This window comes from Psammomys obesus, unplaced genomic scaffold (genome assembly GCF_907164565.1).
Source record: "Psammomys obesus unplaced genomic scaffold, mPsaObe1.curated_primary_1811, whole genome shotgun sequence".
Classification (NCBI taxonomy): Eukaryota; Metazoa; Chordata; class Mammalia; order Rodentia; family Muridae; genus Psammomys; species Psammomys obesus.
In genome coordinates this window covers 551,057-620,757 of record NW_026596326.1, presented here as the reverse complement: position 1 = coordinate 620,757, position 69,701 = coordinate 551,057, and the positions used below count along the sequence as shown (strand labels likewise).

The following is a 69,701-nucleotide window of genomic DNA, read 5'->3' as shown; positions in this document are numbered from 1 at the left end:
CCCACCCACGCTTCACCCTGGAGACCTTTGAGTGCCTGGCCACGAGCTACGCGGGCCGCCTGTGTGAGCAGTTGCGGCAGTTCTGGGCCGACCACTTCTCGCGCCGCTTCTCGCCGCGGAGGCCGCCCCTGCGCCGCATCTCATCCCTGTCCACTTTCTATCTGCTGGACCATCGCACGCGCCAGGCCGAGCTGGGGCTGAGCTACGGCGCGCCGCGCACCCGGCTGAGCGACGAGTCCTTCGTGTTCCGTGGCGGCCGCTGGAGCGCGGAGGGGCAGCGCGCACGCGCGCGCACGCCCCTGTCCTCGAACGCCCGCCCGGCCTGGAAGCCGCAGCCGATGAAGAGCCAGGCGCTGCTGGAGGAGAACAACTACCTGAAGCTGCAGCAAGAACTGCTCATGGATATGCTGACCGAGACCACGGCGCGCATGTACCTGCTGGAGAAGAAGGTGGATGCGGTTGCCGACCCCGCGACCGCAGCGCGCGCCTGGCAGAGGAAGATGCGCAAGGCCGAGGGGTCGGGCGTGCTTAAGAAACAGACGCGCGCTTCGGAGTCGCGGTGACGAAATAAAGCCGTGCATAAAGCCGAGCTGCGCGTGCGCGCCTCACCTCTCCTCGCTCGGTTGGGCGGGTGGTTCGTTTCCCTGCCCCCAGGCCCCGTGCTCTTTGGGTGGCGCTGTTTGCCACCCGAATAGGATGATATTCCGCTGCGCGGAGTCAGAGAGCATGAGGCGCTTGGGCTGGGGAAGAGGTGGGCAGGCTGGAGGTTGTGCTTGGCTTTTTCTCCAAACCTTCGGTTCTGCCTTCCAGCACTCGCAGGAATGGTTCGCTTTGTTTTGTTTGTTTTCCATTAGTGAATCGCTTCCGTTAGGGTCATATTGTCTCCTACGGGGAATAAAGGGATCTGTTTGAATCATCTCCCTTAGGGCCCGATTTTCTCCTACGGGGAATAAAGGCATCAGTTTAACTCAGCTTCTAACAAAACAAAACAAAATAAAACAACAACAACAAAAAAACCTTTGGGAGACAAAAGGCAGCCTGGTTTCTGAGTTCAAGGCCAGCCAGGGCTACACAGAGAACCCCTGTCTCGAAAACAAAACAACAACAAAAACAGACAAAAGTCAGCCTGGTCTACACAGCTTGTTCCACGACAGAGACAGCTACACGGAGAAAACCTGTCTCAAAAAACTAAAAACAAAAAACATATCCACAAGTGCGTTGGGGCCACACAATCTCACATCCACATTAATAACATGTGTTGGCATAGATATATATGTGTATATATACATATATATATGTGTGTGTGTGTGTGGCAGCAAAAGGGCTCAGTGTTGGAGCACTTGTCAATATACAAGGCTCTGTGTTCAAACTCCAGTACTACAACATATTTCTGAGGTACAGTCAGGTATAGCAGACTGGAACTCATAAGATCCACCTGTCTCTGCTGCCAGCGTGCTGGGGTTAAAGATACGCACCACCACACCCGGCAGCAAAAAACAACTTGCACATATTTCTAATACACTGGAGGTTGTGGGAAAGTTCATACGGCACATAGGAGAGACTGAGTCACAGCAAGGGGAAAGTATATTCGATTCTTTGGGAGGCTCTTGTCTAAGGACCAAAAATCCCACCATGGGTGGTGAGCTCAGAAAGCAGAGGCTGTGAGACCAGAGCCTTTACCTACATCTGAGGTTAGAGCAAGTGGCAGGAAAATGGTCAGTGGTAAAGGGTGCTATGCAAAATGGAATACAGCATACAACCACGTTTTCCTGGTTTGCATCTGCTAGCACTTGGGAGTCTGAGGCAGGAGGATTGTTTCAAGTTCAAGACCGGACAGGGCCACATAGTTGCAGGTCAGCCTGGGCTACAGAATAAGTCCTTGCCTCAAATACATACATATAGGAGTTCCAAACCAACCAACTAAAAAACTCAGAATGGATTGAGGACCCCTTATCTGAAATACCTGGGACCAGAAGCATATCAGATTTTTATTGTTTTGTGTTTTGTGAAATTTTTGTTTTGTGTTTTGCCTACATATATGTATGTGCACTGTATAATTTTCTCATGATGTCTGAGGTCAGAGGAGGGCATTCAGAGGCCCTGGAACTGGAGTTGGGGATGGATGTGAGGCATCTACGAACCGAACCCAAGTCCTGCAAAAGTAACCATGTGATCTCAACCACAGAGTTATTCCTCCAGCCCTGGATCAGAGTCTTTTTTTAATTCATAAACATTTACATGTGCATGGTCTATAAGGCAAGTCCAGGACAGCCAAGGCTACACAAACCCTGTCTTTAAAATTAAAAAAATAAAATAAAAATAAAAAAAACCAAAACAAAGAAACAAAAAATAAAAATTAGTTTAGGGGTTAGAGAGATGGCTCAGCAGTTAAGAACACTTGCTCTTGCAGAGTGTTCTGGGTTCAGGAAAAGCCACATACCAACCTCTTGAAAACCAAACTCAGACTGATGGAAGTTTATTGAGTGCTGAACAAAGACTGACTGGTCAGGGACATAATCTGGACTCCGGACTGTTTCTAAGGTAGATTTTTTTTTTTTTAATATGAAAAACCATAACCAGGTAACCAGGTATAGGAAGTGGGAGCAGGGAGCAGCATTATATCATTTTGACTAGCTAAACATATTGTATCTAGGTAGCTAGACAAAGCATTTTAAACTAATTGGCTGTGATTTAGGGTAGGGGAGCTCTTGAGGGCTATACAGCTTTCTGGAAGTAAGGAACATAGCAGGATGCTGCTAGCAGAACATACATTTATCTTTAACTCACAGAACATGCATTTATCATCTATTGTTTTAGTCTAGCAACAAGAATTGAACTACTGAATTGTATCCTGATCTCAGTCACGTGGGACCTGAGAATTTGAACTTAATTTCGCCTTATCATCAAAATGGAGAGTTTGAGGCAAAATGATTTCTGATAAGCTAAAGGTGACAGTAGGTGTTAACAGAGGAGCTATTATTATGCTTAGAACTAAAGTGGTCTCACCTGTGGAGTTTAAGCTGGTTAATCGGGTTACAACACAGAGGACCTGGGTTCAATTCTCAGCACCCACATGTTGGCTCACAACTGTAACTCCAGTTCCAGGGGATCCCAGGCCCTCTTCTGGCCCACACCGTACATACGCGCATGTATGTACCAGACAGCCTTACACTCAGAAAACAGTGTCTCTCTCTGTGGCTTGAGACTTGCCAAGTTGGTTAGGCTGAGTAGCCACAGGGATCTGCCTGTCTCTGCCTCACCAGGATTCCATGCCACCGTACCTGCCTTTTTTCATGTGAGTTCTGAGGACTGAACTTCGGTTGTGTTAGTTAGTGCTTTTCCAGCTGAGCCATCTCCACAGCCTGATCAGCACAGCTCCTAAGTGGGGGAAAATAGACGAAGTGACTTCCTGAAAGACAGAGCCTGACAATCTGGGAATGGAAGTGCTTGTAAGGACCTGTGCAAGATAAAGGGGAGAAAGGCATGTGATACTGAATGGACTTGCACAACGGCCATGCTCTGTGACGGACCGCCAAAACATGTAGGACAAGGGAAAGACTGTATGTGTGGGTGCCTGGTCCAAGTAGGCGATGAGTGTGATATTTAAAAAACAGTTAGTGTGTATGTCTGTCTGTGCACCGGGTGAGTACAGTGCCTACGGATGTCAGAAGAGGGCATCAGATCTCCTGGAACTGACGCTACAGACGGTTGTGAACTATGTGGGGGCTGAACTTGAATCCCCTGCAAGAACAGCAAGTGCTCTTAGCCCGGAGCCATCTCTCCAGCCCGGGACTGATTGATTGATTTTTTTTCTTTTGTTTTTCAAGATGGGGTTTCCTTGTGTAGCCTTGGCTGTCCTGGACTCTCTTTGTAGTCCAGGTTTGCCTGGAACTCATAGAGATCTGCCTGCCTCCACTTCCTGGGTGCTGAGATTATAGTTGTTCAACGCTATGCCTAGCTCAGCCCATTCTTCTTAACATACCTCTTTCATGCCCGATTCCTTCAGTCGTGCTGATCCTTCCTCTGCTCTCCTGATATTCTTGGAGATATAAACTAGCAAAAAAACAAAACAAAACACGTGCTAGCAGCTGCTTCAAGGTCCTGCTTTCTTCCTAGCCGTGAGGAACTGAATGTGCTTTTGTACTATGAGCCAACATAAATAACCGAGTAAATACATAAATAACTGAGTGCAGGCTTTCAGCAAGAAAAAAGGAACAGCTTTGGAGACGGAGTGTGGCTGTGGTCGCACGCCGTTGTGAATAGACTTAACACCCCGAATTATAGAGTCCCAGTTGTTTCTTCTCTAGGACTGCATAGCTGAAAAGGGTGTAGTGTGCACACCTGTGACCTCAGGGCTCAGAGGTGCAGACAAGATGATCAGAAGGGAGAGACATTCTTGGCTTTGTGAACTCCAGGGGAGCCTGGGCTACACGAGACTTTTCGTGAAAAACAAATGCAATCAAGCAAATAAGTAAATAAAGTAAAATCAGGAAAAAAAAAAGAGGGGGGGCTATCTCACTTGGTAGGATATTTGCCTGGAATGTTGTGGGCTTGATCCACAACACTGCATAGACTGGGCACAGTGTTACACTTCTATAACCCCAGCACCAGAGAGGTGAAAACTGGCTGAAGGAACAAAAGTTTAATGTTATCCTCAGCTGAATAGCAAGTTGGAGGCTAGTTTGAGGTACATGAGATCTTGTGTGTGGGAGGGGTGGAATAGGAGAAGCCGTCTAGGAACAGAACTCTAAGTAAGAAACTTGAGAAAATCTAGCCAAGATACACAATTTAGCCATTATACATATTACTGCATTAGTGATTACTGTATTAATTACATGACTGTATATTTTACTGTGTTGGCTGTATCAGTGACTGTGTAGCTATGACCAAACAACCTGATTACAGAACAATCTAGCTCACCAGCTAGAGGGCAGGCAGGCCCCACCGGCTGGTAAATGCCTAGGCTGACCAGTTCAGCTATCATCCAGGCCCAGACCTGGCCCTTTGAGTTGGTTCACTACAACTTCTGCTCCATCTGTGAGCTGCTGGAGTGTGTGAATGAGCTGGTCCTGAAGAACCAGAGCCACAGGATCGCCGTGACTCTGGCAACAGCAGGCTATCTGAGAAGAGTCTTGTGATAGTCCAGCATTGACGGTGTGCCAAGAACCAGAAACCAGAAACTTTGAACCAGACAGATGACTCATTACAATGAACATTTGCGTGTAAAGCTGCTTGGGGAAAAAAAAAACACACTGTGTGACACACTGCAGTTTCCAACGCTACCACAACGAACGAATATGCGATGGAGAGATGGGAAAGATGGAGGAACGGAGCAGTGTGTGCTTGGTGGAGAGAGGCAGAACTAGAGGCTCGACAGCTGTCACAGGTGTGAGAGAAGGCTGTGGTCGATGGAGGAACATGTTTCCCAGTAGGGTTGGCAGGAAGTTGCCTGGACCGAGCTCGCACACGCTGCTCAGTTGCCCAATCGCCCTGGCCCTGAGCAGCGACAGGATGCTTGAAGATGGAGAATGGTTCATTTTCTGGATTGGACCTCCCCTTGAAAGACCTCCATGGTCCATGTTGCCACCCGCCCCCCACGAGAGGCCATGCTCGTATCAGTGGTCTGTTGTCCCAGGCTGTGATGAAACCAGAGGTCCATGTGGATGTCCTGGTTTGTGTGGCTGCCTGAAACCATGCTGATATCTGTAGTCCATGCTGCTATCGAAAGTCAAGTTTGTGCCTGTGGTCCTGCTGCAGCCAGGGGCTGTGCTGATACCCGAGGTCCTTGCTACCACTGAGGGTCATGTGGTTGTCCATGGTCTATGTCTCTGCCTGGAGCCTCATTGAGGTCCAGCCACTAGAGACCAAGTGGAGTCCTTGGCACGGGGCTGACTCGGGACTGTGGATGCCTGAGGTCCGCGCTTTTCCCAGAAGCCATGGAGAAGCCCAGGATCCATGCTGCACCTGACTGTGAAGGCAAGGAAGCTGATTTTGCAGTGGTATTGGTGACTGCAGGTACACAGTTAAGAGAGACACAGAAGGCTTCTGTGACAACCGTAACCCCACAAAATGTGACAGCCTAACAGGTGTGGATGAGGACTCTTAGAAATCGTGATAAGGATACTGAAGTGTAGCTCTCCCCAGTTGATGGCTTCAGTCTGACAGTGGTACAGGTGGAGAAAAACCCAGTTTTCTTTAGGGGTCTGGCCATTGGCGTTTGACCAGGCTCCAATGAGCATATGGACAACACAAGTTAGCCTTTTTTTTTTTCCTCCCTTTTTTGGAGGGGTGTTGGTGCTATTTTTTAACTCTATTTTATTTTGGTTTCTTATATCTCTTCCTCCCTTCTCCACCCCAATCCATTCCAACACAAGATAGGAGAGAAAAATGGTTAGTGCGAGAAGGAACATAGTTTTCCTTAGCTAATGCTGGCTAGGGTCGTCGGGTTCCTTAGGGCAAGTCCAATCCTCATTTCAGGATATCTCCGACTTCTTCTCATCCAACTGCATCAACAACAATCAGGAGCAGCAGGGGGGGAAGCACCAGCAGCCTTCTTCTTTCTCCGAGCCCCCTTCTCTCTCTGGGTCCTGGCAATTATTCCCTCTCCAGAGTCCTCAGATTTAAACTATCTGCAACTGGCAAAGGCCCACATGAGGCAAAGAGTCTGCTGCTGTCGACAGTCCGAATCAGTCCCCAAACCCCCAACTGGGATTAAAACAAAAACATATTTACATATCATCAATCAAACCCTCCACACCAGAAGGGGAGGCCAGGGGGAGGGGGAGACATGAGAAGACTGGGAAGTGACTGTGACGGAGTACAAGATGTGACATTCCCAAATAATAAAAACACTATGTTGGGAAGAAAAAAAAAAGAAGAAGAAAGGATCTTGTTTGTCTTTCAGTTTCAAAGGGTTTAGTCTGTGATTTTTTTGACCCATGGCTTTGGTAGAATAACATTGTAGAGGACTTTTAATTTAAAACATTGGCTGTTCTGGCAAGAGATCTAACTCATCCAAAGACCTTCTAGGTCTGTGTGATCTGCTTGGAATACAGACACACTTTTAATCCCAGAAGACAAAGGCCAGCAGATCTCTGAGTTCAAGACCAGACTGGGATGGATCAAGTTTCAGGTAAAGAAAAACTTAGGTCCAGGCAAGGTGGTAACGCCTTTAATCCCAGCACTCAGGAAACGGAGGCATGCAGATCTCTCATTTCTAGTCAGTTCTGTTCAAGCAGTTTGGTTGAGTCAGTGAGTTGAGAGGCAGTGCAGAGAGTTGAGTTAATGGCAGTTCAGTTCATGGAATTCAGAGGCAGTTTTACTCAAGAGTTTTACAGAGAGACGTTGAAGAGAAAACAAGCTAGACACCTGTCAAGACAGAATGAGCCAGAGAATGAGAAAGTGCCAAAAGATTTAGAACAGATTTGTTACTGTTTTTTTTTTTAATCTGTTTTATTGGGGTTTTTATATCTCTACCTTCCTTTCAACCCTTACCCACCCTAATTTCTTCCAACAGGGTTTCTCTGTGTAGCCTTGGCTGTCCTAGACCAGCTTTGTAGACCAGGCTGGCCAAACACTCATAGCCCATCTGCCTGCTTCTGTCTCCCTGAGTACTGGGATTACATGACCAGCTTAAAATGACCAGCTTAAAAATACGTTCTTGTTGTTTTGCTTTTCAAGACAGAGTTTCTCTGTATAGCCTTGGCTGTTCTGGAACTCACTCTGTAGCCTGGGTTGGCTTCAAACTCAGAGAACTGCCTGCCTCTCTCTGCCTTCTGAGTGCTGGAGTCAAAGGCATGTGGGTCCAGCTTAGGGCTCTGGCATTCATACCCTCTCAGAGTCCTCAGAATGAGACCATCCTCTGCTGGCAAAGATCATGCCCCTCTCAGAGCCTTGAGGCTAATAATCTGCTGCTGTGGACAATCTGAAGCAGCCCCATATCTTACCCTCTGATTAAAACAAAAACGAAATACATAACATACATGAGTTTCAAAAGAAACCAAAACTACCACAACACATATTGCCAAAGTTAGTATGAGGCCAAGCAGAAGAATTCAGTCATAGGCCAAGAGAGAAGACAGATTAAACAAGTGAGCTTGGAGAGACGTTTGAGCCAGAACAGCTGAGTTGAACTAAGTTGAACCCTGAGTTCAGAAAGAGCTAAAAAGTATGAGCTTACTCAGAAGTCTCAGAGGCTGAAAACATTCTAGGTCTAGATTAGATTGTATGAAAGCTAGAAGCTTCCAGGACTAGGCCTAGGTTAGCAGATGGAGGCAGCTTCCAAGATAACAGTTACATCTGGGAAATCAAAGATATGTTTACACAACGTGGTAATTGGAGTGTGTATGCTATAGATTTTATTATCTGGTGGCAGAGAAGTAGTAGTTATTAGGCACTTTTCTCTTGCTGTGATAAACTATCTCCACCAAAGAAGAGAATTTTGGGCCAAAGAGAAGGCTCAGCAGTTAAGGGCATTTGCTGTTCTTGAGGCTCCCATCACCCACATGGTAGGTCACAACCATCTGTCATTGCAGTTCCAGGGCATCTGACCTCTGACTCCTGAAGGCTCCTGCACACACTTAGGCACGTATACATAAAGTGAAATAAATACTGTAAAAAAAAAAAAAAAGAGGGTTTATTTTGTCTTCTGGTTCCAGAGGGCAAGAGTCCATCATGATGGCTCTGGCATAGCAGCCAGTGGCAGTCAAGGCAGCAAGAAAGAGCCTGACATAAACTGGAAGTGATTTTGGTTTTGATTTGTGTCAAAACCTATCCCCAGTGACATACTTCCTCCAGCAAGGGCGTACCTCCTAGCCTTTCCCAAACACCACCACCAACTAAGGACTAAGTGTTCAAATACCCTAGTCTGTGGGCGACATTCTCATTCAGACCTTCACAGGGAAAACAGAAGAGGCCAGGACCAGGCATAGCCCCCAAGAACACACATGTCTACTTCCACCAACTAGGCCCCACTTCTTACCACCTCTCAATAATGCCATCTGTGGTGTTTTGAATTAGAATGGCTCCCATAGGTTCATACCACTATTTGGGAAGGATTAGGAGTTGTGGCCTTGTTAAAGAAGGTGTGTCACTGGGTGGGTTTTGGGATTTCAAAAGCCAGGCCCTGGTCTGCAATTTATGGAAGAGACGTAAGCTCTCAGCTGCTGCTCTAGCACCATGTCTGCCTGCCTCCACACTCCCAGCCACCATGACCATGGACTCACCCTCTGAAGCAGGTCCCCAGTTAAATCCTCCCTTTTATAAGTTGCTTTGGTCATGGTGTTTTGTCACAGCAACAGAACAATGACTGAGGCACCATCACATTAGCAATCCATCAAGAGTTAATCTGTCATTTGGTCAGTGTCCCCATGATCTAATCATCTCTGGAAATAACCTCACGGACACACCCAGAGTCCTGTGCTACCAATCTCATAGGACTTCCTCAAACCAACAAGGCTAACAGTTCCAATTAACCATCAGAACGGCATCTCTGGTTTTCGATACAGAACTCAAAATGGTGAGTTATGTATAGGAAAATGAACCCAAACATAGATGTGCAGGGCATGTGCCGTATAAGAAAACAAGCCCTGCTGGGGCATGGTGGCACACACCTGTAATCCCAGTACTCAGGGAGGCAGAAGCAGGAGGACAGTGTGAGTTCGAGGCCAGCCTGGTCTACAAAGCGAGTCCAGGACAACAAGGGCTATACAATGAAACCCTGTCTTGAAAAGCCAAAATAATAAGAAATAAATAAAAATAAAGAAAACAAGCCCTCAGGAAAAGAGCAAAAAAAAAAAAAAAAAAAATGTGGGAAGAGAAAGAAAAAAGAGTCAACGGTGCTGCGGGCCTGCAGTGTGGGTGCTGGGAGAAGCAGGCGTGAGAGCTCCGAAATGACTGGTCAAGTGAGGATTCCTCAAGAGGATCAGTGAACCGAGGATCAGTGAACAGTTAAATGGCCTGGGGAGGTGGCTGGGCTGCTGAAGTGCATGCACACACATACATCATACATACATGCACATGTGATTCACAGAAAACAAGGGGTCAGGAGAGATGGCTCCATGATTAAGAGCACTGACTGCTCTTTCAGGGGGACCCACATGGCTGCTCACAACTGTGTATAGCTCCAGTCCTAGGGTATCCAATTCCCTCCTCTGGCTTTCGCGGGCACTAGGCATGCAGGGGTGCACAGATATATATGCATACAAAACACTCGTACACATAATTGAATTTTGGAATTGAATGTGCAGGTAGGTCACCAGATCTACAGAAAATTAACTGAGAGAACTTCACTGACAAAGAAGAAATTCTGGAGTGGAAGAATATTCAAAGCCTGGACGGTGATATATCATTCTGATTACTATTTGTTTTTGTGGAAATCTTCTGTAGTTCTTCCTTTGTGACTATGTCCCAAAAATAATTCAGCCAGCTGTGGTGACACACACTTGTAGCCTCAGCACTTTAGAAGGGGGTGGGGGAGGGTCATTTAAGCGCTGGGTTTTAGATCATGCACAGCAACACCCACTTCAGAACAGTACTTAAGGGTTGTTCCTCATCCCAAGTATCTAGTGGCTATCTGTTGGTGGGAGGCTTGCACGAAACCACGTTTAATAAATGGTTTCATGAGCTGGGCACGGTGGCACACGCCTGTAGTCCCAGCACTTGTGGAGGCAGAGGCAGAGGCAGGTAGATCTCTGTGAATTCAAGGCCAGCCTGGTCTACAAAGTGAGTTCAGGACAGCCAAAGCTACACAGAGAAACCCTGTCTTGAAAAACCAAAATAAATAAATAAATAAATAAATAAATAAATAAATGAATGAATAAATAAAAAGAGCGAAGAAAGGAAGAAAAGAAAAAAGAAAACAAAACAAATAAATGGTTTCATGTACTTGTTTATACATTTCTGACTATAGTAAATATTCTTTACTTCTAATTTGTTTTTTTAAACTGATTTACAAGTTAACTTTGAGTTCTGTACTTATGTTCTGATGACAAAATAAATCTTTGTAATAATAAAAAAAAATATATATATATATATTTAAAACACAGAAAGGAAAGAAAAGGGTTAGAAACAGGCCTGGGGATGTAGCTCAGCTGGCAGAGAAGTTAATTGCATACATGAAGCAAGCGGGGAGGCTGGAGGGCTGGATCTGCGGCATCGCACAAGATCGGCTTGGGTGGGGTGGTGTTTGCATCTAGCCCCAGGCTTGGGAAGCGGAGGCTGGATGGATTCTGAAGCTCCCTGTCCTCTGACCAGCCCCTGTACCCCGTGATCCCACAGAATAAGTTTTTATAAAAGGCTTTATGAAGCGGGGCGCGGTGGTGCACGCTGTAATCCCAGCACTCAGGGAGGTTAGAGGCAGGCGGGTCTCTGTGAGTTCGAGGCCCCCGGTCTGCAAAGCGAGCACAAGCCGACACAGGAGAAACCCTGTCTCGAGAAGCAAGACCGAAAAGCAAAAATGGCTTTATGTTATGTATATTTTAATCTCTATTTTATTTCTAAATGTAAGGAATGTTAGCTCTCAATACGTTTTAAACGCAGCTTGAGATTTAACTACAGGGAGTGAGACGTCGGCTGAGGTTTTTAGGGAGCCAGGACCAGTCTCCACACGATTCGAAATCTGTTAGTTGGGCTGAGGGTGCAGCTCAGAGAGAGCACTTGCCCACGCTGGCGTGGGCCTGGGTGCCTTCCCGAGTACCACCACAAAAACGAAAAAAAAAAAAAAAAAAAAAAAAAAAATTACCACAAAAAAACAAGTAATTTGGAACAAAGACGTTTTTCTGAAGGTTGCGCCGAGCGACCTGGAGAGGGCGCAGCAGCGCGGACGCGCAGGGCCGGGGCTCGGGGCGGGGCTGTGCGCTGTCTTCCTTCGGTTCTCCTTGACTAGTTTAAAATGGTTGCCAAGCCGTCGCCTGGCATCGGGGGAGCTCTTGAAGGCAAGGGGGCGGGCGGCAGGGCGAGCCCCGCAGGAACCCGTCTGGCTTTCTCGCTGCCCCCAGGTCACTTGCAGGCTTGCGGGACTGTCATCTGAGCAGACCAGCTGCGGGGAAGGGGGGAGCTCCCTGCCCTGGCGTTCTGCGGCTCTTTTTAGTATTATTTTTATAGTGTTGCTGGGATGGGATCTATGACAAGCCAGGCGAACGCTCCCCCACTGACCTGAACCCCTTTTGCCTCAGCATTCTGATAATGCTTGTAACTCTGAATTTTAAAGGCCTATCGTGCATCTCTCCATCCGTCCTTTTTTTTTTAATTTTTATTTTCTGTGCACTGGTGCTTTGCTTGCGTGGATGCATGTATGTTGAATCATCTGGAGCTGGGGTTGACAGTTGTGAGCTGCCATGTAAACCCGGAAATAAACCCAGATCTTCTGGAAGAGCACCCATGCTCTTAACCTCTACACTGTCTCTCCAGGCTCCCAGTCTGTTTTTTGAGACTGGGTCTCCCTATAGTCTCCATGAAACCTGGAATGGTCTAGAACACCTTCTTCAGACCAGGCTGGCTCAAACTTGTGATCCTCTTGCGTCCGACTCCAGAGTGCTAGGATCATTTGCTAAAACTTTAGATCCATAGTAAAAGAGTGTTCAGCATTATGGCGGTTACAAATACTGAGAAGAAAAAAAAGAAACACACTGGGCAGTGATGGTGTGTGCCTTTAATCCCAGCACTCAGGAGGCAGAAGCAGGCAGATCTGTGAGTTTGAGGCCAGCCTGCTCTACCAAGGGAGATCCAGGAAAACCAAAGCTACACAGAGAAAACCTATCTCAAACTGCCCCCCCCCCCAAAAAAAAAGTATGAGAACGTTTTAGAATACCTATTCAGATTGTGTGTGTATGTGTAATTGTACATATTTCAGAAATCTGAATGGTATGCCCACTTGGCTTTAAGGTTTCAAAAGCCCATGTTGCCAGGCCTGATGGCACATACCTTTAATGGCAGCACTCTGTCTCAAACAAATAGAATTAAAAAATGTATTTTCAAGTAATAGGATCAAAATGTATTAAACATGCATTTTGAGTACCTTCAGCTTTTTATATATCCCCCCCCCTCCCCCCCGTCTGAGACAGGGTTTCTCTATATAGCTCTGGCGTCCTGGAACTCACTCTGTAGACAAGGCTGACCTCGAATTTAGAGATCTGCCTGCCTCTGCTTTCAGAGTACTGGGATTAAAGGCAGGGGCCACCATTGCCTGGCACATCAATGTTATTTTGTTCCAAATTGCCAGACACGAATTTAAACATTTATTGAAGATCCTTTTTATCCTGGTAGGAAATGACACCTTTGTGAGTGATGAATTCTAAACTACATCTTGGACCTGTCTCTAGATGGTTCCATTAAATAGTCAGTGCATCAAAATCATATTTTTAGAGGTTTAATAGATCATCTACTTAGTTTTATATGATTAATATGTCCCTGGCTGGTCTGAAAATTACAATGTAGACAAGACTGGCCTTGAACTCAAAGAGCATGCCACAACTTTCTGAGTGTTGGGATTAAAGTTATGAACCATCATGCCAAGCCTCCAACTATGTAGTTGAGGACGATTTTGTTTGGGTTTTACTAATTTATTTTGTGTGTGTGTAATTTATTTCGAGACAGGGTTTCTCTGTGGAGTCCTGGCTGTCCTGGAACTCATATGTAGACAAGGCTGGCCTTGAACTCAGAGACTCGCCTGCCTCTGACTCTCCAGTGCTGGGATTAAAGGCATTCACCACCACCGCCCTGCTTAAGGATAATTTTGAACTACTGCTCCTCTTTCTTCCAGCTCCTGAGTTCAGGCATTATACAAACCTGGCTTAGACTAACTAGTTCTTCCAGGGGTGGTGGCGCCCAAATCGAGTCCAGGATAGCCAAAGCTACAGAGAAAAACCCCATCTTGAAACGACAACAAATTATGTATGTGCTGTGTGAATGTATGTCTCATGTGTGGGTGCCCGCAGAGGCCAGAGGAGGGAGCCCCCAGCAGCTGCCCAGGGTATTGGGAACTGACCTCATCCTCTAGAAAAGAAGCAAGTGCTCTTCAACACTAAGAAATCTTTTCAGCCCCTCATATAAACCTTTTATAAGTAGACTATTTATAGATTAGATTCTATATCACATTTACGGATAAGCAATTCATCTAGGCCCAAATACTATGAACAAAGCTACTGTTGCTTTGAGAAGTGCAAGGCCCACATGCATTTACACCCTGAAAGAGAGAACAGGATTTACATCACCCTTTAGACATTTGGAGTAGGGAGAGAACAGCTGACTTGAAGTACATGCAGCACTATTTGCCGGCTCATCCTTCTGCAGCAGAACCCATGCATGACCCTCTCCCTATGTTAGGCCAAAAGCATTAGGTATATAGAGAAACCATCAATAAGTATAGAACAGTATTAGAGCAGGAGGGGGGGAAGCTATGTAGGCAATCTTGTTTCTTCCAGAATACAGCGATGGGAACTGGGGAGATAGCTCAGCCAGTAAAGGCACTTGCTTCTCATGCCCCCAAACCTGAATTTAAAGCTTCGCGCTGAAGCCTTTGACCCTTACTTATTATATTAGTAAGGGATCTGAAATATTGCATGCTGCCTGATCTGCTTTTCTGCTAAAGAGCTCTTTATAGTCTAATGTGAGAAGGAGAAGTACCCAAGAGCCAACCGGTGGTTTAATCCTCTAATTCCAGCATTCCAGAGACTGAAGGAGAATGTCTGTGGACACCAGGCTAGCCTGGGCTATAGTGGAGGTTAACCTGGGATACAGAGACTCTGGCTCAAATAAAGAAGCACACTAAGAGCAGTGGGAAAAAAAAAAAGATGAATTGAAAAGTAGATCTTTGTATATTCAAGGCCATCCTGGTCTACATAGCTAGTTCTAGGCCAGACAGGATATATAGTAAAACCCTGTCTAAAAAGAAAAAGAAAGTGGCAGATAATTACCATTTTCCCAGTATTAAATTAGTAAAGACTAAAGATTTAGACCTGGCTGCCCTCAAACTCATGGAGATCCGCCTGCCTCTGCCTCCCAAGTGCTGGGATTAGAGGCGTGCACCACCATACCCGGTTCAAACTCTTTTATTATAAAAATACTTAGCCTTCTCTTGAATAATTGTTGATCTATAAATCCTGTATTGGGTATGGTGGCATATACCTTAATCCCATCACTCTGTAAGTGGAGGACCAAACACTCAAAGCCATGCTTGACTGCAGGGAGGAGTTAGGGGCCAGCCTGGGACATGTGCACAATCATAACTCAAAACAAAATCCTAAAGAGATGATTTTTATCGATGATGATTATACATTGCATTTACTCTTACTATGGAAGAAAACCTCCCTGTACAACTAGAAAAGAACCTAGAGAAACATTTTAGGAATGTGGCTGGGTTGTCAAAAGGGAAACATTTTCCCCCTCAGGTGAGAGTTCTGGAAGCCCTAAGTTGAAGTGATTCTCCCATCCTAGCATCTCCAGTAGCCGGGACCACAGGCTCACTACTGTGCAAAGTGAAAAAGATGATTAAAACAAACAAACAAACAAGCACACACAAATGGTGTGTGTCTCAAGATGTAGTTCAGTGCTAGGGCAGGTTTGCCTAGAGCCTCTCTTGCATGCATCATTAAGTCACCTGAGAAGACTAGATCCCCCAAATGCTGTGAATTAACTAAAGAAGAGTCCTTTCTTGCCAATCTAGTTCATGTCTCAGGGCAGTTTCACGATGTAGGGGCTAATGTACATGCTAGGCAAGCACTATACCACTAAGATTTCTTTTTGAGACAGCCTTGCACGCACCCTATTGCCCAGACAAATCTTGAAGTTGCAATCCTCCCGGGCTGGGCTTGTTCTTGCTTTTTCACCAACCTTCTGACTGGAAGACTTGCGCGGGGGGACTGGGGGTGGTGGTGTTCACTTTTTGATGATAGTTAGCTAGTGTTTTCCATCTCTTCTAGATCCTTTGCAGGTGAGGTCATGCACCGTTATTCTCTCTGCCGGTCTCATCTGAGTTTCCCTTACACCTGAAGTTTCATGTTACACAGCTCCTGTTGCTCTCCGGCTGAAGGCTTGTGACACCCTCCTGTGCACTTAACACCCTTAGGCAGACTGAAAGGCTTGGAGTGCTTCCTGCTCTCAGCGCACCTTTCCTTTGATGACCCCTCCATTTTCGTAAATAAACTGGCCAAACTGGATGTGGCCGCCTCAGTATTGCACTTGGGCGGAAAACGTTATTTTGCCCGTCGCCTCTTGTGATGGCATTCAGGGGCTTACCAATTGTGGTACCCACTGTGGAACGGTCTAACATTCTTATTGTTAATTTCGAGCAGGGCTGACTGGGGTGGGTCAGTCAAATCGGGGCATCCTCCGTTTTCTGCTGTGCTGCTGAAATCCGCTAACTTTACCCATTTACCGCTGTATGTGCACAAGGGCTGACCCGGGGGACCTCCTGGACCTCGGTGGTCGGGCGCGGCGCTTTGTGTGTGTTGGGGGGTGGGGTGGGGCTGGGTCCTCCGCGCACCCAGCAGACTCAGCCTTCACTCGCGAGGCGCAGCCCACAGAGTACTTCTCGTGCGAGGGCCCGCGGCTCTAAGAAGGGCGAGGGGTTCGCAGGGTGCGAGTTCGTTGGGCAAAGTGGGGTACAGGACTCTGGCTCAGGCACTGGCAGCCCGTGTGGGCCGGGGGCCGAGCCCCCGAAGCGGCAGGTACGGGAACCGGCCCCGGCGCGCCTGACGGTGACCGCGGCCTCGGGCGCAGGGGCGGGGCGGCGACACCGAGAAGAGGCTCGGCGCCCTGCTCTTCGGCCCCCAGGGGTTCTGGGGAGAAAGGGTAGGGCTTCCTCCTCCTCGTGCTGTCTTTCGAAACGGATAGGATCGCGGATGACAGGCTGCGGATTAGGGGTAGAACAACGGCCTCTGCAAACCGCCAGCTCCGGATCCACTCCCTACTTGAGGCGGGTTGCCGCCATTCCCCTCCCCCCCTCCGGCGGGTAGGTCTGGAGAACGGTTTGAAGGCAGACGCCTGCGCATTAAGTAAAACGATAAACCGCTGAGAGGGCCAAGCGCGATAGCCGCGAAGAGGCGCAGGCGCAGAGAGAGAAAAACCTCGGCCAGTTTACCAAGAGGGTTGAGCCCGGACGCATGCGTGAAGGCATCTGGCGGCGGGAGAGGGCCCGGGTTTTCGTTTTACGCATGCGTCTAATCTCTATGTGACGCAAGTGGGCGGGGCGGGCAACAAGGTGCGCAGGCGCAGAGCTTACTCAAAGGGCTTTATTTAGGCTGCGCAGGCGCCCGCTAATCATTTCTCCCCAGCCACGCCGAGGCTTTGTGTGGAGGTGAGTGGTGGTCCGGCTTCGACTGCTGCCAGAGCCCTTCGCGGACGCCCATTTTTGTGACGATTGCTTGCCCCCGGACCTAGGTTGTAACCCGCGGGGCCGTGGCAAGCTCGGGCTGCCGCTGGGAGCCGCGAGGGTGTCGTCGGCGTGGCAGCGCCGCCTAGGCCTGCAGGCCGCGCCGCTTCTATTGTGTGAGAGGGCTGAGGAGGCGGAGCGGAAGCGGCGGCCGCCATTTCCTCGCCTCCACCGTGGCTCCGGGCCGGGGTCTTTTTTAGCTTGGGGCCTCAGCACTGGGCGCGCAGAGCGGCTTTGGGGGGTCGGGTCGCCAGGAACGGCCGGGTTGCATGCTCAGGGGCTCCAGAGTTCGGGCGTCTGCACGGACGGGACTCCTGTCGCGGTGCCTCGACTCCGCGGGGCGCCTGGAGGTGGGAGGGCCCTTTAAATGACTATGTCTCCGACTTGTTCCTAACGCCCAGCCCCCACCCCGCCGCCCTGCAGTCTGTTTCGACGCCAGGACCCACGGAGAGACGATGATGCTGGGCGCAGAAGGCGGAGAGGGCTTCGTGGTGAAGGTCCGGGGCTTGCCCTGGTCCTGCTCCGCGGATGAAGTGCAGCGGTTTTTTTCTGGTGAGTTGAGGCGGGAGTTGTCAGTGGGGCCCGGGCCCGGCCCGGGGCTGGGCTGGGGCGGGGCGAGCGGACCGACCGACCTCACGGGCGCCCCCGAGCGGTTCGCGGCCGCCAGCCGTTCCCCTCGCTGCTCGCGCCCTGCTGGCCGCTGTTATGCAATGGTAATTGCGAAATCCGGCCCCTCTTTTTCCCCTTTTGGGGGATACCGGAGGCCTGGCGAAATTCTTCTTCTTTTCTAGCTTTTCTGTTTCTAAACACTAATCCGTGCGTTCTGGGGTTGTCTTTAAGAAAAAAACAAGTAGGGAAGGATGTTTCTCCTCTCTCAGGCTTGAAAAATGAGCAGTAGTTGGACAAGTGATAGTAATAGTCTAATTTGCTCTTGAAGCAACACTGAACTTGTTTGCTTAAAAAACTTCTGCTTTGCAAAGGTAACTTTTCCTAACTTAAGATTTGGTCGTTAAATTCATGCTCTGAATTTAACACAGTCTGGCACCCTTTACAATTGAGAACCCTGAAACAAAGGAAATTTTATCTCATTGTAGAGTTTTTTGTTTTTTAAGTGATATGCAGTAGGCTTTCAGAATAATTCCTACCAGAATTACCTTCCCACTGTGTACGAGAAGACTGGTTGTGATTTGTATTTGGTAGAAATTGAAGTCCCTCCCTCCCCCTTGGGACAGGGTTTCTCTCTATAGCTTGGCTGTCCTAGTAGACCAGGCTAGCCTCAGGCTCGAAGCAATGTGCCTGTCTCTGTTCCCTTGAGTGCTAGGATTAAAGGTGTGTGCCACCATACCTGGTTTGAAAGGTTTTGTAAAAAGGTAGTGTTGACCTTACCATCTGAATTTAGTTATGGTAACAGAAAACTGGAATCAAGTATACTGGAAGCAATTGCAGGGGTCAGTTCCCGATGGGTTTGACTTGAGCTGTGCTACTTGGAGCCTTTAGTTGTTAACATTGATCCTCTTTCCAGGTGAGTATTGGCTGAAGTTTGGACAATGAGAAACTCATGTGGCTGCTGAGGAAAGTTGATTTGGTACCCAAACCAGAAAGTGCTGTGAATTCACTAGGTCCAGATGAGATTGTTCTGAGACATAGTACTAAGTGATGGTTAGTGGAGACTTAGAGGCAAGACTTCCTTAGAACTTTGAGTTATCCTGATGGCTTAGGAATGTATCCTGTATATGAGGTAATTTGATGGTGCACATGCATGGTCAGTTTAGTCTTTACACATGGTGGTTTTTGTGACGACACATAAGCATTTCATCTCTATCACCCAGAGATGGTTTTAGATTTTAAATTCTGTATTGACAGTTGCTTTCTTTTCAGACTGCAAAATTCAAAATGGGGCTCAAGGTATTCGTTTCATCTACACCAGAGAAGGCAGACCGAGTGGCGAGGCTTTTGTTGAACTTGAATCAGAAGATGAAGTCAAATTGGCCTTGAAAAAAGACAGAGAAACTATGGGACACAGATATGTTGAAGGTTTGATTTACATTGCCCTAGTAAACAGTAAATGTTTAAACAAATAGAGGTCTTACCCCTTCTGAATTTTAGGAATTTGACCGCATGGAAATGGTCATCTAAGGGACTTTTTGGCAACTCTTCCTAGTTACCTAAAAACCCAGGAAATCTGAACATTGTTCTTTAACTTAATTGACTAATTCTAAGCACCTCTTTCAGTATTCAAGTCAAACAACGTTGAAATGGATTGGGTGTTGAAGCATACTGGTCCAAATAGTCCTGACACGGCCAATGATGGCTTTGTACGGCTTAGAGGACTCCCTTTTGGATGTAGCAAGGAAGAAATTGTTCAGTTCTTCTCAGGTATGTAGTCCTGTTTGTTGCTGAGCAGTGAGGTATGGCAGCTTCTGGCGACATGATTTAGCATTAGTAGACTTTTAAAGTTGAGTAGTTTAGGAACTTTAAGTAGGCTGTTGAGTTTGATGTTTGTTGTTTGTTGAGTTCATATTTTCTTCCTGGAGACCTTCAAATAACTTAAGCCCATCTTAAAGGTGGAAATTAGAAGTGCTTCCCAAGTGTTAACTTTGCCTATATTTAGTATTGTAGTTCAGAGTAGACCTTTGAGGATTCTACTCAACCATCTTAACTACTTCCTCATATTGCTGTTTAGCAAAGTACTTCAAGTTAAAGGTAAGCTCTTTTAACATTAGATTAGTGTGAGTTTAGATTGTTATAGTTTATGGTATTTGTTGTAAGATAACTTATTTCCGGTCATGGGACCAAAATATTTCAACTAGTATAATACTCTGTAAGATTGTTATGAAAAGAACTTGGCTTAGCTAGCTAGCCTATTAGAAATCATAAAAGTCAAATGTAGCAAGTGTAGGTTGAATGCTTGTAATCTCAATGTGAAATCAGTATAGACAGTATTTTGAAGTTGTTCTGGGCCTAAAGTATTTGAATGTTTTTATGCTGAAGAGCTGATAGGATTGCATGTTTAGCAGAATGTTAAATCTTATATTTTAAATATTAATACTCTTGATGTTATAAGTAGAATCAAATTTCTTGGTTTTTAGCATAGTATGTATTTACAACTTTGACTTTATCTATAGTCAACTTAAGATATTTATCAATTCGTAATATTGTTAGTTTGAAATCAAGTCTGTTTTGTTTTATCTAAATTGGTGAGAATTGAATGCTATATGTCAACGTTAAATATGAACATAATTTCATATCTTCTAGGAAAAGTGCTTTAAGGCCTTTTTGTAAGCTTGGGAATGTATCCACGGGAAGGATTTTTCATAGACGGAATTTCCAGAAGTGAATCATACTACTGTTAGAGCATATAAGAGTGCATGATTGCTGTGTAGATAGTGACTGTTGAAAGTTTAGTTTGTATGTTTGTCAATTATGATTCTTTAGTAATGTTTGCAATTTTATATAAACTGTTTAATTGTGTAATTTTAAACTTGAAGTTCCAATAACTTAAAAGAATTGACATATATGAGGTTAAAGGTGTTTATTTAAACTGTTAATTTTAATGCTTAATTTTTTAATGTTCTTGTATAATTCTATTAAATTGCATAGATTACAATGTTTTTAATTGTTGAATTCTTAATGCACCCTCTGGAGTATAAATTTTTTTTTAACGTGTATACTGTGCCTTGGGTGTGTTAAGAATTGAGTTATACTTTGTAATAGTGGAACTTCTTATTGTTGCAATGCATATTTTTAAGAGTACTTGTTGAAAACATACCATTCACCTAAAGTTAAAATTCTGGTTTATTTAAAGCTATAAGAAGAATCATTTCTGGGCTTGTGATGTTAATATTGCCCCCCTACTGGGGTTATTTGTCCTTGGGTTGAAGGGTTGGAAATCGTGCCAAATGGGATAACATTGCCGGTGGACTTCCAGGGGAGGAGTACGGGGGAGGCCTTCGTGCAGTTTGCTTCACAGGAAATAGCTGAAAAGGCTCTAAAGAAACACAAGGAAAGAATAGGGCACAGGTGGGGATGGATGGTTGGTTGGATATGTCACTTTTCTTATGGTAAACAATTAAATCCATATTCTCTCTGCTTAGAGTGAAGAAACAGTCCATTTCCTATTCTCAATTAATTGATAAATTGCTGTAACTTCTAAATTCTTCCTAGTTCAAATTAAATTTTAGGCTTTAAAATTACCCCTAGTTTATTTGGGCCATCTTTACAATTTTGTAGGACTCTTAGTTTTATTAACCCCAATCAATAGAGTTGAGAGACTATGGCTTTAAAAAAATTAATGCAAATCTGTCTTTAGCTGTAATAACACCCACATAGGAAATTAATATTACCATAAGAAAATGTGATACTTTCTGATCTTGTTTTTAAAGTTGAAATGCAACAAACTTTTTCTTGCTGTATAAATATTCTGCATATGTATTAATAAGCATAGCTTTCAAGAAATTGTCACAAAAGGTTTTATTCTCTCTGCTTGTGACTATTTTTCATTGAAGCATGCGCTTTTTACCTATGCTGATTTCTACTAAAAGCATAGGCTGGGTATTGGCGAAAGTAAGTGTGTAGTGTGGGCTAGACTGTTGGTGGAGGCTGGCTTTTTAGCCCACTTGCTATACATGCTGCCAAAGGATTTAAGAATTGAAATACTGAAAGTTGAGTGGAATTCTTCCCTCCTAAACCATTTATTTATAGTACTCCTCTCTGCCTCTAAGGTTGGGCTCTGCCTCAGAGGAGTTGTTTTTTTTTTTTGTTTTTGTTTTTTTTTCCTATAAAGTTTAAATAGTCTTTTGAGTGAATTTCTGGTCATTGCCTATGCAAATGTAAGAAATCTGGCTTTAAATAATAGTCAGTTTCATGGCTATGACTAAATTGTTTTTTTTTTTTTGTGTATAACCGAGTAACTGTATGACATAAACTAATGTTTTTTCTCCCCTCCCCATTCCCTTTCCTTTTGGACAATGCTTTAGGTATATTGAAATATTTAAGAGCAGTCGAGCTGAAGTTAGAACTCATTATGATCCACCACGAAAACTTATGGCCATGCAGCGACCAGGTCCCTATGACAGACCTGGGGCTGGCAGAGGGTATAACAGCATTGGCAGAGGAGCTGGCTTTGAGAGAATGAGGCGTGGTGCTTATGGTGGAGGTGTGTATTTGCAAGGTTGAATTAGCTTTCTTTGTCTAGTTTATGTTGTGTGTTTATGTGTGAGTGTAATTGTACTTTCTATCTTTCAGGTTATGGAGGCTATGATGATTATAATGGCTATAATGACGGCTATGGATTTGGTTCAGATAGATTTGGAAGAGGTAAGGTAAGAATTGAATTTCTCAATTGAAGGGTACTTACACACTTGTCCATCTAGACCTCAATTATTGTTTTTCAGGAATGTCTGACCACAGATACGGGGATGGTGGATCTACTTTCCAGAGTACAACAGGACACTGTGTACACATGCGGGGATTACCGTACAGAGCTACTGAGAATGACATTTATAATGTAAGTGTTCAGATAAATTCACTTTAGGTAATTCAGTACAGCAATAAAAATAGGGGGTAATCATAATAAAATTTAGACTTAAAAATTAACTATTTTTGAAATAACTTGGATTTTAGTTTTTTTCACCACTCAACCCTGTGAGAGTACATATTGAGATTGGACCTGATGGCAGAGTAACTGGTGAAGCAGATGTAGAGTTTGCAACCCATGAAGATGCTGTTGCAGCTATGTCAAAAGACAAAGCAAATATGCGTAAGTGTAATTAAAACATTTGTAACCACAGGCAGTTGAGTGACAAGCATTTGGAGCAGAGGAATAGAAATAGCATAGTAAGGATATATAGGAAAGATTTGATCTCTAGTGGGGTGCCTTGGATGTATTGAAAAGCTTAGTTTTTTTAAAAGCTATTTTGGAATTTGAAGTTAATTGGTAGTTTTCAGATGAGTGTTTAAAAGCTAGTTCTTAAACATGGGAATTTTCTTTTTCTTATTGCCAAAACATTTGTGATTCACAAATTATTTTTAAACTGCTTATCTTTTCTTTTACCAACAAACATTTTCAAACTTTTCTTTTTCTCATTTCAGAACACAGATATGTAGAACTCTTCCTGAATTCTACAGCAGGAGCAAGCGGTGGTGCTTACGGTAGCCAAATGCTAGGAGGCATGGGTTTGTGTAAATATCACTTTAGTGTCTTTTTTTTAAAGCTAACCTTGTATGCCTTTTCTCTCATTTCAGAACACAGATATGTAGAACTCTTCTTGAATTCTACAGCAGGAGCAAGCGGTGGTGCTTATGGTAGCCAAATGATGGGAGGCATGGGCTTGTGTAAATATCGTTAGTTTTTTTAAAAACCAAAACATTTATTATATTTGTATAAGTAGACAATAAGCTAAGTTAATATATATATTTAATTAGTGTAAGAGTTTGTTACATTATGATTTTAAGTTAAATAATTTAAAGTTAGAAAAAATTTAAGTGGAGACATTGTTAATTTGAACAAGTTTTGTAATTGCTATATTACTAAAATCTTAAAAATAACATGAAGCTGCTTAGGTAGATTACTCAAAGTAGATGCAAGTACTTTTGTTTGGGGGAGGGGACAATTTGGGTTATACTATCTGTCTATAAAGTTTAAGTCTAAAATACTTAGCAAAAATACAGGTTAGAATTTCCTATTTTGGGAACATAATTAGGTCTTAACTGATAGCTGACATAAATAAATCAAGCTAAGGGGGAGAATCCCCATTAAGTTTAAGATGGTTACAAAATGCTTCTACTTAGGAAATCATGTATATTTTAGTCTTCAACCTTTTGGTTTATAAACATTTGACTAGCTGAAATGATGAATATAAATGTTAATCTGGTCATAGACAATCGGAGTCTTGTCATAGAGAGTAGGCAGAAGGAGACAGTAATACAAGATCAAGACTGGAAAATTGTAGACATAGAATTACAAGCCCGGTACCACCAGGTACCACATTGGATAAGAAGCAAAGCTCTAATATTCTCTTAAACTTAACAGCAAACCAGTCCAGTTACGGTGGCCCAGCCAGCCAGCAGCTGAGTGGTGGTTATGGAGGTGGCTACGGTGGCCAGAGCAGCATGAGCGGATATGGTAAGTTTGGTTTTTTTACATATGTAGAGTAAGTTTTAGGTAGGTTTCTTTAGTTGGGATATACAGGCTCCTTTTAAAAAGAGTGAGATACTACATGTATGGTTTTTATTGTAATTCTTAATAGCTTTTAATTTGCAGAAAGCGTTATTGGGAGGAGGGGGATGTTTTGTAATCATTGCAATTTTGGAACACTGTGAAGCCAGAAAACATTTGTGTTCATTTATTAAAACATTAGTTTGCTTTTCTGTTGTAGCATTATTAATTTTTGACAGAGGGTGATTTTTACATACGTTAGAGTGGTTGGGTTCAGGACAGTATTTTACTAGTCGGTTAACCTAGGGATGGTTTTATTTTTTTCAATTGGTCTAAAGAATGGTGATTTTGGTATTATAGTCTTACCCTACAAAATCCTTTTGCAGACCAAGTTTTACAGGAAAACTCCAGTGATTTTCAATCAAACATTGCGTAGGTAAATATTTTCTCAAAAAATATAATTTAAATTCCCAATAGCAAATACTGATAATGTTGTGATAACACTTTCTGTAGCAGTCAGTGACTGACTTAACTCCATGGAGGCTGCCATTTTGGGCACAGTGAGTTGCTTTTAGTCCAACTTTTGTCCTCTCACTTCTGCTCACCATGAATAGGCAAAGCAAAAGACTTCCCCTGTGCTCCCTATTCATAACACACCATTCGATGGACACATAGTACATGGTTATGGTACAATTTTTTTTAATGCGTTGTTTAGCTTTTAAAACTTGAAGTAATTTTGCAATTTTTGAAAAACACTAGTTTTCCTTTAAACTTAAATTTCACGTTGATCCTGAAGAATCCACTTAAAATGGTAGCACAAGAGTCTGGCAAGTTGGTACTGCAGAGAAAAGGGTTTAATTGAGATTTGTTTGGAGTCGGGATTCCCTTTTCCCAAACATGCTTCTCGCCACTTGGACAGCAGCCATTTGCACTCGTATACCTTTTAAACTTTTTCTTGGAATGCTATTTTATTTGACTGATTATTTGGCATCATTCCTAACTTGTCAAATGGATCTCTTTGCAGGTAGCCAAGGAGCAGTGAACAGCAGCTACTACAGTAGCGGAAGCCGTGCATCTATGGGCGTGAATGGAATGGGAGGGATGTCTAGCATGTCCAGTATGAGTGGTGGATGGGGAATGTAACTGATTTTGATCACTGACTCTTGGCCAATTTCTTTCTTTTTTTTTTTTTTTATTAAAGAAACCCTTCAGTTTAACAGTTTTTGCAGTTTAGCCTTGTGATTTATCCTACTCTTGAGTGAATGTTGGCATCACTCAAAGAACTAAGGTTCAATGTTGAACGTAGCAGTCACCTAGGATGATAGGGCAAAGTTGAGCTAGCTGTAACTGTTAAACATTTCCCAGCTTTTCTCTAGTTACTGTAGGATGTATGTAAGCAGTAAGTGTATTTAGGTTAAAACAGTTGAATTATGTTAAATGTTGCTCTTATACATACATTACATTGAACACTGTTGATGCATGTTGAAAAGACATGCTTTTTTTGTAAAACTCAATATAGGAGCTGTGTCTACAATTAAAAGTGAAACATTTGGCATGTTTGTTAATTCTAATTTCATTTGGTAACCTGTAAGGCACGTGAGTTTAAAACTTTTTTAAGTTAATGGAGAAATTTTGAGACGCAATACCATTACTTTAGGATTTTTGGTCTTGGTGTTTGTATGAAATTCTGAGGCCTTGATTTAAGTCTTTCATTGTATTGTGATTTTCTTTTAGGTGTGTATTGCGCTAAGTGAACCTTGTCAAATAAACCTTCCTTTTAAAAGCTGTACTTTTTTGTCTGTGCTTCAGTGTCAAGTGGACTTTTTTGATGCTCTATTCCTGCCAGGGGTAGTCTCTGGCTATGACAGTAAGGCTGAGCAGCTGATGCTGCTGTGTTTTAGATTCGTTGCAGTGTAAGCAGCTGCATGTATTTCACCTTATCCCACATTTGCATAAGGCTTACACATGCTAGTTTGTCTTAAAGGCTCTCAAGCAGGGGGAAGAAAAAAGCCAGCACATGGGTACAAGGTTGGGGTTTTTTTCTTGAGACAGTCTCTGTATGTACTCCAGACTAGTCTAAAATTCTGAGTGCTGGTTACAGACCAGGCTTTTTGAGATTTTTGTCTCAAAAAAGGATCTGTATTAGCCGAGTCTGCCTATTTGCCAGCTCTGTTTTGAGCACTTTCAGGGCAGGCTATGAGGATGTACAGTGGTCATTCATTCTTCGCTCATTTCTACCTGACTGCAATATGGATGTAACCCCACTTAGAGTCAGGCATCTGTGTTAAGTAACTAACTCACTTGGACTTTGGTGACAGGTTTGAGGTCCTTTACTCTGGCTTTGGTTCACCTGGGTGGAGCAGCCTGAGTCCAAGCAATGCAATAGTTGAATAGCTCAAGCCTAGCAGGCCCTCCTCCCCAGACCTCAACTGAGCTTTCCACAGGCAAGCTGGAGTCCAGCACCTTGTACAAAATTGAAAAATAAAGATTTTATTGGAGGGCTAAACCAGTAGGTATTTTGACAAGAGAATGATGGCAAATGCTGGATGCTGAAGCAGACAAGGCACACTGATAGACTGACGAGGTTCAAAGCACTGCAGAAATGAAGGTTTCTGTGGGATGTGGGTAGGAAGGAGATTTGGTACCAGTGTAACTGCTGCAAAATAGGTTAATCCTTTGAAGAGTGAAAGTGACAGTAGCAAAATCAAGTTGCACCTGTACCAAAGTCAGGACGTAACAGGACACAAGTGTCCCTCTAGAGGAGCCAACTCCATACAAACCATGAAAAAGTGCTCAGCTGCTGTTCTCAGAGGCTGACGGCCTGGGAAGGCACTCATTTTTTTTGGGCCCCTGCAGGTCTCTGGAGAGTTTGGCACTGTACCTGAGGCTTTCCTCCACTCTGAGGATGGAGGGCAACAGGCCAAGGTCTACTGGGGGGGCTGATGGCCTCAGGAGGCTGTGGAGGAGCAACGCTGAAGTAGCAGGGTATGACAACTGTCACATACACGCACTGGCTTAGGATAGGAGGGCAGGGCCAACTCGTTGCTAGAGCAGGTGTTGCAGAAAATGTGGCCACAATTTCTGCAGTGGTGCTAGAAGACAGAAAAAAAGCAGTGAAGACCACTGGGGAAATGTGGACCCCCACACCCACCCTGCTTTGTAAAGCCTGGCTTCTCTAATAGCAATGCCTGCCTAAGTTAGTCAAATAATTGGTCCTGGTGCATACAGTGACTGCCAGTGGTATACCCACTTGTAGCAGCTCTACACAGGAGCCTTGCTGCCCCATACACGTTAGTCATGGAACAAGGGGCAAGGGCCTCCAGCAGAGCAACAGGCATAGCTGAAATGCAAAAACAGGCTTTTTCTGGGAACCAAGGAGTGACCCCTAACATACCTTTCTCCGAGAAATGGAGAACTCTTTCTCACACTGCTTACAGTGTGTCGCTTCATCATCTTTCAACCATGTGTGTCCCTGAGGAGGAAAGAACATTCGAGAACATCACTTGTCAGTCCCTGGTTGGCTGCATCTACTATTTTGTGACTGTGCCTACTTTTCTTGGGAGGTATTGCTGCTTCACCAAATGTACCCTTAGAGGATTAATAAAGCCCTTTTCTTTCTCCCATACTGGCTGCAGATGGAATTCACATATCCATACAAAATGCCTGTTTTCAACATCCTGGCCTTGATCAAGGCTGATTACCCCAGACACTCCCCTGTCTTTTTATTTTTGAGACAGGGTTTCTCTGTGTAGCCCTGGCTGTCCTGGAACTCTGTAGACCAGGTTGGCCTCGAACTCAAGAGATTCGCCTGCCTCTGTCTCCCAGAGTGCTGGGATTAAAGGTGTGGGCCACTACAACCCAGCACCCCTGTTCTATTAAGTCTCCTTTAGCTGAGGTTACCACAGTCAAACTCTGGTGCCTGAAACCCTAGTTCTGGCCTGAGACATGATCCCATGACTAGCTAAAACGGCAGGAGGGAAGGCCCATCAGATCTGAGTTAAGACTCAAACAAGTGACAGACAACGTGCAGGGGAAGAATGCTTTTAGGTCCAGTGAAGCTCTTCTGCACAGCCCAGTCCTATGTCCTTAAATAGCCCTGGGAAATAGCTTAGCACATAAATGAAAATAGAGGCTATGGAAGAGGATGTTTTACCAGGGGAAACTGGTCTGAGATGAATTCTCCCTGAGGGACCAAGGGCCCTTTGATATCCTTTACTGTATTGGAGAAGCAGGCTGCTAAGGCTACTTAAGGTACACTGCATGGCAAGGTACAGAGACAGGCAGCTCACAACTTAAATCAAGGAGCTTCATTTAAAGAGCAGAAGCAGCCAGGGACCCATACCTCTGCTGGGCTGGAAGCAGCTGCCCAGCTTGGCCTCCCACCTTGAAGGAACCCTTTCTTCCTTTAAGCCTCTGCTCTGCTGTGGCAACTGGGTGAGGCAGTCCCTCTCGACCTGGCAACTTCTGTATTGCAGAGCAGAGACCCTTGACTGCTAACTCCTCAAGCACACAGGTCAGAAACGGACAATGGGCATAGGGCCTACTAAGAACTTGGGTGTACGGCTAAGGTCCATGGAGGGATTGCGACCCTTAACAGTCAGCTCACATCTGTCCACCTGCAACAATGCCATCTCAGACATGCCTGTCGCACTGTGCTGTCGTCACTGTGGGGGGCACAGTGGGCAGTCTTTATTTTTATGAGCCAGTCTCACTATATAACCCTGGCTGATCTGGAGCTTGCAATGTAGACTAGACTGGCCTTGAACTCAAGAAATCTGCGGGCCTTTGCCTCCCGAGTGCTGGGGTTACAGGTGTGCTCCACCACACTCAGCTGTGATTTTTTGCTAGTTATAAGCAACATTAATACCTTCAGCGCCTTATTTACTTCCTTTATGTCTTCCATCTTTAGTTTGGACCTGGAAAAATAAAGACAATTATTAATTTTTTTAGCAGAGAAAGATTGTGACATAGCTATCATAGTGCTGAGGGAGGGAGTTAGGGGGAAGGACACTGGCGTAGGAAGAGGACAAAACAGAGGCTCTTTTAAAATGCTTCCCACTTTTGTGTGACCTCCGGTTGTATTTCATCTCCCTGGCTCATGTGTCTGCTAAGCTCCTGGGTCTATGTGGCTTAAGAGGAAACTGGCAAGCCTGCAAGGATCAACACTGACTGAAGTGGCTGCCTGTTATTAAAAATGGTGGATGAGTTCTAGATGTGTACAGTTCTGGTTTCTCTTGGTAACTGTCCCTACATTTGATGGACTGTTGCTAAGGCCAGGGAGTAGTAGCCTAATTGTCGCTCTCAGTAGAGAGCTCGACCTCCCAGGCTTCTAGGAGGGTGTCGAGCCCACTGTACAGCCCGGAAGGGGCAGGCTGAGAGGCTCCACTGACTCTCCAGCTTTAACGGATGAACAATTCCCTCACGCAGAAGACAGGTTTGAACAAGGTTTAGGCTGGCACTACATCAGCAAAAATGAAACACTGTGTGCTGGCCATCTGGACTCTTGTTTATGTGTGTGTATGCGCGCGTGTGCACTCGTGCTTGTTTGTACATGTCATCTGGGTATAAATGCATGTGCAGAGGCCAGAGGAAGACACTGGACACTTTCCTTGATCACTCTTCTACTTTAGCTCTCCACGGCTTGCTGGCCTGGCTAGTTTAGCTGGCCAGCTCGTCCTGCAGAATCTTCTGCCTACCTGGGTGTTGGGGTTGGAGGTGGACTATTTGTAGGCTATTTACGCAGCGGCTGGGAGCCAAGCTCCAGTCCTCATGCTTGTCTGAGTGCTCCACCCAGTGAGCCATCTTCCCAGTCCCAGGTGTAGTTCAGGTTGCCCGCAACTTCGTGATCCTCCTGCCTCTACCTCTTCAGTGTTTCCTATTGGAATGCGCTACCACAACTGGCATAGGCCTTTCAGGTCCCCTGACCTCAGGCTTGGAAGTGCAGGTTGGTGTGGGTGCACCACGACCACGCACAGGGGCTAGAGCCCTTTATTTTTATGCTTTATTATTGATCTTTTTGAGATAGGGTTTCAGGTTCCAGGCTGCCTGGAAGTCAGTATGTACCAGGGTAGTTTCAAGCTCAGAGATCTAGCAGCCTCTGCCTCTCAAAATGCTGAGAATAACAGTGTCCACCACCATGCCTGGCAATAGCCTCTTCCCCCACTATGGGACAGGTTCTGTCTATGGTCCTGTATTAGAACTCAGTATATAGACTAGACTGTTCTGGAACTCACAGAGATTTGTCTGCCTCTGCCTCCCTGAGTGCTGGGATTACAGGCGTGCACCACTGTGCCCAGTCTGAGCTTTCTTAAAAGCTGGTTAATTTAAAACACCTTAGATTGTTAGGTGTCAAAGTGGTAGGTTTCTGAGAGACAGGCTAACTTAAGCCAGAGCTTAGAAAATATCAGAACATTCAAAAAATCACCGTGGCCTTCATTAGTGACCAGCAGGTAGTCCCTTCCCTGTCTAACTGCAGAAGAGGCCAGAAGGCTGATTGAACCAGAGGCTGTCACAGCATGGGCTTGCAGGGAGAGAAGGGAAGTGGGAAGTGGTTATTGGGCAGTCCTTTCTGTGCTGCATGTATAGCTAACTCTGCCACTGCCATATAGCTTGGCTCTGAGGGACATGGTGACTGAACATCTCCAGACAGGATTCCAAAGCTTGATCATGTGGTTAGCACTGAGACATCTCCAAACTCAGGAAGCCACTAACATTGTCGAGGACCATTAATTCTGACTCTGCTTTGTGTCCATCCAGTGTGGGGACAGGGAGAAGGAAACCACAGTTATAAACACAAGTGGTCCCCTCTGGACAGTTCCACATCTGCTTCTGGTGAGTGCTCCTGGGTTGCTCAAGGAGTTGATCTATGTTTGGTGTGGGGACAGACACCCTACCTGTGTTTGCTCAGGGAGAGTAGGCTGGGATGGGGAAAAGACAAGTACCAGGTCAGGAGAATGCAGTGTGTGTTGTGAAGAAGAGGGTCAGGGCTCAGGATGGGGTATGGCCTAACAGTAGCCCTGTGCATCTCCATAAAGATGCTGGGAGACAACGAGCCTTTGCATCTGAGGAGGACAAAAGCAAATGTTCTCCTTTGTTAGTGACAGGAGACCTTCCAGCTGGCAAAGTGGACAAGCTCCAATCTTGGTAAGGAGGCTATGGAAGAAGGAGTAGAAGTTCAAGGCTAGCCTGAGGTATATAGATAGACTGTCAAAAACCAAGGGCTGGCGATGAAGCACAGCCACAGTACACTCGTCCAGTAAGTGCGAGGTCCTGGGCTCAATCTCTAGTATCACAGGCGTACAACAAACATGGAGCCCTTGGGGCCAGAGAGAGACACTCAGCAGTTAAGAACACCCGCTGACCTGAGTTTAGTTCCCAGCATCCATGTCAGGAGGCTCACAATCGCCTCCAACTCCAGCTCCAGGGAACCCAATGACTTTGGCCTCTGAGGGCCCCAGCACTTATGTGCATATACTGCCTCCTTTATAAAAATAATAAAAATACATTCTTTAAAAAACAAAATAGGAGAGCTTCCAACTTTCTAGACAAAACAAAAGGTTATGTACATTCTCATACTTCTTGAATTTTTCTGGCATTTTCTCATTAGGTTCCCAATTCTAAACCTCTTCTGGCCACACATATCCTGGCTGTAGTGTTCAAAACTCCCCAATGCTCTGGTCATGAGGAGTGCAAGGACCTTTTCTTTTGATGGCCCTGCTAGGTGCCAGATTCACCAGTCTCAGGAGGAAGGAATTCTCAAACAACTGTGAACCACAAAGCTGCCCCTGACGCCTGACTGGGAGGCCACCCGGAAGAGCTGAGAGGCCTCCCTGCTGCTGCTTCCTCCTGCACAAGGCCTGGAAAGTACACAGATCCAGCCTGGCATGTGGGTGGCTCTTACTGGCTGAGGTGTAGTCCCATTTCCTGGAGGGCTTGCTCCTGCTCCTCACAGACCTTCTGTAACTCCACCTTCTCATCTTGGAGCTCCCGTAGCTCCTGAAACAGACAAGCCACGTGTCACACACAACCTCATTTTCCTTTTTAAAATGTTTAGCAACCAGTGTGGCTAGGATCCTGATCAGAATGTCTTGCAAAAGCAAAAAGCAGTTTTGTTGTATGAGTATCAGCCAAGACAGGGTCCTCTTCTAGATGGATGAATTTATACCAGGTGTGGGCAGATGATACAGTGGGTTTGCAACCAACCTGGTCTACAGGAGACCCTCTGAAACCACCACCACAGGTGCTCTTACCTGGACACAAGGACATGGGACAGGGATGAGATACATTCAGGCTAGTTAAGAACAGTTATCTGGGCTGGGCATGGCAGTATACTTTTTAAAAATTTTTTATTTATTTTTATTTTATGTCCACTGGTGTTTAGCTAGCATATATGTCTGTGTCAGGTCCCCCTGGAACTGGAGCCACAGACAGTAGTGAGTTGCCATATGGGTGCTGAGAATTGAATCCAGGTCCTTAATCACTGAGCTCTTAACCAATGAGCAATCTCTCCAGCCCTGGTGGTATACTATTTAATCCCAGCACTCAGGAAGCAGAGGCAGGTGGACCTCTGAGTTCAGACCTAGTTCCTGGATGGCCAAAGCTACACAGAGAAACCTTATCTCTAAAAACTGAAAAAAAGAAAAAGGAACAATTACCCTACACTTGCTGTTTCTGATGGCACACACCTCATACCTTTAATGCAGCACTTAGGACAAGGAGGCAGATGGGTCTCTGTGAGACCCTCACCAGCCTGATCTATATAGTGAGACCCTGTCTACATAATCCCTATCTTAGAAACCAAAACCAGTTACCCAAGCGGACAAGTAAAGCTATGCCTGTCATGAGCTCCTACTAAAGGCAGGGTTTTGAAAACAGTTATCTGGGCTGGATAGCACCTGCATTCATGTGATCCCAGCTCTTGGGAGGTGAGGAGAGCATGAGGAGCTCACTGTGCTCCTCCACCACGTACTGAGTTGGAGATCAACCTGTCCCAAAACAAAGCACAAATCACTCCCCTCCCACAGCGTCCTGGAAAGTAGACAGACCAACTTTATACAAAGCTATATGAAGGCTTCAAAAGTAGCTTTAAGTGTGCATGTGAAGATGGTGTGGGCACGCACATGCAGAAGTCAGAGGATAGCCCTCGAAGTCTGTTCTGTCCTTTCACCCTGTGGGTTTTGGGGACTGAACCCAGATGGTGAGACTTAGAGACAAGCTCCTTTATCTGCTCAGCCATCCCACTGGCTCTAAATCTGTTTTTCTTTCTTTCTTTCTTTCTTTCTTTCTTTCTTTCTTTCTTTCTTTCTTTCTTTCTTTCTTTCTTTCTTCTATCTGCCTGCCTATCTATCTATCTATCTATCTATCTATCTATCTATCTATCTATCTATCTATCTATCATCTATCTATCTAAGACAGGGGTTCTCTGCATAGCCCTAGCTGTCCTGGAACTCTTTGTAGAGCAGCTGGCCTTGAACTTAGAGATCCTCCTGACTCTGCCTCCTGAGTGCTGGGACTAAAGGTGTGCATCGACACCTCCCAGCCCTAAAGTCTATTTTACAGTGTCTGGAGAAAAAGGAGAAAGCAAGCTTTGGGCAGGGGAGATGGCTCAGTGTTAGTAAGCCACTTCTCACCAAGTCTGACAAGTTGACTTTGATCCCTAAGGCCAACACAGTAGAAGGAGAGAAGAACACCCGCAAGCTGTCCTCCAACCGCCACGTGTATGTACATATACATACAATAAATGTAATAAAATATTTCTAAAGATTTGTAGCCAGGCTCACGCCTATAATCTCAGCACTCGGGAGGCAGAGGCAGGCAGATTTCTGTGAGTTTGAGGCCTGCATGGGCTACAAAGCGACTCCAGGACAGCCAAGATTACACAGATAAACCTTGTCTTGAGGGGGCGGGGGGAGGCAAAACCATACATTATTTATGTGGCCACCAACTTGACTGAGCAGAAGGCTGGGGGCTCGATTTTAAGTTCTGTGGAGCAAAAGGCAGGAGGGATGGATACTTTGTTTCAAAAATCCAAAGGGTGTTTGCTGAGGCAATTGTTGGGACATGCCTCCCAGGGTTTTGTTTTTTTCTCCTTTCCTCATTTTGGGCTATTTTGTTTATTAAAATGTTGAAAGACTGGCTGAGCAACTGGAAAAAATACGAGTGGAATTAAAGAAGTTTGGGATTAAAAACAAACAAACAAACAAACAAACAACAAAAAAGCCTGAAGAAAAATAGCAAGAAAAGGGAGAACAAATAGGTTCATTCCTAGTGTCTGAACCAGACAGAGGGAGTTTCCCCCAGGTAGAAAGGGGGGTAGTAACTGTGTCAAAGGGAAGTCAAGCCAAAGAACTAAAAAAAGGAAGAAAGAAGATTGAGTAGGTTAAACAAAAGACAGTCAAGCCAGAGATGATATCAATAGGAGACAGTCCTGGGGAAGAACACAAAAACAAGACAAAAAGCCACAGTCAGGATGCATGGAGTTACTCAGAAAAGCACAGTCCAGCAGACGGCTATCAGCTGAGTTTCCTGAGACATCTGTTCCTACTACAGGAGTGTCACTATGTCAACTCCCCTTCTCTTGCTCACAGGATCCAGGACATTCCTCAAAGTGACACTGGGGACTCCAGCGGGCTAAGGTGATGCCAGAAGAAAGTGGAGCATGGGATGGTTATGGGGTCTGGTTCTGTCTGCCTCCTGGGATGACTTGAGCTTTGGGAAAAATGGCCAGCCAACTTCTGGGAAGGTCAGAGGCCACGTGATCTGGCTTTTGCTGTAAATGTTGACTGGTTCCTTGTAGTTTTCTCAGACCGGAGCTTGGCGAGAGCTCTCCACATAGTAGCTAGCTGGTCCTAAGACCTGCTGCTAGGGTACCTGGGTACTCTCATTGCTAGGTCAGATCTCCCCAGCCTCTGCTTCTCTCTCTGCTCTTCTCAGCTCTCTCTGCCTTCCATTCTCACTCTCTGGCTTACCACTTGCCTTTGCCATCTCCTTTAAAATAGACTCCCTATTGGAGTGGGAACAGTCCCCAGGCCCTGGTTCCCCCAGGGAGGCAGGGGGAAGACTGGCTTTTGCAGAGACTTCTGGAGAATGTACAGTACGTTGCCCAAGCTCAGCCATCTTACCTTCTTCAGTCCTTCCACTTGCTGCAGCTCTGTCTGAAGCAGACAGGAGGTGTCTTTCTCACGCTGTAATTCTTTCTGGAGAGCTTGTCTCTGTTCTTTTTCTGACTTTAGTTCTTTCTCTAGACCTGAGCTGTTGTTTCCCCAAAAGTGAATTAGAGTTAGTTTCAATGGGAGATTTCTATGGAAGATCTGCAATCTACCCATAAAAGATATGGGGAGCCATCTGAATGAGCACCTGGACCTCAAAACTCTTATATGGAGTGAAACCAGGCCTCCTTCTCCACTAGGCTCACCTGTGCCCCCAAAAGACTAGGAGCTGCCAGGTATATATTGGTCATCACACCAATAAGAGGAAAACCCTGAGGACTATACAAGGACCCGAGCAGCAGGAAAGCTCAGTATCGGCTGGCTTTTCTTTTTTTTATTGCTTTTTTAAAAATTTTTTATTAATTACACTTTATTCATTTTGTATCCCCCCATAAGTCCCTCCCTCCACCCCTCCCGATTCCACCCTCCCTCCCCTCGGCTGGCTTCTTACAGCCCACATTCACAGCTGGCTCAGGGGGAAGACTAGCCTGGCTAGCTCCTACTCTTTTTGGAGACAAGAAGAAAGGTAGGATGCCACTTCCTAGTCTTCTCCGCTGACCCTGGCACCTTACCAATAGCTCCTTACCATTGGTCACGCAGCTGGGACAGCTGTAGTTGCAGGGCACTGACCCTCCCACTGAGCTCCTGCTGCAGCTTCTGGCTCCGCTCTTCCGCCCCCTGTCGGGCCCTTTCTGCCTGCTGTAACCTGTGGGCAATGCCAAGAACACAGATTTCGCCTTTGTGATTCCTTACAAGGGAGGCTCACCTCTCTTAACTACTGAGCTGCTTCCCTTCTCCACCCCCCCCCCTTTTTTTTTTGAGATAGGGTCTTGCTCTGTAGCTTGGGCAGGGCAGGCCTTAAACTCGCTACCTAGTTCAGACTGGTTTTAAACTCATGATCTTCCTACCTTAGCCTTAGTGTGTACCTAGTATAGGCATGTACCACCATGAACAGCTTGTCACCTAACGGGCATTTATATGATGGGTGCTGCTCCATCTTTTCCTTTCCTGGTCTTCTTCTTCCTCTCTCCTCCTCTTCTTCCTCCTCCCCCTCCCATCTCTTCCCCCGCCCCTTCTTCTTTTTTGTTTGTTTTTTCAAGACACTAGTTCTCTGTGTTTCTCTGGCTGTCTTGGAACTCAGATTCTTCTGCCTCTGCCTGCCAAGTGCTTGGATTAAAGGTATGCACACATGGAGGTTGGAGGACGACCTGAGGTGCCAGTCCCCTTTTCTCACCTTGCTTGAGGCAGACTCTTATTTGCCACTGTGTGCACTAAGCTTGCTGGTCCACAAGTTTCCAGGGAGTTTTTTTTTGTTTTTGTTTTTTTTTTTGTCCCATCCTGCCGCAGGCACTCCATCTTTACAGTACTGTGCAACTATGCATGGCTTCATATGGGTTCAGGTCCTCATGCTCACCCATGGCAAGCCCTGCTAAGTGTAGAGCCAGCGCGCCCCCCCCCCCCCCCCCCCCCCCCAGCTTTGGATGTTTTTAGTTGAACTGATTGGCTTGTGTTTTGAAAGTTCTTTATATAGTCTAATACAAGCTTGTCAGATATTATCTTCAAATTTCTCCTAAATTCATAAATACCCTTTTAATTCTTTTAACTGTGTTTTATAGGATGAAGGTTTAAAGTATTATCATATTGCTATTATTATTGTTTTTCTCTTTTGGTTTTTTTGAGACAGGGTTTCTCTGTGTAGCCCTGGCTGTCCTGGAACTCCCTCTGTAGACCACGCTGGTCTCGGACTCACAGAGATACGAGGTCTGCTTCCTGAGTGCTAAGATTAAAGGCCAGTACACCATGCCCAGTAAGTTTAGAATTTTGAAACAGTCTAAATTCACTAAGTTTTTTTCTTATACCTCTGAAACTATAAGCCAGTTCCACCCCCCAACCCCCAACCCCTGAGACAGGGTTTCTCTGTGCAGTCTTGGCTGTCCTGGACTTGCTTTGAAGACCACACTGGTCTCTAACTCACCACAATCGACCTGCCTCTGCCTCCCTGAGTGCTGGGATTACAGGCATGTGCCACTGTGACCAGCTTGCCAGTCCCAATGAAATGTTCGCCTTTTTAAGAGTTGCTGTGGTCATGGTATCTCTATAGCAGCAGAACACTAAGAGGTAGGCTTTTATATACCCTAAAGTCATACAGTTTTCGTTTTTTTTTTTTTTCCTAAAAGACTTAAGAGTTTTTAGTTTTACATTGAAATTTGGGATTCCCTTTGAGGCAGCTGTTCTACATATCAGAGTGTGGGTTGAGAGTCACTGTTTGCAGATGGAGCACCAACTATGCCAACACCATTCCAAAGACCACCTTTGTTCGGCCTCAGCATCTCTCAAAAAGCAGCAGGCCTCAGCTGTGCACATCTGTTTTGGGACGCTATCATTTTTTTTTTTTAAGATTTACTTTATTTTTGTGTATCTCTGTATGTGTGTGTGTGTGTGTGTGTGTGTGTGCATATCTCTGTATGTGTGCATGTGTACACGTGTGTTGTGTGTTGGAGCCTGCAGAGGCCAGAGGATCTCAGGGAGCTGGTGTTAGAGGCCGCTGTGAGCCACCCAGTGTGGCTACTGGGAAATGAACTGGAGTCCTCTGCAAGAACAGTAAGTGCTCTTAATTGCTGAGCCATCTCTCAGTCAATGGAACTCTATTCTGATCTACTGCTGAGCTGATATTTGAATGTGACAGTGCGATCCACTCTTTGTCTGGTCCCAAAGCCTCAGAAGACACTCATTGGCCAAAAGCCTGACTGGCTGAACATTGCTTAGGCCAGACTGCTGCACCCAGCCTTTTCCTTAGGCAGAGGGTGGGCCAAAGAAGGACAGTCACGTCAACTTGTCTGTACTTCTCAGTGGGATTCTGTGGTTGTTTCTAGGCCCAAGTATGCCCTGTAAATGACCTGTCTATCAGAGAAGTGATTACCTTTCTTCCATTTGTTTCATGCTGGACATCACCTGGCTGGTTTTTCCTTCAAAAGATGCAATGGCTTCATTCTTCTGCTGTAAACAGCTCTCTGCATTCTATGAAAGCAAGGAAAGGGCTCTGTAAGCTGCCTACTTCTCTTCGACATCTCTGCATTACAAACAGGCCTCACTGTTAATGTGTACTCTGCAACACTCTCAAGAGTATTTCATTAATTGCTGCTCTTCCCTAGAGCCCAGGAAGACAAACCAGGTCAAGGCTCCAGCTCTGCCAATGGAAGAAGAGCAGAGAGGCAGGTACCAGGGTTGGCTCACTGCAGTCAGTGTGGACTCTGCTCCCGAGCATCCTCACAGCCTGTGCATACCTCCTAGTTCATATAACCCTTCGAAGGGCTCTAGAGTGAGGCATTGTCAGCCTCGGTTTCCTATCAAGAAAGGGAGGCTCAGAAGAGAAGAGACTGGCTGGGGGCTAGAGAGCCAGTCAGAGGCAGAGCTGTTCTTCAGCCACGTCTGTGAGACTCACTCTGTCCCAGTTGCAATCAGAAGAGGTACCCCGTACTGTAAGCAGAAGGGAACACTCTGTAGTCACAGAGGCATGCTGTAAAATAACAGGCTACATAAAGACTGCTGTGGAAGGAAGTCAGAATGAAGTCCTAAGGAACACAGGCTGACACCAGGGAGAAGTACTAATGAAAACAACAGCATGCTAAGTGTTGTTCAGCTTAGAGAAAAAAATAACTGGAAATTATGACATGCTCAGATCTGGAAGGCCACAGCAACCATGATCCTCACTGCAGTGAAATGAAGCTGTATTACGCCATGGAGGAAGTTGAACGCTGACTGAAATATAACATGCCCTGACTCTACGAGGCATCTGTCTGAGATGCTAAAATGTAGAAATGTGCTTCTTTGGTGATTAAATACTTTTGTCAAGATTTGAAGGACACAGACAGTTTGTTTTTTGCTGTCTGTACCCTCAGGTTCCGTGTGTGTGTGTATGTGTTTGACATAGGGTCTTACTGTATGACCAGTCTATTCTTCCCCTTGGCCCATTCTCAGGAATGCTGGGATTACATGAAGCATCACAGATATGTAGTGTGCCCAGCTTTCTTGTGCCTGTTTTCCCTTTTTGGCAATGCTGGCGACGGAACCAGGGCCTCTTGCCTGCCAGGCAAGCACTCTATTACTTAGCTCTCTTGTGCTAAATTTTTTGTTGTTTTGTTTTTTGATGAGGTTTCTATTTGTATCAGCCTGCCTGTCTTGGAACTAGCTCTGCGGACTAGGTTGGCCTTGAACTCAGAGACCCACCTGCCTCTGCCTACTGAGTGCAGGAATTAAAGGCATGCCTGGCTCTTGTGCTAATTTTTAATTTTAAAAAAATTGTAAGAAAGCAGGTATGGTGGCACATACCTGTAATCCCAGCACTTGGGAGGCAGAAGGCAGGCAGATCTCTGTAAGTTTAAAGCCAGCCTAGTCAAATTCCAGGACAATCAGGACTACATAGAGAAACCCTGTCTCGAAAACAAAGAAACAAATCCCAACAAAACAACAATAAAATCCACAAATAAAAACATTCTATGAGGGCTGGAGGGATGGCTCAGAGGTTAAGAGCACTGGCTGCTCTTCTAAAGGTCCTGAGTTCAATTCCCAGCAACCACATAATGAATGGTTCACAGCCATCTACAATGGGATCTGGTGCTCTCTTCTGGCATGCAGAACACTGTATACATAATAAATAAATAAATCTATCTTAAAAAAAAAAACATTCTGTGAACTAAGAGAAAGTGAATGAAGCAATGAGCATGCGCGTCTTGACAACACTGGCGACACCCGGGTGTGGGCAGTTCCCACAGCATCAACCCTGGTGCCACGTGGGTAGTCAACAGTTCAATTTATTAGTTCAGTCTTGCTAGCACCCTGCAGAGTCAGTGTGAATGGCACGGGTGAAAGGCACTCCACGGACTGCCAAATCTCTTCACACCACAAAAACCCCATGGTTACCCCCTTCCTGGATCTCCACTGGCACTGTTGATGGCAGCACGATGGCCAAGACAGGAGTGCTGCTCTCTAAGCGAAGGCTGCACACAAGATGAGCCTGCCCTGTCAAAGCTCGTGTGACAAGCTGGAAAGCTGGTGGTCCTTGTCAGCTAGGCAAAGCAGTCGGTAAATTCAGACGCCAAACCTGGAAGACAGTGAGCGGCGATTCCACTCCAGGAGGGTGCCCGGGGAGAGTGAGAATGCCAGCAGCCCTCAGTGGTCCCTGCTGGCTTGGACAAGGTTCTGGAAGAAAGCCTGCTAGTTTGCAGAGAGACAGCAAGTCCATCGAGGAGAAGGGGCTAGAGAAACCAACTGCTCTGGACCCTTCAACATGTGAGACTAAACACTAGGCTGGACGTGGCGGGACACCCTTTAATCCCAGCACTTGGGAGGCAGAAGCAAGCCTGCTCTACACAGTGAGTTCAGAAAAACAAAACAAGACAAACAAAAAATCCAAACGAGACTACACACAGTCATAAAGGCCTTGCAAAGCAGCTCAGGCCGGCTGGAGGTATGGATCAGAGGCAGAGCACTTGCCTAGCATACACGTGGACCCATGCAGTGATAAGCGGACCCGTCTCCTCGAGGTTAAGTCTAGGATTTTGGATGATCTGTCATTCATGAAACACGCAGACCCTGGCACAGTCTTGCAAAGCCCTGAGCACAGGATAGAAGGTGTTCACGGTAAACACATAGAAGGGAAATGACCAGAGCCTGTGACAGACAGAGGTGACAGTGCCGCCAAAGAGCCAACAGTCTGCTATGAAAAATACTCATGACTGGTTCCTATAACAGACACCGGGCTGGCAAACTGCCGCCAGCAAGAGGCTGGCCATCACGGCTGTTCACCTTCGGAAAGGACACATTCCCCGGACTCCTTCAGAATGTGGCCAAAGAAGGTGCTGGCCCTCAGGTGACACAAAAGTCCTTTCAGAAGGCAGAAACAAAGCCTACTGTTAGGAACCATGGTCTTGGCAGATCCTACTCAGACAGTGTAGTTGTTTCTTTTCCAAGTTGGTACTCTACACTGTGTGTTTTGTTTCTTCCCCACCATCATGGGGCTGTGACGGGCCACTGTGAGGGGCAGTTGGCTTCCAGCTCATAGGTCATGTGGGCTGCTGGAGGAATACTGGCTATCAGCCAGATGGGGTGGCCTTTGAGGAGGATGCAGGGTCTGGATGGAACTTCCCAGTAGTTCTCTTGGGGCTAACTATGGACGGACAATTATGTGCCCACCAGCAAATATTCTCTCTTTTACTTAGCTGCAGCCCAGAACTTTTGGAGTTCCCAGGGCCCTGGAGCTATGATGATCAACCCTTCCCCACAGAGCTGACCAGAGGCAATGTGTACAACCTCATTCTCACTTTGATGAGAATGAGGGTCTGGCTGGCTCTAGATGGCTCCTTTTCCTCTTCCCCCTCAGAAGCAGCACTAGTGCCCTGCAAGGTACGGCCATTCTGCCTAGGTGTCTGAGTGACTGTCAAGAGCAAGGCTGCTGGTCTGTAAGGTTACCCTATTACATAGATACTTCCATGCTTCAAAGGCATTCTAGTAGACTATTAGAGCCCTTTCCCTAACACACACTATTATGTCTTTTTTTTTTAAAGATTTATTTATTTTATTATGTATACAGTGTTTTGCCTGCATGTACACCTGAACGCCAGAAGAGCGCACCAAATCTCATTATAGATGGTTGTGAGCCACCATGTGGTTGGTGGGAATTGAACTCAAGACCTCTGGAAGAGCAAGCAGTGCTCTTAATCTCAGAGCCGTCTCTCCAGCCTCCTATTATGTCTTTATATGGGCCAAAGCCTGAAAGAAATTAAAAACTTAAAACAGACAGTTTGTCAAGCGGTCCCAGCACCCATTGTGGGCAGTTCATAAGTGCTTTAAGGAATCTGATATATCTGGCCTCCTCAGGTACTTGCATATATATGTATGCATACATTCACAAAGATATACATATACACACACATAAAAATAAGCCTTTAAAAATAAATATATGCAGCAGGCATGGCAGTGTGCACTTTAATCCTGGTATTCAGAAGGCAGAAGCAGGAGGAACTCGGTTGGGTGTGAGGTTAGCCTGGTCTATGTGGTGAGTTCCAGGCCAGCCAGGGCTACACAGTGAGATCCTGTCTCAAGCAAAAAACCCAAAACACTACAGTAACACGAGTGCTGAGGATCAGGCTTGTGCAGGAAGGAAGACAGCAGTGAAAGGCAACATTCTGAGGGCAGTGGTACAGACTGCCAGCTCTCACCTGAACTTTGTGAAACATCTGTAGGTTAATTGCTTTGACTTCCTCCAGCTGCTGGCGGAGGGCCACGAGTGTGTCCTGCTTCTCATGTGTGTCCTTCTCCAGTAACTTCATGGCGATTTCCATCTCAGTCTTCATTCCAATCTGTAACTCCAGTTCCTTTTCTAGTTCCTTCAATGACACGTACAAGGAGACTCATTGAGGCAGAGGCAGAATCATATTTAACTGAGGTGGGATCTTGGGCAATGACTAAGAATCATTGCAGAACGGGCAGATTCGCGAGGTGGAAAAAGGTCTGATGGGATACTGCCATTCATTCTCTCCTCCCTTCTTTCTTCTGTCTCTTCCTCCCACCTTCCCTGTCCTCCTTTCTCCCTCTTGGCCCTCATCTTAGTTTTGGAGAGATTCTAACTGAGTAATCTAGGCTGGCCTTTAACTTGTAATCCCTCTGCCTCAGCTCCTGAGCTGTTAGAAGTACAGCAACACACCTGGCTGTTTGTCTCCCTTTTCTCATGGCACAATGATATCTGGCTCTGCATCATGTCAACAGAACACTGATCTGGCAACATGAGCCGAGGGTCCTAGAAGCCAGGTTGTCCCAAACTAGAAAACAGAACCCATGGTCTGCAGGAATGCTTGTCTTGTGTCTGTGTACCAGGAGACCTGACGGAGCAAGACTGCAGCTTCTGAATGCTTTGGACTTTATCATGGAACAGGTGCCACCATTCTGAAGTGGCTCTTTCTGTCCTGGGTATCTCAGGACACAGTGCTCCACATTCATTCCAGAAACCAAGACAAGAAAGCACACAGGAGAACTAGGTTCAAAAAGGAACAGTGGCTACCCATGCGCAGAATGGAAGTCAGTGGGCCAGATCCTATGACTGGTCTCCTAACAGCCTCTGGAAAAGACTCCTACAACGGACAAACACAATGATGACACAGAACTGCAGTGTAAGCATGAGCTAAAAGGACACCTCCTGCCTTTCCATGAGTGCCAGCAGGTGTCAGCATGCACACGCAGTGTGGACAGGTTTAATCTCCCGGAGGCCAGTGCTGGGTCTGACTCACCAGGCGGACTTTCTTCTCCTCCTTCAGCTGTTTCCACACATCACTGTACATTTCGTCCAGGCCCTGCCGGGTCTGCTTATAAGTCTCCAGTTCAACTTTGGTGTCCTGCTTTGTTATCTGAATCAAACAAGAACATCAAGAATGATTCACTCTTGAAAAGTGAACTAGCTACATTTCAAAATAGTCACAATCCTTAGCAAACAAACAAACAAACAAAGAAAAAGAATAATTTTCTACCCTTTTTTTTGGTTGTTTTTTTTATTTTGTTTTTAGAAACAGGGTTTCTTTGTGTAGCCTCGACTGTGCTGGACTCACTTTGTGGACCAGGCTGGCCTCGAACTCACAGACATCCACCTGTCTCTGCCTCTCAGAGTGCTGGTATCACAGGTGTGTGCCACCACACCCAGCTAAACATGATAGATTTTAAAGATATAATAACCTGAAAGATGAAGGATGCAAGTAGGCCAAAAGATTTGTGTATGTGCAGCAGGGTAACACTTTATATCTCAGGCAGGACTTGAACTTGCGATCCTCCTGCTTCTGCCCCTTGAATGCTGGAATCACAGGTGTGTGCTATCCTCACGTGGATAGCCCAACAGATTTTTATAACAAAGGTAGCCAAATAGATTTTTATAACAAAGTGAAACAGTTTAATTTTCTTTACAACAGGGCAAAAATCCTGGTGGGAAAGGCTCATTCAATCTATCATACAGTATTTACCTAGCACTGAGGGACTTGTGATTCAGACCCCATCTCTACCCTTAGGTCACCAGGTAAGGCAGAGCTGCAACCTAGCACTCTACAGACTGCCAGGGCATCTGTGGTGAAGGAAGAACAAGGTGCTAAGAGAGCATAGGAGAAGGAATGCCTTGCCCAGCCATGGAACCAGGGGCAGAATGACAGCCCTCTCAGCACTGAGCCTAAGCTAAAGAACAAATTGGAACTCTGGAGTACAAAGGCTGGGAGTCTCAGGGGTTTCACATGATCCAGGTGGCCTGGACAATGGTGGGGACAGCAGCGAGAGGTACTTTCTGTTTTCAGACAAGCCTTTTCTACACTCTGGAGACTGGGTCGCAGTTAAATCGCGGCGGGCCTTGCTCTGTGCAGGCTCAGCCTCAGTGTGCTCACTGACCACAGTGGGAAGAGGGAAAGGCGCTCTTCTGCCCAGAACAGACTCAGGCTCTCTGCTCCAGACCAGCATGGACGGCCTCCATTTCCCTGGTCATCTAGGGAGGTTTAAGGCATCCTGAAGGCCATGTGCAGGCTATCTGTGATTGTGATGCCATTTTATACCAAGGGACTCGGTACTCTAGGGGGATCCTGAAGCTTTCTCCCATGGTGCCAAGGTTCAGTGGCAAGCTTGGAACTAACATGGGTTGTGTGTGAACAAAAAACACTGCTCAGCTGTCCCGTCTTCCTCTCACCTCCACACTCTTTTCGCTTCTTTCTCGAATTAATTCATTCTGTTCTCTCAGCTGCTGCTGTTCTTCTTGCAGGGAACAAATTCGGTCTGTTGCAGCTGAAAGCTGATTAAGAAAGATTTCTTACATTTTTTAACATCAAAATTAATCTTGCCGCCCAAATTAAGAGCTGACAATTATCTTCTACACAATTTATGATGCATCTTAATGTTTGATATTTTACTTTCTTGCTTTAAATAGAAAATTCATGGTCCAATCTTCCAGAGCCATCTATGCAGTAAAACCTCTGTTAGCACCCACCTCATTCTAGCTTTCTGTACCCTCTCTAAATTTTTCCCCACATTGCAAAATCAGTTACTTGATGTTTCATGTGAATGATAATTTACATACAAACACACATAAATTAAAAGTGCAGATATCCACAACTACAGAAGCACCACGCATTCAGAATAGCTTTTAAATATAGAACATAGTTATACCAACAGGGAGATAGGTATGGTATGCTCTCATCTGTAATGTTAAAAAAAAAAAAATCAAGTATGCCCCAAATTTGTAAAATGAGGAATATTTATGTTACTGACAGACAAAGGGATTTCAGGGTGTTTTTGTTTCTTGAGACAAAGGGTTTCACACTACTGGCTGGCCTGGAACTCAAGAGACAAGCCTGCCTCTTGCTGCCAAGCCCAGTCCATTTGTTGTTGTTGCGTGTATTTGTGTACATACCCTTGCCTGTGCATGCACACATGAATGCCAGAAGCATTCATGGGGTCTTCTCCATTGCTCCACTTTAGCTTTTGAGACAGGGTCTCTCACTGAGCCTGGAGCCTGCTGTTCTGGCTCAGCTTGCTGGTCTGCAAGCCCCCTGGACCTGTCTGTCTCTGCTGTCCAGCATTGGGGTGCCAGGCTCGTGAGCTTTGACTCAGGTGCTGGAGATGCCAACTCAGTTCCTCACACTTATGGGGCAAATGCTTTTTACTGAGCCACCTCCCCAGTTCCCATTGTCAGTTTCTCTTTCCTTCTTTTGCTTTTTTCTTTCCTTCCTTCCTTTCTTTTTTTGGTTTTTGGTGACAGGGTTTCTCTGTGTAGCCTTGGCTGTCCTGGACTTGCTTTGTAGACCATGCTAACCTTGAACTCCCAGAGATCTGCCTGCCTTTGCCTCCCTGAGTGCTGGGATTACATGAATGTGCCACCACGCCTGGCTTCATTTTCTGTTTGTTGATAAGCAGAAATAAATTTTATTGTCAAGGGAGAACAAAGATTTTGGAGGAAAGAATTACACTTAAGATATCAGAAATAGGCCCCAGAGGAACCCTTTCTCTCCTGAAATGTATCTTCGTGGCTTACGGGAAGAAAACTTGGATTTATTCACGAACGTGTCTAGTAAGTGGATGTCATGGGAGGCAAAGGAGATGGCACAACACTGAAACTAGACCCTTCCTTACTCCAGCTTGCAGAAGAGGAGGAACAAGAAGCAAGCCAATCGCCCATTTTCCCTCAGTGAAGGTATCTTGAGATATTCAACTGTCTTCTGAAATCCTTCAGAGTTCTTCCAGGCTGAAGTTTCTAAATAACTGCTATGCCTAAGAAAGACCCCCTAAGGCCCTGAAGGTGTTGGCTGTCAAAAGGGAAGAAGCAGGCAACAGCCACCAGCTACTTACCATCCTTCTGAGGGGCCTTATCTAAAGTATGTCTTTTCCTAGAGCCTGCTGAAGAAAACACCCAGCTGCTGAGTTTCAAGAGTATAATCCAGTTAAGGCATGTCACCTGCCTGGGAGTAGTGCTTTGTTCTGAAGTCAATCAAGCTTTCAGGCCCTCCCGCAGTGCTGCTTCATGGCTATTTCTACCCCAGTAAACTGATTTAATCTCTACAACAAAATCACAAATTCTATTTATCACCGAAGCTGATACAAGGAGATGCTATAATGAGGCTTGAAAACCTACCTATCTCCATGGAGGCTCAAAGGCCTGACTGCCAAGTAAGGTATGTGGGCTAACTGCAGTGGCTTCTTGCATGACACTCCCTGGGAATACTGTGTCTCCTTCAATTCACAATCCTGAGCCCCCTCCCCTGAAAGCCCCTAAGGAGAGCAGTCAGCCTACAGTGAACCCTAGGGGGTCCTTCACTTACAGTCCTTCCTAGCCCACTGACCCTGCCTCTGCACTGTAGAGTGCTCCTTTTTAAGCCCCTTCTCAAAGCTCTCCTCCTTCCTACTACCTGTGGAAAGCCTCAAGGCTGAGCAACCCCCCTCCTGCTAACAGGAGACAAGATGTGTCCACCAGGGAGACTGCCGGGCAGCGGGCAGCAAGCCTTCTTCCTTGGCCTCAGCCCTCCTTCTTCCTGTCCTTTCATTCTCTCTCTTCCTAGTAAGAAAGCAGAGAAAGAGCATGCTGTGGGGAGACCGGATCTGTGTTCCCAGGCGGTCAGAACAAAGGGGCGGGCTGGGGGCCTCTGGGTAGTCTGTGTTCTCTGGGGCGGCAGGGAAGCATGTGACACCACTTCACATCTACCTGACGGTGCATTACCCAGAGGTGATAAAACCGAGGTCGCTGGGACCTGCCTCAAGATTGGCTTCCATGTCTCACTGGGAACCCCTACACAGAAGGAACACAGACGCTCTGTCTCCTGTGCAGTTCCACACGAGGCTAGCTCCCCTCCTCCCACCAAGATGCTATAGTCAGATGCACCAACTATCCCATCTCTTTCTCTTTCCGTCTCCTCTTCTTGTACTGTGTATTGAACCTGGGCCTTGTGTATAGTAGGAGGGCTCTACCATGGAGCCCTCTTTACTTTCTGAGACAGGGTCTCCTGAGGTTGCTCTCACTTAGGTTCTGAACTCACTCGCCAGCCCAGGCAGGCTTTGAACGTGTAATCCTCTCGGCTTAGCCTCCCAAGTAGCTGGGATGACAGAGCTGCTGCCACCAGGCCCGATTTACACCGCTTCTCTTGACCTTGGGTCACTCTATTTTGTTTGAGCAAAACTTACAAACCTCTTCCTGAAGCTTTGAGTTCGTCTTTTCCAAGCTGTCTATCTTGGTTTGAAGATCTCCAACTGTGCAGCTGCAGAGAACAAACACACAGACTTAGTGTAAACCTAAACCTGGACTGTTTTCCCACCAATGAATGAGAGGGATAGTCCTGACTTCCTGCATGAAAGGACAGGCGCAGGGCTACTCAGAACTCGGAGGCAGGAACTCTCAATGTGTGTGGACACTGAGATACTGTCAGCCTGGTGTGGTGCTGCACACCTTTAATTCCAGTACTTGGGAGGCAGAGGCAGGATCCCTCACTGTGTAGAGCCTGGTCTACATGGTGAGTTCCAGGACAGCCAGGACTATGTAGACAGACCCTGACTCCTGACACACACACAGACACTAAAAATAACAATGAAAAACTATTGTCAATATATCTTAGCCTCAAAATAAGTCTACTGATGTAGCTACTCAGTCATAAAGAAAATGTTTTCCCTCCAATACAATAAATGGTGAGAATCAGAATGTACTGATATTCATATTAAGACTTTTAAAATAAAAAGACTGAATTACATTTACCTGCTTGGCAGGGGTCACCTGCCACAGTGCAGCTGTATTGTTCAGCGACATTTGGGAGTTAGTTTTCTCTGTGTGCTGCCGTGCCTAGCCAAGATCATCAGGCTTGGTAGCAAGAGCTTTTACCTGCTGAGCAATCTTGCCTATTTTTATTTTATTTATTTTTATTTGTGTGTGCACATGCGTAGGTCAGAAGCTGACACTGGATATCTAAGCTGCTCTTCACTTCTTTAAAAAGATTTACCTGTATGTGTATGGGTGTTTTGCCTGTATGTATTTCTATGTGCTTAGTAGCTAAGGAGGCCAGTAGAGGGTGTCAGAGCTCCTGGTATTGGAGTTACAGATGTTGTGATCTGCCCTATGGGTGCCAAGAACCGAACTCTGGGCCTTTGCAAAAGCAGCCAGTGCTCTTAACCATTGAGCCATCTCTGAGATTCACCCGCCTCTGCCTCCCAAATGCTGGGACCGAAGGTGTGCGCCACCGCACCCAGGCAAGATTTACTTTTTATGTGTATGAGTGTTCCACCTGCATGAAGATGTGTGCTCCACATGTGTGCGCACAAGGGACACAAGAGGATGTTCGATCCCCTGGAACTGGGGTTATCAGCTAGCATGTGGGTGCCCTGCAGGAGCAACAGCTGCTCTCAGCCTCTTAAGTTATCGATTCAACCATTTCTGTAATATTTTAAACCACTTTTTATACTGAAAAATATAAAAATGCAAAGAACCTGCAAACAAGAAATGATAGGTTTGATGATAGCAACAAGCCCTCTGACAACAGCAGGACTTAAGTTTCTGGACTATCTACCAAGCCATCTTTGCTATAAGCATTTTAAATGCATCAGCTCGATTGATTTCCCCATAATTGGAAGAGATAGATAATTCTGTTAACCTATTTTCCACATGATCAAACATAAGCATTTATATTAAGGAACTCAAGTACATGCATGTATGCCATCTTTCACCCTGATGAATACTCGTGCGCGTGCGCGCATACACATACACACACACACACACACACACACACACACACACACACACACACACACACGCACCCCCCCCCCCACACACACTGTGCATATCTGTGCAGGTGCCCATGCCGGAAGTTGAGTGCTGCCCCAGGTGGGTCCTGGGAACAGAATCCTGAAGAGCAATATGCCTTCTTAACTACTGAGTTACTGCTCTAGCCAGCGGCTCTCAACCTGTGGGTCCCCTTTGGCAAAACTCTACCCTCCAAAATATTTACATTACGATTCATAACAGTAGCAAAATTACAGTTATGAAGTGGCAGTGAAATACTTTTATGGTTGGGGGTCACCACAACATGAGGAGCTATATTTAAGGGTCACAGCCTTAGGAAGGCCCCTTCCTTCATTTCTCATTGTGTTTTATTTGTTCCCTTTCCCAAGGCTGGGGGGGAGGGGCAGGGCTCCAGGCTCTGTGTATTTATTTCTCTCTCTCTGGTGTGCAACAGCACAAAACAGAGCCACAGATCCCCCCAAAGCGGTTAATCAGGAAGCAGTCTTCTTTGAGGCTGTTCACATGAGTATGGCTCAAATGGCTATAACTTGTCTCTCCATTTGGACAAAACTTACATTATGACAGTTAAAACAGTGGCTCCCTGCAAAGCTCTGTGGCATGGCGACTGAGTAACTGGCCCTGAAGAGGAGCGAGCCTTACCTCAAGTGCCGATTAAGTTCTTCCACGTAATTTTTCTGATCAAGGACATCAGTGATTCTTTCATGCCTTGCAAAAAGAGCACACAAAGAGAAAACCTTCTTAAAGTCACGTCATATCATTTATACCTGTTCCCTAACCTTCTGAAGACCTTGCAGGGACCAAGAGACAGTCAGAGCTACGGAGAGCAGGGCTTGCCCGATCCCACAGCAAGGCCACCCTGACTCCTGGCCACTGTGGGGAGGACACAAAGCCACCAGGCATTTGTGCACGGTGAACATACCTGCCTGCCACACACAATGACTCTGGTTCTAACTATCCTGAAGCAAAGGAGGTATGCTCTCAGGAAAACAAAGACTTTCCAGAACAGAGTAAAGCAATCTATAGGCCAGAGAGGTTTGAGTAAAAGAGTTCTCAACATTGGACAGTCGAGCCTTCCCTATGATAGACTGATTTCTTAAAAAAACAAAACAACAACATTCAATCATTTAAAAATTTATGCAAATATGTGTTTTCCTGTTTCTCAGTGTGTACATCATATGCAAACACCCACGGAAACCAGAAGAGAGTGTTAGATTTTCTGACTGGAGTTACAAACAGCTGTGAGCCACCTGATGTGGGTCCTCTCAAAGAGCAGCAAGTATTCTTAACCACTGAGCCACCTTCCCAGCTCTTCCTTTAGAGCATTTCTGTGTATGTGTGAGTGTGCACGTGTGTACACAACTTGTCAGTTCACCCACCATGTGGGTCTGGGGAATTGAATCGAGGCTGTCAGGCTTGGCAGCCGGTACTTCTACCCACGAAACCATCTCACTGCCCTTCCTGCAAGTTCTTTAAACATCCCTTCACACACGTGGCTCACGTAAGTGAAATCATCCCACACTGTTTCATACCACAGGTGCTGGGTTTGTTTTTCTGCTGCTGTTTTTTCCTTCTTTTACTTATTCTTCAATTTATGGTGCTCCCCAAGGAAACCCACAGTAGTGGCTTACAGACTGTCCTTTTTCGTGCACATAACCATCCTATCTAGTTAACATAAATATAGTACATACATCATGCACCAAATACTGAACTTTTTTGGCTTATCATAAAGGAATACGTATGTTCCTTGGTATCATACTTTTCTCATTTCATCATTCTTTGGCATTTCTCCTAGTCTACTGTACACATAGCTGAAATTTACTCTTTTATGTCTGCATAGCACACAACCACTACAGATGTCTCATAATTCCTTCAGGTAGGTAGGAAAATCTCAAGATGTTTTGGATATTCAATAAAACAAATAAAAGTGAAGTGAGCAGAGAAGGTTCAGTGGGTAGAGCATGCCGAAGGGAACCAACGCTACAAAGTTGTCCTCTGACCTCCACAAGTGTGCTGTGGTATACGCATCCACCCATATACAACACCCCCCTCCCACCCCCCCACGTTTGGAAGGAAGTGACCGTAGCAGCTTCCTGTGGTGAGGGGTGTGGACTGCAATGGGCAAAGGAGACTGTATATAACAGGGGAACTTGCACACGCATGCTCTATTCTGAGGGTGCCACCAGATTCACCTCTGAAATTAAAGGACCTCAACAGAGCTAAAACTGCAAAGCAAAGGAAGCCAGCATCTCACCAGCTGGTGAAGAGCTGCGAGCAGCGCAATACTCACTCTCTGCCGCTGTCAAGATCCTGCACGTCCTTCAGGTAGAGGGAAAAATCAATCACTCCGACCTGATTGAAATAAAGGGCACAGGCTTAGCTCAAACATGGCGGTCCTCATTCCCACAAACCTTGTAAGCTTTGAAATTCAGGATGTTCACGCCACTACTGTGTGTGCATCCAAAGGAGAGAGAGTGTGTGTGTGTGTGTGTGTGTGTGTGTGTGTGCATCTTAGTGTGTGTGCATACTGAGGCCCCAGGTTGATGCTGGGTGTTTCTGCTTGTCTCTTTCGGCAGAGCCGAGCATTTTATTAAAGATGTTAATGCAGGTTTCAGCATATGGATTAGGAGAAAGAGAGGTGTTCAGACTGACTAGTAAGGCACACTGGAGAGCAGGCTGTGGGCTCACCTTTTCTGTTTTGAGACAGGGTTTCACTAGGTAACTCTTGCTGACCTGAAACTTACTAGAACTGGTTTGCCTAGAACTTACAGAAATCTGCTTTCCTCTTATTCCCCAGTGCTGGGATTAGAGGTGTACAACACCAACTGAGACAATGTAATGTGTTTTTTTTTTTTTTAAACTGAGACAATGTAATGTTTAGTTTCTTCTCTCTTGTTTTTTAACTTTATGGATATTGGTGTTTTGCCTGTCTGTGTGTCTGTGCACCATGTGCATGCAGTGCCTGTGCAGGCCAGAAGAGGGCCTTAACTCTTCTGGAACTGGAGTTAGTAGGTTTTTAGCTGCCGCGCAGGTGCTGGGAACTAAACCTGGGTTCTCCGGAAGAGCAACTAGTGCTTTCTTTTTTGTTTGTTTGTTTTTGTTTTTTGAAATAAGATTTCTCTGTGTAGAGCCATGGCTGCCCTGGAACTCATTTGTAGACCAGGCTGGCCTTGAACTCACAGAGATCCCTCTGCCTCTGCCTCCCAAGTGCTGGGATTAAAGGCCTGCGCCACCACGTACAGTTTGTAATCAGTGCACATAACCAGTGAGCCATCTCTCCAGTCCCATCTCTTGGACTTGCTTTGTACTGAGGATGACCTTGAACTTCTAGTCCTCCTGGCTATACCTCCAGAGTGCCGGGGTTACAGGCAGGCACCATCATGCCTGGTTAACGCGGTGCTGGGAACCAAACCTAAGGCCTTGTGTATGCTATACAAGTACTTCACCAATTGAGCCCCATCCCTGGCTCTGCCTGTGTTTACTTTTTCACTCTCCCTTGAGATATCCCCACCATGGCAGCCTGCCCTAACTTCCAGCAAAGGGCTCCTGCCTTTTGCCCCTTTCTTAGGCTCAGTATGTTTGCAGACTTCATGTAAAACAAATTGCTAGCCTGATTCATCCCATCAGAGCCTAAATTCCCTATTACCTGAGAATCCAAGTCTTCACCCTTTAAGCAGAGATTGGCGTCCAGAACATTGAGTCCCACCAGCAGACCGACAATCACCATGCCCTCTTCCTCCATCATTAATGCCTCAGGCTCATAGAACTCACTGCAAGAGACTGACATGTCAGGGAGCTGCTCAGAAGTACCTTTCTGAAACATGACTCACCCTCATCCCAGCCTTCTTGCCTTTCCATTGCTAGGCTGTCACCTGGCTTCTAGGTCTGCCCTGGAGAAGTGGACCCTCGGGGAGTTTCCTTTCTCCCACCAAGTCATGTACCTCCTCTTCTGCTGCAGATGGATCCTAATCGTCTCTCAAATATCCACATGGTAATGTTGCTACCTAGCATAGTGCTGCTAAAACCCTTAGAAGTGGGACCAACTGAGTGGTCATTAGGTCACTGAGTGTGTGCCCTGAAGGGGTGTGACCTTTTCCTTTTCCTCTTCTCACTTTCTGGCCAGGAAGTCAGCAGTTTTTATTCTATCTACCACATGCTCCCTCGAGGACATGCTGCCTTGCCACAGGCACAAAGCAAAAGGATCAGTTATGAACTGAAACCTCTGAGACTGTGAGCCAAATCTTTTTTTTCCATTTGTGTGGGGCCGTGTGTGTGGGTGTGCATGCGCATATGTGTACATGCCAGAGGTCAGCCTCAGGTGCCTGTCCTCAGACGCTGGCCTATTTATTTTAATCATTTTATTCTATGTGTATGTATGGGTGTTTTGTCTGCATGAAATACAGCTTCTAAATCCAGCTTTTTAATATAGGTGCTGGGGACTGAATCTGATGCCTGCATAACAAGCAGTTTATTTACTGAGACATCTCTCCAGCTCTTTCTCTTAAAATCTGATTCTCTCATGTGTTTTGTGACAGAAAGCTGCAGAGCTGCCTATCAGGCTCCTCCATCTGGATCTTCTCAGCTACTCTTGGCTGCTGTCTTCCTGTCATTCTGCTTCAGGCTCCCATGTCTTCACTGGCTTCTCTCTGTACATGGAATTCACTATCTGAAACATTAGGTCACCAGGACTGACCGGGGAGGTGACCATGGGCAAAGGCACCTCCCTAGCCTGACAATCTGAGTTGATCTCTGGAACCCAATGGATTGAAGGAGAGATCTGAGCTAGCTGTGGTGGAGTACATCTTCAATCTCAGCACTTGGGAGGCAGAGGCAGGTGGGTCTCTGAGTTCAAGGCCGACCTGGTCTAAAGAGCGAGTTCCAGGACAGCCAGGGCTACACAGAAAAACCCTGCCTCAAAAAAATCAAAATCAAAACAAACAAAACAAACCAAAACAAAAAAAACAAAACAAAACAAAATACTGGCCTCCCCTCAAAAAAAAAAAAAAAAAAAAAAGAAAAGAGAGAAAGAAAGAGAGAGAGAACTGATTTCCTCAATTTGTTTTCTGACCTACACATATGTGCCATGGTACACACAAACCCTCAATAAGTAAATAAACTTAAAAGGAAAGAAAACCAAAAATCAAAACAAGCTATGTTTAACAATAAGTCATGACTTGAAAATTCTGAAAAATCTAGGTCTTGGCCATGATATAAAGAATTTATCTGAACTAGACAAGATAATTAACACTATAGAGACTTCTGTTATATAAATTTTCAGTCTAGAGAAAATCTCTTTTATAATGGCTACTTGTTTATACAACCATAAATATAATGAATTAGTCAATCATAAATTTCAGTGATGGCCACTATTTAGGTTTTCACTAATGCTAAGAAATGCGTATTTTAAAAACTGGAGATAAAATTGTATATACATATGAAATGACATACATATGTTATTTTATTTAAAAACTATCCACTGTCCCTAATTCAAAAGTTATTTTATCCTTGCTATCATCTAGTCTAGTAAATACCATTCTACTGAAACTTAATTGAATGGGTTGCCAGTTACCAATTTAGAAGTATTAATATTTTGGGAGAATTATTTTCAGAATTTCAAAATAAAGTCTTGTGACTCTTATTTACAGTGCTTCTGAGATACCAGGGCTCAACAAAGAAACACTTCAAACCTCGCCTCAGAGCACTGAAGACTCCTGATTTGGATCTCAGCTATGAACATTCTGTCTCCTTTATTTCACAATGACCTAGAGCCTATGCTGCAACTACAAAGTAAATACAAACACAAGGATGCAATACCTCAAGAGATGTTTATTGTCTATGAGGACTTTCAGGTAATCTGCCAGTTTCTTTTGCATGAGAGCAAGGTAGAGCCAAGCTCTGCCTCTTCCCATGGCTGTCCTAGAATTCAAACGGAGAATCAGATCGCTATGGTATAATAACAAAAAACACAGAAGAAAATAAAATTACCCGGGGGAGAGGTGTTTACACACACACACACACACACACACACACACACACACACACACACACTCACTCACACTGTACACTGTACAACTTAGGTGCTTTTTTGATTTTGTGTCACAGGCGCTTCAAGTCTCATAGCATTTCTGAAGCACAGACTCATCTATGCAATTTTATGTTTGTGGTGAAATGCAATGTAAGATTTGCCACACTGTGCTAGAGACACACCTGCAGTTTCCCTGATTCCCACATGCCACCTGATGGGGTGCTAGAAACAAGACGCTAGTCCTCTGTAAGAACAGCAGGCATTCTTAATTGCTGAGCCCTATCTGCAATCCCAATAACAAATTTACATTATGTGAACCACGTGGCAAAAGGCAACCACTGTCTTCATGGTAGAGAACAGGAGTGTGAGGCCCAGAAAGGTTCGGGTCTCACTCAAGGTCACATGAGCAATGGCCATCACAGGTGGGATTAGCATCTAGGTCGAGCATGGTTCCTGCTACAGAGAGTTCTGAATTAGGAAGGACCCGAGCGGAGGCAAACTGGAGAGGATAAAGGCCGACATGCAGTCGGCATCACTGCCTCTTACTCACTTTAGCTCTGGAAGATTCCTGACACTGGTGGCTATATCTGATGCTTCAGGGCAAAGTTTTTCCACCAGCTCCAACGGACCAAAGAAAGATTTATTTTGGCCAATAAAACTCTTCTTAACTAAAAGGGAAAACAACAGTGTCAGTCCTGAGATCAGGTTGCAGTTTCTTCTGGGGCCCAAAGCCTTCCTTTCAAAGCCAAGCACAGCTACGGGGCTCCATACTCAGTCCTGTGACACTCTTTCAGACTGGCAGAGTCCATAGATGAAACGAGCTCTGCCTTCCTTTGGCGGTATTGTGCTCTCTCTTCAAGTTACTGCTTATGAACTGAAACCTTCTAAATCCTGCCACTTTTGTCCTGGTGGTAGCATCAATATTTAACCCCTGATTGTCACAACCACTTTCCTCCTACACTGCCACAATAGCCAGTTGCTTTCCTAGTATCTTCATTTCCCTACACTTATAATTTGGTCTCCATTTGGCTGTAAGTTTTTTTTTTAAAGATGCAAACCAAGCCACATTTCTCCCTTAAACTCCCCCCAAACCACTTAGAAGAACAGACAGCTCCCTGTCATGATGTCTACGGGCCTGCATGATCAAGCCTTTCCCTGCTTCCCAGGTCTCACCCCCCATTCCTCCATCCACACTCCCCGGTCGGCCCCACTCAGGACATTTGCACCTTTAAATCTGCTTTGTCCCCCCCTTACCTTGTGCTGTGGACCCAAATCTTTGCAGTGTTCTCTCTTCCTTAAGTCTCAGTGCACATGTCAACCCCTCAATTTTTTTTTTCTTTCCTGTATCTGAAAATTCCCGGTCTTCATTCTCCATCATCTCACTTGTTCTGCTTCCCTGAACTGGCAGCACGTTGTAATTCTGTGTTTCTGTATTCACTGTCGTGGCTGTGCCTCCCGAAGGCCACCGGCAGCCACATGAATTACTAATGGTGGACCTGCAGTGTGGGTAGTGTAGCCAAAGGCTGAAATGATGTGTAGGCAATGTAAAACATAGTGGATTTTAAGCCTTATTATTAAAAAGTACTCACGAGAACTAAGACTGGCCCCTGTGGCTTGCAGTACCAGTTCTACTGGACAGTGCTGCTCTAGAACACAGGGAATCTGTCTGCTCTGTGTGCTACTCTCCTCTCTACACCCGCAACAATGCTTAGCACTAGCGAGGGCAAAGACTTACCCCAAATTTCCAAGCTCCCAACCGCCCCCAGGCTCACCTTTCAGCCCATGCTTGAGGCAGTGCTCCATCACTACAAAGAACTGCTGCAAGGGGGCGTGGTCGGCGTCCAGACTGCGTCCCAGGCTAAGGGCAGACTGCAGCAAGACCTTAATGCTGAGTTTCATCATGTGCATCAGGTTGGCACGCTCCTCCATCATCTGGCCTTTGGAAGCTGTGGGCACAAAAAGAACAGCTTCCTTAGTGGGCTGAGTGGGGTTCGGAGGTGAGAGGGGTCAGACTGGTGCGGCAGAGGCAGAGGCTTGCTCAGGGTGAGGACGCACCGGCAGGAGGACATCCGGGGCTCACAGTCAAGTCGCAATCCATCTCTGCAGGCCACAGTTCCTAAGCAGCCCCCTGAGCCTTGTGTGGAAGCAGAGACCGAACGCCTCAGGCTGGGTCCTCACTCCCAAGCGGCGGCAGGCGTTGCTTGGGAGATGACTCTAACAAGACTCGCCGCAACTGGTCTCCTCCCTGACCAATGAAAGGGCGCAGAGTCTAGGCCGCCTCGTCTCTAAACGAGAAGGCGTACTGGTGAAGCGCCCCGCCCCTGACCACTCCTATTGGACGCCGCCAGCTCAGGGGCACGCCCACGGAGGAGCGCGGCCATCTTGTACTAGCTGCCCTTGGACGGCGGAAGAATGCCCCCGTGACTCGTAGGGTTTCAGGATGTCCTTATTTCCCATTATCGTGCCTTCAGGAAAGCACCCTTCCTTCCTTTCCTGACTATGAGCTTTCATCCACCACTTGTGGCCATTCTGTGTTTTGCAAACGCATTAAAAAAAAAAAGCTTGTTAGAAATAACAGCTACATTTCCATTTCCACTCTATTCATTTTGTCACTTCGGAGAATAAGAGTCTACAGTTAGTATGGGATATCTAGGACAGTGCTTACCAATGTTGGCTTAAGCCCAGGAAAATGACATCCTAGAGTTAAAACAAAAACAAAAACAAAAAACAAACAAAAAACCAAACTTGGACTCTGGGGCCCTGCGGTTAAGAACACACTGCTTTTTCAGATGACCCAAGCCTACCAGCCAGGCTCACAACCACCTGTAAACGCAGCCCCAGGGCATCGTACAACGTGTTCTGGACTCTGTAAGCACCTGCAACGTATCGCCCTTACCAACACGCTCATAATCAAATCAAATCAAATCAAATCAAATCAAATCAAATCAAAACAAACCCCCCTTAACCCGCCCTCTAAATAATTAAGACTACAAACTAAAAAAACACCTGCAGGTTCTGCCTCTCAGCCTTCGCCACCCTTCAGTCTGGTCCTTCCGTGAAGGAGAGCCCGGCTTATTTGCAGCTGTGTGATTACTACTGAGGTCAAATAACTTTTTCATAGCCTATTGCTTTCCTAGGTTTTTGTTTGTTTGTTTCCCTGAAAACACTCGTCCAATCTTAATTTTTTTGTGTGTTTGGGGTTGCTAGTCTTGTTGGTAAGTACATTCTGAATGTGAGCACTGGATGTGAACATACAATTAAAAGAGAACAAGTAGGTACTATTTGAATGAAAATGAGGACATGATCACTCCTGGGTATGGTTGAGGAGGTTTTTATTGTAGATATAAGGGAGAGCCAGAGGCATCTGGAAGACTCCAGACTGAACATGGGCAGCAGAACAGACAGCCATGAGAGAAGAGAGAGAGGGGAGAGTGAGAGAAGAGAGAGGGAAGAGGGCAAACAGATCAAGAGAGATGCTGAGGACAGAGAAGCTAAAAGGGAAGCCAAGTGAGCATGTAGCCAAAATGACTGAATTATGTAAGAAAGAGAAGATGAGGAAAAGGGAGCGAAACTGGGGCAAGGGAAGGGGGTGGGTGGGGGCATGGGAGAGGTTTAGGGTAGGGACAGGGTATGCCAGCCAGGATGACTCTGAACCAGACACTTATGAGTATGGACGGAGGGAGCCTAAGGGCTAGCGCCACAGGCATAGGTTAATGGAAGAGCCATATGTCACCTTTGCCAGAGATAAAGAGAATGACTCCTTTGAAGAAGTCCCTGAGAGAATGCTGGCTTTTGTCTAAATGCCAGACTTTGGGGAAAGAGATTTTTTGGGACTTAATGCCACTTAATACATACATACAAACTAAACAATAATTAAACTTGAAAGACAGCTCGGCGTGGTGGCATACACCTTTAATCCCAGATCTAGGGAGGCTGTCTGAGTTCGAGGTCAGCCTGGTCTATAAAGGGAGTCTAGGACAGCCAAGGCTACACAGAGAAACCCTGTCCTGAAACAAAACAAAACAAACAAACAAACAAACAAAAACCCAAAAAATAAATAAATGAATAAAAAATCTAAAATACGAGTTTACAACCCTGAATTTCCAATAAAACTTATTAAGATTGCAATGGGGCTAAAATTTCTAAATTCTCTCAGCAAGACACAAGAAGTCTAGGGAGAGGTATGGGTCTGCTGCTCTCAACACTTCGCCTTGGCTGTGGAGAGGAAGAAGTGGGCTAAGTAAAGCATTTGAACAGGAGTGGTAAAGTTATTTTTAGCTGTTGAGAAAATCCTATTAATTAAATATTTATATTATAAAGGAATAGATCAGAAAAAATAAAACTTAAGGAAAAAACAATAAAAAGGGGAGACTTCTTCAAGAAAAGGCACAAATATGCCATAATAAAGAAAGTTTATAAAATTTATTTATTAGTGTTTTTAAATTTTACTTTATGTGTATTAGTGTGAATGTGTCAGAGCTCTTAGAATTGGGGTCACAGAGGGGTTGTGAGCTGCCATGTGGGTCCTGGGAGTTGAATCTGGGTCCTTTGAAGAGTAGATAGTGCTTTTAACCACTGAGTCATCTCTCCAGCCCTATTTATTAGTTTTTTGAGGCAGGGTTTCTCTCTGTAGCCCTGGCTGTCCTGGAACTTGCTCTGTAGACCAGGCTGGACTCAAACTCAGAGATCTGCCTGCCTCTGCCTCCTGAGTGCTGGGATTAAAGGTTTGCATTACCACACTAAGGCCCTGAGATCTTTCAGTGAACTTGTTTGTAAAGGCAAGTGATCCCTGAGCCCACAGCTTGTCTCAATGCAGTATACCATGAGAAGCAGAAAAGACTTTTGATTAAAAACAAAAACAAGAAAACAACCAAACATTGCAGTGACAAAAGAGTAATGAAATAAGCAACATTTAGATCATTTGGAGTTTTCTGGTTTAACCAAGGTAGCTAAATGGAAGACCAAGAAGTATAATTACCATTTGCTAAGTATTGGTGAAATATTTTTGGTATTTCTTGGAAGTTGAGACATTTCTTTCTTTCTTTCTTTTTTTTTTTTTTAAATACATTTTAAAGGTTTATTTTTATGCTATGTGTGCATGGGATTTTTTGTCTGCCTGTATGCATATGTACCATATGCCTGGTGTCCATGGAGGCCAAAAGAGGATATTTCATATTACAGATGGTTGTAAGGCTCCATGTGAATGCTGGGAATCAAACTTGAGTCCTCTGTAAGAACAGCCAGTATTCTTAGCCATGGAGCCATCTCTCCAGCTCACAATTTTGTGTTTACAGTCAGTCTCTGGTCCAGCATGTTAAGATGGCTCAGCATGTTAAAGGGTCTGGTGGCAAGCTTCAGGACCTGAGTTCTAGTCCTAGGATTTACATAATGGCAGGAGAGAACCAATTCCTGCAACTTATCCTCTGACATGCAAGCAGCATAGTCCCCACACATACAGGTACACAAATGCATAAAAAATAGGGGATAGATAAAAGTCAACATGACCTTGAACTTGTGATCCTTTTGCCATCATCTTGTAAGTGCTGAGATTATAGACTGTGTCACTATGCCAATTTATCTTTTGTCAGGTACTGAACCAAAGTCTGGTACATGCCAGGCAAGCACTCTACCACTGAGCTACATCCCCAGCTGTATGGCCCGTTAATATGGAGTAGTGTTACCCGGGACTTAACTGCCAGCAAAAACAACCCTGGGCTTTCCTGACTTTCAGAAATTTTCTCTTCTTGTTTCTACAGCTCAGTCACTAATGTGAAGGGGAAAAGCTAGCCTGTTTCACTTGAGAAGAGCTGTACCATTTGTGTGGAAGTGTTCTGACACATTAAAGATGGGTGTGACAGCATGCTCCTGAATCCCAGCACTTGGGGTCAGAGCCCAAAACCAGTCTTGTCTACACAGCAAGTCTGAGGCCAGAGTGGGTCGCATGAGACTGTTAAAAAGAAAGAAAGAAAGAAAGAAAGAAAGAAAGAAAGAAAGAAAGAAAGGAAGGAAGGAAGGAAGGAAGGAAGGAAGGAAGGAAGGAAGGAAAGAAGGAAGAAAACCAAACAAAAACCATGAACAAGAACAGGCAGATGTGGCTCACACCATGACCTGATGAGACAGACACAATGAGATAATTTTTTCTAGATGGTGAATGCTGAAAATCAAACTTGAGTCCTCTGTAAGAACAGCCAGTATTCTTAGCCATGGAGCCATCTCTCCGGCTCACAATTTTGTGTTTACAGTCAGTATCTGGCCCAGCATGTTAAGATGGGCCAGAAAGCTACCCTGGCTAGCTTTCAACTCTTGGCTCAGCTGGCCTCTGGCCCCAATCTTGTGAGTAGCTGGGACTCCAGGCCTATCTAAATGACTGTGAAGAGAGTCAAAGATATCAGTACCCATTAAAGATAAAGATAGTCAATACCCGTACAGGCGTTCATCATTTAGGGAGCTTCACTCTAAAAAGCAAGCTCTGCCTTTATGTATGTCCAGCATGTATGAGGGGGAAAGCTGGATAGCTGTGTGCAAAGATACTTGCAAACATTAGGCACTCATGAGTACGCATGCACAAGCATATATATATATATATATATATATATATATATATATATATATATATAAAATCTCCCAAATGAGATGAGACAACTCTGCACCTGGGCTCACATGGGATGTTCAAAACATCCGACACCTTTCCACAGCAGCTTCTTTTTCTTTCTTTCTTTTTTAATGTTGTCTGGTAAGAGTTCTGCTCCCAGACTCTACCATTCTCACCACTGAGTACCCAGTGACAGAGAGGGTCTCAGGGCGCCTGGCCTGCAGTGCTGGCCACTGTCTTGACCCTGCTTCTCCAAGGCCTCAGCAGAGTATGTGGCTCATGAGCTAATGGTTTCAAACATGGCTGACCTGTGGAAATACATATACCCCAGACCAGCATCTCCTTGAACTGAGACCCCTAAGAAGCCATGCTTGCATTTTGCCACATTCTGCGTTACTTAATACTTTCATTAAATGGACTAATTTCAAAATGCCACTTTTTCTTTTTCTGAGACAGGGTTTCTCTGTGTAGTCTTGGCTGTCCTGGACTCACTTTGTAGACCAGGCTGGCCTCGAACTCACAGAGATACACCTGCCCCCCCAGCCCCCAGGGTTAGGATTAAAGGCCACCACTCCTGGCTTTAAAACTCCGTGTTACGACATTTACATAAGAAGCCATCTAAAGGGACAGGCAGTTTTGTGTTGTGACTAGTAGCATGGGCTTGAGAGATACACTGTTTTGGTTCAAGTTTCCCTCTTTATGAAACAGGGGTAACAGGACCAGCAAGATGGCTTAGTGGGAAAAGGTATGAGCTGCCAGGCCTCATGACCTAAGCTCAATACTCAGCCCACAGGGTGGAAGGAGAAAACAACTCCTGAAAAATGCTCTGTGACTTCCACATGCAGCTCTCTCTCTCTTGCTCTCACTCTGTCTGTCTGTCTGTCTCTCTCCTCCCCTCCATCTCACACACACTGTCTTTCACTAAAAAGGTTTAAAAAAAATGTAATAAAATGGATGGGTTCACCACACAATTCATAAAGCTCATGTAAAATCTAGGCCTGGACCAAAGTATCAGTGTCAAATCTTCCCTTACCACAGGTCAGCTGCCCTACAGGGACTGATGGGTGACAGTCCCCTCCACAGTGGCATCACTAGTGTTCTGTGGCTCCACCCTGCCCTGAAATTCAGAGAGCTCCGAGGGGCTCTGTCCTTGCCCTTGCTGGCTACTCCTGGCCACAGTGGAGCCGAGGAACATCAGGGAGAAGTTCCAGAGGTTTTGAGAAGGCAGACAGGGATCCCACATGAGCTTGGCTCCAAGTGTCCCGGCCATGCTCCTTGGTCCCAGCACAGTTCATCTATAAAACATGAATTCAGAGCTGGAGAGTTGGTTCACTAATTAAGACTGTGTGCTGCTCTTCCAGAGGATCTGAGTTTGGTCCCCAGCACTCACATCAAGCAGTTGGCTCCAGCTTCAGGGAATCTGATGCCCTCTTCTGGACTCCACAAGCACCTACACTTACAGTGTGAACATAAATTCACCCAGGCACACATATAAACATGTAAAATTAATTAATTACCCCTTATTCAAGGAAAAATTACTATTGTATCATTCTTTTTTAGGAGGAACAGGAGTCTTACTATGTGGGCCAACCTAGCCTCAAACAAATGGCAATTTTCCTCCTTCAGTCTCTCCAGTGCTAGGATTACAGGTGTGAGACATAACACAGTCATTGAAAAAAATTATCAAGTGTAAGCAGGGGCTTCTGCAAGTCTTGCCCTTTAATCATGGTGGCTATGTTAGTTCTATACCCATGAAACCAGCACTACCACCGTCCAGGCTTATTGTGGAACATCAGTTAAAGAGGGTGGTGTGAGTTCAGACCTAAAACTATTGTGGCATTCAGTAGGCACACTGCTAAGTGTTATCTATACTTTATGTCACTGCCCTAAAGGGAAGACAGAGCCTTTCCAGATACACACTAGTTCATCAGGTATTGATTATCCATGATTCTGGAGCGGCAAGGCACATTTTATTTACCTATGAACAGTATGAACAGTATAACAATGCTTTAGGACTGATCGAGTACAAGGGAACAGAAGGTCTGTGACCTTCTAGCTGCTGCAAAACGGCATTCCTCATGCACTGTGGGACAGCCCTGTAAACAAAGCCACCGAACCGCAGGAGGTGCAGAGTACAGTCCACACAGTCATGGAGAGCAACAGAATCGGGAGGGATAAGTCATGGTTACTGGCCTGCGCACTCACTATATTCTGCTTTTTATTATTATTGTAGTATGTACTTCTTTCGTGTTTAACTGTGAAATGTGGTGGACCAGCCTGACTCCACCATAAGATTAAAATACCACCACTGTGGTGCACACCTTTAGCCTCAGCACTTATGAGGCAGAGGCAGAGCAGATGGATCTCTGTGAGTTTGAGGCTAACCTGGTCTACAAAGTGAGTTTGAGGACAGCCAAGGCTATTACACGGAGAAATCCAGTCTCAGAAAAATCAAACAACCAAAATAAATAAATAAATAAAATAATCAATAAATAACTAAATAAAAAAAAAAAAGAAGAAAAAGATTAAAAGCCATCTTATTATAAGGTCAAATTAAGTTCATCCCTGTTTTTTTTATAAAACTTGGGCTTGACCATGTCTTGACCTACTTGATGTGGTCCATATCATCCACCCTAACCTCCACCCTGATTAGATGTGATGTTCTGCCAATTTCTAAATCCCTTGGAAGCCACTTAGCCTTGTGGGTTTTTTTGGGGGGGGCTATAAGAACCCCACTTTCTCTTATGTTTGGTGCCATTTTCTCAAACCCTGTTTAGCCCACTTTGACAGAAAATAAGGCTTGCATTATTTGACCACAGAATTTGGGTCATGGTCTTTACTCTCGTTCTGTGGGATTAACAAATGTTATCCACAGATGGGTGTGGGTGGGAGGGAGGTATGTTCTAGAAGAAGGCATTGTTACCACAGGTGACGGCTCTATCTATGTTCTTTCCTGAGGATTTTCCAGTGGGACAAGATGTAGAGGCAGAAGAGTGACAGTCACAATCCTGACCTTAGAGGCCTAAGCTAAGGTATCTTAGATAATACATATGTACGCACACACATACAAATGTATACATGCATAGAAACATACACCCATCTATATATGCATTTTACTTACATAGTGTGTTGGGGGGGTGCTTGTGCATGCTATGGTACACATATGGTGATCAGGGACCAACTCCTGAGAGTCAGTTCTCTCCTTCTACCATGTGGGTTTTGGGGATTAAACTCAGGCCATCAGACTTGGAGGCACCTTTACCCACTGCGCTATCTTGAATCTTGAAAACCTCTATTTATATTTTAAGTTGCAGCAGCAGCTGTACAAATTTAAGGGTTGCTGCTGTGATAATTTAGTTTATGTATATAACACGTAACTGGCATCTCCGTCACCTCCAATGGTTTTCCTTTCTTTGTGTTGGGAACATTCCAAACCTCTCCATTAGCTGTTAGGAAATACTCAGCAGTTGTGGTATAGCTGTTCTAATTATACGACAGAATATTGGAAACCATTCCTGCTACCCAGTTCTGCCCCGAAGTCACTAACCAGCTCCTTTCCATCCTTACCCCAAACTTCCTGAGATTTGGGAACTGTTGTTGATTCTCTATGAATCTTTGCTCTTAGCCAAAAGGCTTAAGTAAAAGCTAAATAAAAACTAAAACCCAAACAATTTTAAATAGAAAAAGGTTAAGATAGGGATAAAAAGAAAAAAAAATATTCCTGTATAGGTACATAGTGTGTTTGTGTGTGTGTGCACGCGTGTGTGACTCCCCCCTCCCCTGAGACAGCATTTCTCTGTGTAACAGCCCTGGCTGCCCTGGAACTCTCTTTGTAGACCAGGTTTGCCTAGAACTCACAGAGAGCCACCTGCTTCTCCTTCCTGAGAGCTGGGATTAAAGGTGTGCACTACCATGCCCGGCTATCTGTGTAGGTGTTAAACCATGGTTATAAGAGTCAAAAAGTGAAAGCTAGGGCTGGTGAGATGCCTCAGTGGGCACTTGTTGACAAGCCTGGTGAGCTGAGTTCTAGCCCTGGAGCCCACATGGTAGGAGGTAACTGACTCCTGAGAGGCATCCTCTGACTTCCACAGGTACACCATGGTGATAACAAAGTGAAAAAGAGCAGGGCTGGAGACATGAAACATGAAGATCTGAGTTCAGATCCCTAGAGTTAAAAACTGGGCATGACACCATCTGTTAGTATTCCCAGCGCTGGGAACGCAGAGGCAGGAGGATACTTGGGTCTTGTCGGACACTGGGCCAACTGGTAAGCTCCAGGCTTAGTGAGAGACCTTGTCTCAAAAATAAGGTGGATTAAGCGATTGAGGAAGAGACCCAAAATTGACCTCTGGTCTTCAAGTGAACAAATACATATACAAACATATGAACTCATACACACACACAAAAGTAAACATCATAAAAATAACCAAGGTTGCTGGGTGGTGGAGGCACATGCCTTTAATTCCAGCACTCCGGGGGAACTCCAGGACTACACAGAGAAACCCTGGTCCTCCCAAAACCAAGGTTAATTTATTACCAAGGAAAGAAGCTTGTTTTTTTTTCCTTAGTTTTGTTTTCTTTTAAAAATAAACTCCAGGTAACAAAGTCTACTGTGTGCACATGATGACCCAGGCATTTACAGTCGACACTCACTTTACAAAACAACAACCTGAAGTCTGCACGGCCTGTAAGTGCCGTAGTCATGTGAAGCATGGCTATTTGCTTATTTATTTACTTATAGACAGGGGCTCACTATGGACACCAAGTGGGTCACTCACAGAGATCCACCTGCCTTTGGCGCCTGAGTGAGTGCTGGTACTTAAGGCGAGTGCCACAACGCAGGACACCATGGCTATCTTTTATATTATAATGTTCTCCACTGCATTACAATCAGCACAGTCCTGAGGACATTAACATGATGTGCCGGAAGTACACACCTGAATCACCACGCCCAAGCAGTCAAACATAAATAACCATTTTGTCTTTATTCTGTCTTACTGCTGTGCTGAAATTCTAATCTGGATCATAAGAGCTGAACAGGGCTGTAGAAGGTAGCTGGTTAAAGATTTTTCAAAATCCCCATTTTATAGATTGGGAACTGCGAGTAGGAGAAGCGATGGCTTGTCCATGTCCCACGGCAGTGTGTGTGTGTGTGTGTGTGTGTGTGTGTGTGAGTGGCGGGAGTATAAAGGGAACCAAAACCTCCTGATTCTGACTCGCCGCTCTCACCAACTTCGGAATATGCCGTCAACCTCAGCCGCAGGTGCACAAGCGGCTGGCTGCTGAGATTGTTAACAGGGCACCAGCACCAGACTTCGTTTCTCAAGTATGCAAAACACGAACACAGATTACTTTCCGTCTACGCCTCCTATCTCATCCTCCCATTTAAAGTCAATCCGTGATCTCGGTGCCGCTGTCCTGGGGTTCACTTAGACAAACACAACGTGGGAGGGGAGCCCCCGGCCGCAGGCGCCGCGTCCCGCGCTTCTCCCGCAGGGCGGCATTAAAGCAGGAGCCCCGCGCCGCGCGGCACGGGTCCTCGGGGCACCTCGTCCGGCTTTCCAGCGGGTCGGGTACCCCCAGCCCCGCGGCAGCCCCAGCCCGCGGGCGCCCCCCGCCCCCGGCCTACCTGCGCGCTCCCCGCCGACGCCGCCGTCTCCCAGCCCCGCGGCCGCGCGCAGCGCGCTACCGCAGCTCGCCGACAGGTTCCCGGTGGCCCTGCGCGCCAGCGTCAGGATGGGCGCCGACCAGCCGTCGGCCGCTCGAGGCCGCGCCGCGCTCCGCAGCTCGCCGGGGCTCGGCAGCTGGCTCCGGTCCACGATCTCGAACTCTTCCCCGGACTCTAGGCCGGCCTCGGGCCCCGGCCCCGGCCCCGGCTCCGGCTCCGGCCCCGGCCCCGGCTCCGAGTCCTGCCCCGCCCGGCGGCAGTCTCCGCGGGCGGCCATGTTGGCCGGTCACGTGACCCGCGGCCTGGGCTGGCGGCCTCGCTCTGCTCCCTGCCGCCGCTGCCCTCTCTGCTAGCGCGTGCCTGGGCTTGCTTTCCTTGAACAAGGCTCTGGAAGAGCCGGACTTCTAAGAACCGCCGGTGATCTCCAGTGATCCCCAGCCGGGAGTGCTTGAAAGTTACTTCTGAACTTTCGACTTCCCACAACTTGAATACGCCTTAGTTTAGCGTTCAGGCAACCCCGTGGGTCTTTGCGACACAACTTCCTCTTTTAAACTTTCATTTCATGACTATATATATATATATTTTTTGAGACAAAAATATCACTGTTTTTATTTATTGTTGTTGTTTTGTTTCCCAGACAAGGTCTCTTGTTGTCCAGGCTGACCTCAGAACAGTCATACATGCTTTTATCGCAGCCCTGGAGAGGCGGAGGCAGGCAGATCTCTCAGGCCAGCTTGGCCTGCGGAGCGAGTTCTAGGACAGCCAGGGCTATACAGAAAAACCCTGTCTTGACACCCCATTTCCCTCAAATATGTCATGTAGCAAGGATGTGCTTAACTACTTTTGGGTGGGGCCAGTTCTGGGAATTGAAGTTTGTGTCTCACACGTGCCAATCGAGACCTCTACCACTGAGCTGCGTCCAACCCCAAACGCACACACACACAACCAATGTGATCCTCCTGCCTGCAAGTGCTTCAGGCACTCTACCAAAGAAGCTACTTCCCAGTCAGAATTAGTCTAGCACAGGCTGGCCTAGGACTCAGTAATGTAGCGGTAGCTGGCTTTGAACTCATGGTGCTCCTCCTGCCTCTGCTTCCCGAGTACTGGGATTAAATGTGTGCCTTAAATGTGTGCCTCACCATGCCAACTCATGTCCAGTGTTTTCGACTGCACCATTTTTCTGCAGCATTCTTCAGAATAGGCCCTAAAAGGACTGCTGAAGAAACTAGGTCATATGAGTCAGACGTGTGTGTGTGTGTGTGTGTGTGTGTGTGTGTATTGGGGACCTTTTTATTTTTTTTTAAATCAAATTAATATGAACGACAGGCTAGCAGGCAAGATCCACAGTGGTGCGTTGGAAATGAGATCTGGATTCTGTTATTAATTAAGTGTGATAGG

General features: G+C 45.7%; 3 protein-coding genes across 10 annotated transcripts in view; 2 read left to right on the top strand and 1 right to left on the bottom strand.

Annotated features, from left to right (window-relative positions):
- Window positions 1–563, top strand: part of Cby3 (chibby family member 3) — an 813-nt gene extending 250 nt beyond the window's left edge. Inside the window, exon 1 of the mRNA XM_055597143.1 lies at window positions 1–563. This exon is cut by the window's left edge and continues 250 nt beyond it. Coding sequence (XP_055453118.1) covers window positions 1–563 — 563 coding nt within the window.
- Window positions 564–17,212: 16,649 nt separating this feature from the next.
- Window positions 17,213–26,313, top strand: Hnrnph1 (heterogeneous nuclear ribonucleoprotein H1). Of its 7 annotated transcripts, none has more exons than XM_055597153.1 (14): window positions 17,219–17,293; window positions 17,770–17,920; window positions 19,247–19,402; window positions 19,601–19,744; window positions 21,250–21,388; window positions 22,345–22,523; window positions 22,613–22,684; window positions 22,741–22,874; window positions 22,991–23,126; window positions 23,459–23,518; window positions 23,612–23,671; window positions 24,399–24,491; window positions 24,911–24,960; window positions 25,549–25,628. In XM_055597153.1, exons 2-13 carry the CDS (start codon window positions 17,824–17,826, stop codon window positions 24,958–24,960), a joined length of 1,320 nt encoding a protein of 439 aa, XP_055453128.1. In that variant the 5' UTR covers window positions 17,219–17,293; window positions 17,770–17,823; the 3' UTR covers window positions 25,549–25,628. The 7 variants fall into 7 exon arrangements, with proteins under 7 accessions (XP_055453124.1, XP_055453128.1, XP_055453125.1 ...); XM_055597152.1 differs by having other exon boundaries at window positions 17,220–17,293; window positions 23,612–23,701; XM_055597149.1 differs by lacking the exon at window positions 24,911–24,960 and having other exon boundaries at window positions 17,213–17,293; window positions 17,792–17,920; window positions 23,612–23,701; window positions 25,549–26,313.
- Window positions 26,314–26,998: 685 nt separating this feature from the next.
- Window positions 26,999–68,593, bottom strand: Rufy1 (RUN and FYVE domain containing 1). 2 transcript variants are annotated; one of them, XM_055597146.1, is made up of 18 exons: window positions 68,265–68,593; window positions 57,816–57,989; window positions 56,594–56,711; window positions 55,833–55,934; window positions 53,665–53,788; window positions 52,309–52,370; window positions 50,661–50,726; window positions 48,423–48,492; window positions 45,438–45,539; window positions 44,014–44,130; window positions 42,949–43,116; window positions 38,652–38,749; window positions 36,318–36,437; window positions 35,645–35,774; window positions 32,425–32,519; window positions 29,392–29,440; window positions 27,919–27,996; window positions 26,999–27,616 (listed from the first exon to the last, which is right to left on the bottom strand). In XM_055597146.1, exons 1-18 carry the CDS (start codon window positions 68,578–68,580, stop codon window positions 27,473–27,475), a joined length of 2,133 nt encoding a protein of 710 aa, XP_055453121.1. In that variant the 5' UTR covers window positions 68,581–68,593; the 3' UTR covers window positions 26,999–27,472. The 2 variants fall into 2 exon arrangements, with proteins under 2 accessions (XP_055453121.1, XP_055453122.1); XM_055597147.1 differs by lacking the exon at window positions 68,265–68,593 and adding an exon at window positions 58,099–58,189.
- Window positions 68,594–69,701: the final 1,108 nt, after the last annotated feature.

What these genes read in the sequence shown, in the direction of transcription:
- Hnrnph1 (XM_055597149.1), top strand. Translation starts at nt 17,824, where the DNA reads ATGATGCTGGGCGCAGAAGGCGGAGAGGGCTTCGTGGTGAAGGTCCGG. An exon ending in TTCAGATAGATTTGGAAGAG is followed by an intron (nt 22,685 to 22,740) that starts GTAAGGTAAGAA and finishes TTGTCCATCTAG; the next exon opens with ACCTCAATTATTGTTTTTCA. An exon ending in AAAAGACAAAGCAAATATGC is followed by an intron (nt 23,127 to 23,458) that starts GTAAGTGTAATT and finishes TTCTCATTTCAG; the next exon opens with AACACAGATATGTAGAACTC.
- Rufy1 (XM_055597146.1), bottom strand. Translation starts at nt 68,580, where the DNA reads ATGGCCGCCCGCGGAGACTGCCGCCGGGCGGGGCAGGACTCGGAGCCG. An exon ending in ACTCAAAGCTTCAGGAAGAG is followed by an intron (nt 45,540 to 48,422) that starts GTTTGTAAGTTT and finishes TTTCTTAATCAG; the next exon opens with CTTTCAGCTGCAACAGACCG. An exon ending in AGGAGAAGAAAGTCCGCCTG is followed by an intron (nt 43,117 to 44,013) that starts GTGAGTCAGACC and finishes GTGTCATTGAAG; the next exon opens with GAACTAGAAAAGGAACTGGA.